This window comes from Moschus berezovskii, chromosome 8, assembly GCF_049115385.1.
Source record: "Moschus berezovskii isolate FMDL1 chromosome 8, NW_MosBer_1.0, whole genome shotgun sequence".
Classification (NCBI taxonomy): domain Eukaryota; kingdom Metazoa; phylum Chordata; class Mammalia; order Artiodactyla; family Moschidae; genus Moschus; species Moschus berezovskii.
Genome location: NC_142467.1, coordinates 41972967 through 42045055, shown reverse-complemented (window position 1 = coordinate 42045055; position 72089 = coordinate 41972967). Strand labels below are relative to the sequence as shown.

The following is a 72089-nucleotide window of genomic DNA, read 5'->3' as shown; positions in this document are numbered from 1 at the left end:
ACAGGGAGAGAGACTGTGCCATATGTATATGTATATGATTGTGTTGTTGATCTCTTAATTTCAAATGCATTTAAAAACCTTGCATTTGTACTCTCCTCCTTTCACATTTACATCTAATTGTTTTATGTATCCCTTAGCTCCTTATTGTGGATATAGATAATTTTACTACTTTTGTCTCATAACCTCCCGACTTAGCTTTGTGTATGGATGATTTCCTACCTTTACTGTATGTTCACCTGTACTGGTGAGCTTTTTCTCATTTTGTAATTTTCTTATTTCTAGTTGTGGCATTTTATTTTTTGCCTAGAGAAGTTTCTTTAACATTTTTTGTAAAGCTGGTTTGGTGGTGCTGAACTCTTTTAGCTTTTGCTTCTCTGTAAATCTTTTGATTTCTCCATCAATTCTGAAAGAGATCATTGCTGGGTAAAGTATTCTTGGTTCTCAGCTTTTCATCTTTCATCACTTTAAACATTGTACCACTCTGGCTGGACTACAGAATTTCTGTTGAAAAATCAGCCTGTGGGAGTTTCCTTGTGTGTCATTTGCTGCTTCTCCCTTGCTACTTTTAATATCTAATTTTTGTCATTTTGATTACAATGTGTCATGGTGTGTTCCATTTTGGGTTAATTCTATGTGGGACTCTTTGCTTCCTGGACTTGGGTGACTATTTCTTTTCCCAAGTTACGGATGTTTTTAGCTATTATGTCTTCAAATATCTTCTTAGACCCTTAATCTCCCTCTTCTCCCTTTGGGACCCCTATGATATGAATATTAGTGTACTTGGTGTTGTCCCAGAGGTTTCTTAAACTGTTCTCATTTCTTTTCAGTTTTACCTTTTTCTGATCAGCAGCAGTGATTTCCACTACTCTCTCTCCCAGCTTGTTGACTCATTTCTCTGTATCATCTGCTCTACTGTTAAATCTTTCTAGTGTATTTTTCCTTTCAGTTATTGTATTCTTCATCTCTGGAGCTTTAAAAAATATTGTCTAACTTTTTGTTAAAAACTTCTTTGTGCATTCATTCTTCTTCTGAATTCTTTGATCATCTTTAGATCATTACTCTGAACTCTTTCTCAGGTAAATTGCCTATCTCCACTTCACTTAGTTCTTCTGGGGTTTTTTCTTGTTCTTTCTCCTGGAACAAATTCCTCTGTCACCTCACTTTGTCTGGGCTGCTGTTTGTTTTATTTATGTCTGTGGTTAGTTATATTTCCTGACCTTGGAGAAGTGGTCCTCTGTAGGAAGTGTCTTATGCATCCCAGCAGTGCACTCCCTTCTGGTCACCCAAGCTTAATGCTCTAGGGGTTCTGCCTAAGAGGGATTGTGGGACCTTCTGATGTGGCAACTGACCATGTGGGTGGTCTGGTAGGCTTGGCTGGCCCCTCACTTGTTTGCTTGCCGGGCTCTGCTTTGTGTGGTTGCTGCTGGTAGAAGGGTCTGGTCATTAGGTGGCTGACTTTTAAACCCTAGAAGGCCCTGGGGCTAGTGCTCACTCAGTGGTGGGTGAAGAGAGGGTTCAGGAGAAGACTCTGGGGCTCTTGCTCACCCACAGGTGAGCTAGTGCCAGACTACTGTTGGCAGGCAGAGCTGGGTCCTTGAGTCTGGCTGCAGGTCTCAGGGATCCCAGAGCTAGTGTCAGATCACTGAGGGTGGGATAAAGAGGAGGGGCTGGTTCCTGGCACACACTTGGGTAAGGGGGCCTGGGGTGTCCTGAAGCTTTTTACTGGCCGGCTAGTGGGCAGGGCCAAGGCCCAGCTGGTCCCAGGGCAGGGTCTGGCCTGATCTGGGTTGACTGGGTCTGCAGGCTATGGGATTGTGGTTTTCTTGTGCCTGGTGTCTGCCCCCTGGTGAGTGAGGCTAATCCAGAGGCTAGTTCAGGCTTCCTGGAGGGCAGGGCTGGTGCCTGGCCACTGCTGGGTGGAACTGAGTCTCAGCCCTCTAGTGGGCAGCAGTGTGTCTAGGGGGCAGGTCCGGAGGTGGCTGTGAGCTTGAAAAGTCTTTAGACAGACTGTCTGCTGATGGGTGGAGCTGTGTCTGGTCTGGTCCTGCTCACTCTCTTCCTCTTTTCCCCTTCCTTCTTTCATCTTACTAAATTTTGCCTGGATCTATATATTCCTTTCTGGTGGTCAAGGACTCCTGCCAGTACTCAGCTGGTGCTTTGCAAGATCTTCTACATCTGAAGATATATTCCTGATGCATCCATGTAAAGAGATGTGCTCCACATCCACCTACTCCTTGGCCATCTTGTCGTCCCCCTCCGGGATCTTTCTACTCTGGCATCTTGGCCCCTGAATTTCTCCAAATGCCCTATGAAAATCCTGTTCTACACGTCAATTCAGATAGTCCCTAAGAGCACCTTAAATCTAGAAAATCCATTTCAACTTTTATTTGGTGACTGAGCATCTCAATTCTGTTTCTCAAATGTGAGGATCACAGGAGCTAATTAAAAATTGCCAAGAGCACATAATCTTTAGAAAACATTGCAGTGCTCTTTTTGGAAATGGATTCCCTAAACAAGTAATCCAAGGCCATCCAACTATACTGTGGCTTGTTCTTTATATGTCTTCCCATCCCTTGAGGAGCCTTTGTGTTATGCTACTCCAAATCTATTGGGATTTCCCGCCTTTGAGGTTTGGTTAATGTCCTGCACAAGTTATATCACTATTTCTACAAAAGAAGTAAAAGGTTTTACTCTTCAGAAGAGATTAGTTTTTATTTGCTTTGTGGCTCATATCCTGCTGGTAACCTTTAGAAAATGTAGATTTCAGTGCTTACTTAAAAAACATCTTAGTTAACAACCATTTACTAGCTGTTAATAACCATTTACTAGCTGTCTACTACGTATGGCAACTGGCCCAACGTGGTCAGAGATCAGGGATATGCAAGAAAAACCGACAGTATCTCTGTAGGACATGACAGTCTTCAGATTAAAATATCTGAAATATTAATAGAGGATTAATGTGGGATAGTGGAATAAAATTGGATTTGGATTCCAAAAACCTATCCTAGGAGATGTGGTTTCAGTCACAGCTTTGCTCTCTTGGAGCCTGTTTCCTCGTCTTTAACAAGGAGATAATAACTGTTTTACCTTCTTAGCTTAGGACTATTATGAGTATCAAGGAGTAAATGACTGTGAAGCCATTCTGTAAACTAATATGCAAATGCAAGTTATGACTATTTGAAATACTCTGCTGGTCTTTCTTTATAAATGCCCCTGAGATACCAAAATTCATATCTTTCACATATAAATTCACTATTAATATATTTCTGATTCAACAATAATTATCAAACTATTGCCATACAATTTGCCACTCAAGTTTTTAAAGTGAACCCTATGATACTCTGTAATGACTTATATGGGAAAAGATTCTAAAAAAGAATAGATATATGTGTATGTATAACTGATTGACTTTGCTGTACAGCAGAAGCTAACACAACATTGTAAAACAACTACACTACAGTGAAAAATTTAAAAATAAATAAAGTGAGCCCTGTGACAACCATGGCGATGAAAACAGGTTAGGGCTTCAGAATATACTATCTCTGGTGGTCAAAGTTCCCTCTGAGGAACTTTTGAGGAAAGTAAAGTAATTCCTTACTTCAGCCCTCAAAGCACCAATTATTTTTTAAAACTTTTAAATGCTTTAGCATAAATTATTAAAAGATTATAAAGTGTACATTTTTAAAGGGAGGGATTTGTGACTTTTAAAAATTGAGGTATAGTTGATTTACTGCTGTACAGCAAAGTGATTCAGTTATATGGATGGACATGACTGAGTGATTGAATTGAACTGAACATTTAAAATATATATATATATATTCTTTTCCTTTATGGTTTATGATAGAATAGCGGAAGACCAGGGATCTATCCCTGAGTCGGGAAGATCCTGTGGAGAAGGGAATGGCATTCCAGTTTTCCTGCCTGGAGAATTCCATGGACAGAGGAGCCTGGCAGGCTACAGTCCATGGGGTTGCAAAGAGTTGGACACGACTGAGCGACTAATACTAGACAAGACTATTGAATATAGTTCTCTGTGCTAGGACCTTGTTGTTTATCCATTCTACATATAAAAGTTTACATCTGATGACTCCAGCCTCCCACTCTACCCCACCCCCTCCCTCCTGGCAACCACCATTTTGTTCTCTATGTCTGTGATTCTGTTTCTGCTTCATAGAAAGGTTCATTTGTGTCATATTTTAGATTCCACATATCATATGGTATTTGTCTTTCTCTTTCTAACTTCACCTAGTATGATAATCTTCAGTTGCATCCATGTTGCTGCAAATTATTTCATTCTTTTTTATGGCTGAGTGGTATTGCATTATATATATGTGTGTGTATATATATATACACCACATCTTCTTTATCCATTCATCTGTTGATGGACATCATATCTTGGCTGTTGTGAATAGTGCTGTTATGAATGTAAGGGTGTGTATACCTTTTTGAATTATATATTTGGCCAGATATATGCCCAGGAGTGGGATTGCTGGATCATAGAGTAATTCTATTTTTAGTTTTCTGAGGAACCTCCATACTGTTTTTCACAGCAACTGCACTTGCCAGCATTTGTTATTTGTAGAGTTTTTAATGGCAGCCATTCTTATCAGTGTGAGATGGTACCTCATAGTTTTGGTTTGCATTTCTCTAATAATTAGCCATGTTGAGCATCTTCATGAGTCTCTTGGCCATCTGTATTTCTTCTTTGGAGAAATGTCTATTTAGGTCTTTTGCCCATTTTTATATTGGTTGTTTGTTGTTGAGTTGTATGAGCTGTTTGTATATTTTGAAAAGTAAGCCCTTATCTGTCATATCATTTGCAAATATTTTCTCCCATTCTGTAGGTTCTTTTTTCGCTTTATGGTTTTCTTTGCTGCTGAAAAGCTTGCAAGTGTGATTAGGTCCCATTTTTGTTTGTTTTTTTGTTGCCTTGCCTTGGGAGATTGACTGAAGAAAATATTGGTGCCATTAATGTCAGAGAATATTTTGCCTGTGTTCTCTTCTTATGTTTAAGTCTTTAAGCCATTTTGAGTTTGTTTTTGTGTGTGGTGAGAGGGTGTGCTCTAACTTCATTGATTTACACGTGGCTGTCCAGCTTTCCCAACACCACTTGCCAAAGAGACTTTTTCCTGTTGCCTCATTTGTTGAAGATTAATTCTATAAGTTTGTAGTTTTAATGGATTAAAGATCTAAATGTAAGACCAGAAACTATAAAACTCCTAGAGGAGAACGTAGGCAAAACACTCTCCGACATAAATCACAGCAAGATCCTCCAAGACCCACCTCCCAGAATATTGGAAATAAAAGCAAAAATAAACAAATGGGACCTAATTAAAATCAAAAGCTTCTGCACAGCAAAGGAAACTCTAAGCAAGGTGAGAAGACAACCTTCAGAATGGGAGACAATAATAGCAAATGAAGCAACTGATAAAGGATTAATCTCCAAATTATACAAGCAGCTCCTGCAGCTTAATTCCAGAAAACTAAGTGACCCAATCAAAAAATGGGCCAAAGAACTAAACAGACATTTCTCCAAAGAAGACATAAAGATGGCTAATAAACACATGAAAAAATGCTCAACATCCCTCATCATCAGAGAAATGCAAATCAAAACCACAATGAGATACCATTTCACACCAGTCAGAATGGCTGCTATCCAAAAGTCTACATGCAATAAGTGCTGGAGAGGGTGTGGAGAGAAGGGAACCCTCTTACACTGTTGGTGGGAATGCAAACTAGTACAGCCACTATGGAGAACAGTGTGGAGATTCCTCAGAAAACTGGAAATAGAACTGCCATATGATCCAGCGATCGCACTCCTGGGCATACACACCGAGGAAACCAGAATTGAAAGAGACACATGTACTCCAATGTTCATTGCAGCACTGTTTATAATAGCCAGGACATGGAAGCAACCTAGATGTCCATCTGCAGATGAATGGATAAGAAAGCTTTGCTACATATACACAATGGAGTATTTCTCAGCCATCAAAAAGAATGCATTTGAATCAGTTTTAATGAGGTGGATGAAATTGGAGCCAATTATACAGAGTGAAGTAAGCCAGAAAGAAGAACATCAATACCGTATATTAACGCATATATATGGAATTTAGAAAAATGGTAACCTGAACCCTGTATAAGAGACTGCAAAAGAGACATAGGCATTTAGAACAGTCTTTGGGACTCTGTGGGAGAGGGTGAAGGTGGAATGATTGGAGAGAATGGAAAAAAAAAAAAAGTTTGTAGTTTTATTTGTGGGCTCTCTATTCTGTTCCATTGATCCATATGTCTATTTTCCTGCCAACATCATGTTGCTTTGATTACTGTAGTTTTGAGTAGTCTAAAGTCTGAGATTATGCCTCCTGCTTTGCTCTTTTTCTTCAGAATTGCTTTGGCAATTCTGGGTCTTTTGTGGTTCCATACGAATTTTAGGATTATTTTTTCTAGTTCTGTGGAAAATATCATGGGTAACTTGATAGGCAGATTGCCCAAAGCACCTACTGTCACCATGTCCTTGCTTATCTCCCCAATCCCTTTCCTTTCATATGGATCTCTAGATACACCCTTCTAAACTTCTGATGTTACTTATCCACTTGGAATTTTCACATGTGTAGTCCATAGTGCTGGCTCCTTCTCATTATTCTTCAGATCTCTGCACGAATAAACACATGGAAGAAAGTGTGGGTAGTCGTTCTCTGGTTAAGTGGCTCATTACCATATTGCAGTCTTGTTTCAGAGCTGGGTGGGTTTGGGCTTTCTACAATTCTATCATGACTGTTTTGGGACTGTTTTCTTTAATTTTTAATGATTAAGTGAAATATCATGAAAAAAATATAGGAATACTTGAACAAAGTCTACTACCTAATACTTTAGCTACATTTTAGAAAATACAGTCCAATAAAACTGGTTTATAAATTACCAGACACAAAAGATCAACTCAGAGACCTTTAGCTTTGACCCATTTTACTCTTTCTTCTCAGAGGATGGTTGAACCTTGAAAGTAGGCTCAAAAGTTTCATAATTCACTAAGCACTCAACACCCAGTCTCTCATTCTAAGCTTTCCCAAAAAACATAGGGCGGGTGAGAAACTTACTTCTTCATAAGAAGCTAGTAAATATACACTATGTATCAGAAGAAATAATCTCAAAATCTGAGCAAAAACTCTGGTGTCATCAATTTTTAATATTCAGGGTCCAGAGAGCAATTTCATGACAGGCATTTTACTTGTGACTAAAGAGGTTTTTCCAGTGGTCATGTATGGATGTGAGAGTTGGACTGTGAAGAAAGCTGATTGCCAAAGAATTGATGCTTTTGAACTGTGGTGCTGGAGAAGACTCTTGAGAGTCCCTTGGACTGCAAGGAGATCCAACCAGTCCATTCTAAAGGAGATCAATCCTGGGTGTTCATTGGAAGGACTGATGCTAAAGCTGAAAACTCCAATACTTTGGCCACCTCATGCGACGAGTTGACTCACTGGAAAAGACTGATGCTGGGAAGGATTGGGGGCCAGAGGAGACGGGAACGACAGAGAATGAGATGGCTGGATGGCATCACCGACTCGATGGACATGAGTTTGAGTGAACTCCGGGAGTTGGTGATGGACAGGGAGGCCTGGCGTGCTGTGATTCATGGGGTCGCAAAGGGTTGGACACGACTGAGCAACTGAACTGAACTGAAAGGCAGAACTAAACTCTTTGTACCTCAAGCAGATCACCTTATACTCCAAATAAATCAAGTAAATGGATACTTAGTTACCAGGAAATACTTATGTATTAATTCTCAACAGATAACAGCAATTCCCCAGTGGCCAGAGGACCACTGGAAAGCCCTGAGCCCCATTCGGGGACCTATGAGGTTCCACCTTTTCCAACCGTTTATTCCCAAGGCTGGATTTTTTCATGTATTTCCACCAAGACAACATGGCGTTAACAGATTGAATGCAGAAACAGGTAAGAGAATCCAGCTGTGTTTCATTAAGCCAAGTAATAAAGAGAAACGTAAAACAATGCCACTCTTCCCACAAATTTATTTTGAAAAACATTTTTTAATAAGTGTAATTTGGCAGATAATGGGCTTGTTACTGTAAAACCAACTGATATTTTTAAAGGTTTCTCAGTTTTTAAAAATGTTTTTAATATTTTATTTGTATTTATTTTTGGCTCAGCTGGGTCTTTATGGCTGAGTGTGGGCTTTCTCTAGTTTTGGTGTCTGCGGGATACTCTTGGTTGAGGTGCGCAGACTTGTCATTGTTGGCTTCTCTTGTTGCAGAGCACGGCGCTCTAGGCACGTGGGCGCATAGCTGTGTCGCGTGGGCACAGTAGTTGCCGCGTGTGGGCGCAGTAGTTGCCGCGTGTGGGCGCAGTAGTTGCCGCGTGTGGGCGCAGTAGCTGCGTCGTGTAGGCGCAGTAGTTGCCGCGTGTGGGCACAGTAGCTGCGTCGTGTGGGCGCAGTAGCTGCATCGCGGGCGCAGTAGTTGCGTCACGTGGGCGCAGTAGTTGCCACGTGTGGGCGCAGTAGTTGCCGCGTGTGGGCATAGTAGTTGCCGTGTGTGGGCGCAGTAGCTGCGTCGCGTGGGCGCAGTAGTTGCCGCGTGTGGGTGCAGTAGCTGCATCGCGGGCGCAGTAGCTGCGGCGAGTGGGCGCAGTAGTTGCCGCGTGTGGGCGCAGTAGTTGCCGCGTGTGGGCGCAGTAGTTGCCGCGTGTGGGCACAGTAGCTGCGTCGTGTGGGCGCAGTAGTTGCCGCGTGTGGGCACAGTAGTTGCCGCGTGTGGGCACAGTAGCTGCGTCGTGTGGGCGCAGTAGCTGCATCGCGGGCGCAGTAGTTGCGTCGCGTGGGCGCAGTAGTTGCCACGTGTGGGCGCAGTAGTTGCCGCGTGTGGGCATAGTAGTTGCCGTGTGTGGGCGCAGTAGCTGCGTCGCGTGGGCGCAGTAGTTGCCGTGTGTGGGCGCAGTAGCTGCGGCGCGTGGGCGCAGTAGTTGCCGCGTGTGGGTGCAGTAGCTGCATCGCGGGCACAGTAGCTGCGGCGAGTGGGCGCAGTAGTTGCCGCGTGTGGGTGCAGTAGCTGCATCGCGGGCGCCGTAGCTGCGGCGCGTGGGCGCAGTAGTTGCCGCGTGTGGGCTCTAGGGCATACGGGCTTCCGTAGTTGTGGTTCATGGACTCTAGAGCGCAGTCTCAGTAGTTGTGACTCCGGGGCTTCGTTGCTCCACATCATGTGGGACCTTCCCAGACCAGGGATGGAGCACATGCCCCCTGCATTGGCAGGTGGATTCTGACTGTGCCACCAGCAAAGTCCCTAGTTTCTCAGTTTTATTTCAAATACAGTTAATATCATTAGATATGACCCACATAAACAAAAGCTCTTTGGGGTCCTCGTTAATTAATGGCATTAAAGGGGTCCTAAGGTCAAGCTACTCTATATACCAACTATAAGCACTTTTATCTCAAAAAGAATGTGCTTGAGGCATATAAAGAATGATGCAAGATGGACAGTTAAGAAAAATCAAATGGAAATGTAAGATTCCACAGACCAGGACTCCATTATTTAATGTAATGACACTTTGTTTTTATCTGTTTTTTTGGCTGAGCCGTATGGCTTGTAGGATTGTAGTTCCCTTACCAAGAATTGAACCCAGGCCACCACCACAGTGAAGTGCTGAGTCCTAACCACTGTACTGCCAGGAAATTCCTGACATTTAAAGAGTAGCAAATTATGTTTGCCCATCAGAACTTTCAAATCCATCCCAAATTCCTGGGAAGCTAAACACTGAACTGGCAGCACGCTGATTCCCCACCCACTGGGGTAAGCCAGGACAGTGTGACAGGGTGCCAGGAGTTACTTATGTCTGTGAAAACAGTGCATTAGCAAGGCTGCCACTATCATAGAAGGAAGACACTTAAGGTTATAATGAGATAAAAGGACACATAAAATTCTTTTATTTTTTTAGTCTATATATCAGATTGCTTCTCTGGATGTTAGAAGAACAGCAAGATCTTAGTCAACAAAACTGCAAGAAGTCAGTAGAAAAGTTGAGATCTCTACTGCTTCTAAAAGCTGCGAACATTCATGAGGGTTATTTGTGTGGCAAGTCAAGAGCTCACTTTCATAGTTCTCTCTCTCATATCTGCACTAATGCAATAAGTAGGAGTCAATACATTAACAAAACAGCTCATTTACAATTTTCTTGTTAAAAAGAGTTAAATTCAGGCAAATAGGAAAATCCTCAATTAGAAATCAACTTAGTCTCTCATGCTTTTTTATTTTTGGTTGTACTGGATCTTCGTTGTTCTATGTGGGCTTCTCCTCCAGCACAGGCTCGAGCGCGGGTTTCCGCAGCTGCAGCACACAGGCTCAGTAGCTCAAGCTTCCGTGCTCGAGTGCAGGCTCAGGAGCTGTGTGGTACCAATCTAGTCGTTCCCTGGCATGTGGAATCGTCGCAGGCCAGGGATTGAACTGTTGTCCCCTGCATTGGCAGGCAGATTCTCATCCATTGTGCCACCAGGGGAAAGTCTTCTCATGCTTTCTTGAAAAGTGAAAGTGTTAGTTAGTCGCTCAGTCGTGTCTGACTCTTTGCAACTCCATGGACTGTAGCCTGCCAGGCTCCTCTGTCCATGGCATTCTCCAGGTAAGAATATTGAGTGGGATGCCATTTCCTTTAACTACACTCATATTCTAGGAATATAAGATTTTGGGCTTTTACATATAGGTTAAAATGACATGTGGTGAAATGGTTGGCACAGTGACTGGCACATAGGAAGTTCCTGACATTTAAGCACATTTACATAAATACTAAAAACGAGATGCAGAGAACAAACATGTACAGCATATGTCAGTGCTGCTGATCTCATCACTTAATTACTCAACACTTTCAAATTTTAAGTTCATTTTAGAAAAAAATATGAGGGCTCAGAAAAGTCAGATAAATTGATCAAGGTGTCACACAGAAAGTGAGAGGTTGAAATAGGATTAGATCTGCTTCCAAGTCCATGCTCTTTCTACAATGCAATGCTGTCTCCTAGGACAGCACACAAAGCCAGTTTGTTTCAGAAATCTATTCACCATTAAGGTGTGTTCTGTGCTCAGGGCTGTTAGCTTTATTTCACTATTTCATAAATATATGAGAAAAAAAGTATTAACCCTTCCTTCCAAATATAAGTAACTATAGGCCTCAATTTATTAGTGACTAGCCCCTAACCCCTAACTAATAGCAGCAGCAGCAGCCCCTAACCCCTAACTAATAGCATTATGGATATCATTCAGGCAATTTATTAAAATTTTAAAAAAGTAAACATTCAAAGTACTGTACAAGAACACTGTATACATTTATGGTTCCTGAAGATCATAACAGAGAAGTAAAAAAACATCTGAAGAGGGAAAATAAGTGAATCTGGAATGGCAGTAGAGATTCACACAAGTGTATGTAAATTGCAAGAACAGTAACTAATTCTCCTTCACTCCCCCAAATAGTAAGCAAATATTCAGAGATAAATCATTAAACTGAATGGAACCCCAGTGAGGCAAGCTTTGTTTTCCTTTCATGGGCTCTGAAACAAAACTACTAGTAAAACAGCAAACTGTATGTTGAGACACAGTAACAACTGAGGAAGGGGCTCACTTCTGTCTTCAGAAATACAACACTGAAGAAGCCATAGTACAGAAAATGCTTGAGATAAATCTCAGTTTTATTTAAAAAAAATTTTTAAACACAAAAGTTTAGAAACTATTTCTTTTAAGGACCATATATATTTGAGAAGGTGATGCTAAACTTCTCAATTTAAAGAAAAAATTCAAGATTACAGATTTCACATATCAGTGAAGATACTCTCCATGCTGCTACCAGAGCCTGGTTTGATTGCTCTGAAGTAACAGCACTTGAAAGCTCCTATTCTTTGAAACTAATTTAAACACATTGAATTGTTGAAAGATTAAAAACCACAGTCAGCTAATTATACTCTCTCTCATCTCTTATTCAGCAAATGAATCACTTTTCATTACTGCTTAGCAGAAGTACATGAATTTCTGCCTAATTAGAAATGTTGTAGATGGAACATTAGCAAAAATGGAGCAGGTCAGGATATCTTTGCTGCTTCATTTTTAATTCCTAACAGTAGTCTGATAGGAAGGAATAGAGAAGTCATTAAATAATTTTAAATTATTTATAAAAATTACTTTACCCAAATTATAATTATTTTTTCCCCAAACGGTCTCAAATGTCTAACATAATGAAAGAAAAAGCAGTTCAACATTGATTTTAATGAACATTTTAATGTTATGTATAACAGAACTTTATGAATACAATGGAAACAAAGTTTCATCAATTTAATTTAAAAAATTTCAACACAAAGTGGGGAGGTAATAATTTGATACCTATATTATAGTATTCATTTTAAAAAATATTCCCAGCTTGAGGGTGAAACAATTTTGCATTCCAAACTCTAGAATCATGATTTTCATGTGAGCTTAATGCAGAATTACAGCAGGAAAACAAAAACATCTTAATTAATTTCCTTTATTTGCATTAAATCAATAAAATCTTTGACTGCTACAGGTCTCCTTTAATAATATAGATATTTAACTTGCCTCTATTGGAACCATATTGCTAATGCCATATTATATACACTCAAAACCAAAACAAAACAATACTGTATAAAATCTAAAAGCCAACATTGTTGAGTTCTTACATTTATATTTAAGGTCTTAATGAATTTTCACCTTCAATTTTTTTAAAAGACACCAAAAAAAAAAAATATTTTTCTCTTTTGACTGTTCCTGACTATTACACGGTGGCTACAGGGATAAACATGGAAGGGAAGTCTTGCCAAGTTAATCACTGCAAAGTGTAAATAATGACTGCTAAAAACAAAAATACTGGAGGTTATTTTTTTTTTCAAAGGAAACCATAGAGCAGTCCTGAAAAAAATATTTCTAGTTCTGCACAGGATAATTATAGCAGAAGAAATGGGAAAAGTCCCACAGCTGTCACCAATTGCTTAAAGAGGTTTTGTTACAATAAAAATTTGGATAGTATAATAGCAGTGTTGCTGGAACATTAGCAAAAGTATATACATTCCAGTTACCTTTGATTTAGCCATAATCACATATGTATGCCTTTTTTGGACAAAAATATATATTTTTATAAAAAACTGATCATCCAACTTTAATGATTTCATATATGGACTCAAGAGTGGTAGTAAAAGGAACAGACCCAATTGTGACAAGGTGATTCAGGGACAGAAAAATCAAGTTCTTCAGGAAAAGAAAAGTATAAAATTAGAGATTCAAACATGTTTATTCAGCCCTATTCTAGCCTTCCCACATATTATGATATTAAAATTGGCTCTTCAATTTATAAAGGCTTTCAACGATCTCACTATCCCATTTGTGGTCTCACTGGAAAAATGTTTCAAACTGCCTCATCTGAAGTGCCCTTGCCTGGCCATCTAAAATACATTTCACTTTTATAAAACAGCCTTTTTGGCTCTTAATGTAGGTTTATTTTAATTGATAAAAGAAAGGGGAGTTGATTAGCATTTTCCATCCCAACATCACCTATCTACACCACTAAAAATCCTTCACTCAATCTGTTCCTTTATATTTTCTTATTTGCTAAAGTTGGCGAAATTTGCAAAGGCATCTTGCTTGGGTTGCACAGTTCCAGAAGTCATGGCTAAGTTGGGCATGCCCATTCCCATTGTGCCTGTCAGGCCCATCCCTGTAGTTGACATCCCTATGTTCATATTCATGCCCATCATGCTCTGGTTCATCATTGGACTATTTCCAAGAGGGGCCATTCCCATGGTGCCAGTCATCACATTGGGCATGGTCATAGGCATGGGTCCCCCCATCAAAGGATTAGTTTGAGGCCGGACAGGAAGCATGTTAGATGGAGAACTGAGGTTTACAGCTCCGAAACTTTGGGTCATCATATTCACAGGCTGTTGCATATCTAACAGAAGAAGAGAGACAAAAGAACTTTACCATTCTGAATTCTTAGACTTATAGAGCAGAAAAATAATACAATCTTCCTGACCATCAACACTTGTAAGCCCCAATAAAATTACTTCATAGTGGTTTTATAAGAGAAGTCAATTGTCAATTAACTTGTATTGATTACTCTTGAGAAATATTCAGTGGCTGTCAGCTCTGGTTTCCCCAAGACGTAGAAACAGTAGAGTGGCCTGGGGGAAAACATCAGGCAATTTAAAATCAGTCCTATAAAATCTATTATTGAATCCAACCTAACAAGTTGTCAAGCGCTATTGTGTATCAAAACTTTTAAAAAAGTTTTATCCTTTGACTTGCTCTATTTTTAGAACATCATACTAAGGGGAAAAAAATCACAAGTACAAAGATTTACACAAAATCGTGGAGTTACAGCAAAAAGCTGGCAACAATGGAAATAGAGGAACTGCACAGTAATATGATGGATAACTATAAAGATTCAAAAATCATACTTTCTTAAGAATATTCAACATAGGAAAAACAACAATTTAATGTTGAATATGAACTCCAAGAAATAAAGTATAGACATAACGCTCTCAAGCATTAAAAATGCGGTTAGCAAAGATGGAATGTGAAGAAATATCAATTAATGGTGATTATCCCTGGATTATGGAGTTCTGATAAGTTTTGTTTCCTTGACGTATCTACCTATGTTAAAAACAGTATTTTTTATTTTAGTGATCAGGCTCCCAAAACTCACCATCATACAATAAATGTTATCATGCTAACACCAGAATACAAAGCAATTTAATGTGGCAGGAGGGATACCAAGTCTTATGTGAAAAAATCTTAATATGAACACAAAGCTGCCTTCAGTACATTTTAAAGTAGTCCTGGCATAAGGGCAAAGGATTACAAGTACACAAACAAATGGATGTCTTGCAGTAACTTACTCTGTTGTTGAATCATTGTATTGAGTGATGGCTGCTGGGGTTTGGAAGGCTGCATACCAGGTAGTAAGTTGTCTAGGCTGATGTTTACACTGGGGTCAGACCAAGTAGAGGGCAGGGTTTTGCTGACTGACTTCTGGACCATATCTGTATTCTGATTATAGAGAGGATTAGGCTTCTGCAGCACTGTGCTAACATTTTGCAAAGGCTGGAAAACAGAAAAATGTTCTAAAAATTAAGTATCTTATCTATAAAGATTATCAAATGGCAATTTAATTACAGTAACTCCAAATACTGATATATACTGGACCTGGTTATAAACTTCTGAAACTTTTAATGTTCTGTATTAAGGTCTTCAATACCCTTCCTGTACCACTACTCTCCCATATTCCTCCTGAAGTCCAAATCATATCTGGAGAAAAAACTAAGATATTTACATTAACAATTATCCTCCCATCACCCCAAGTCTAGAAGCCACCATTCCAAGGTAACTACTAACTTCAGGTTAGTACAACTTTAAGGAAATACACAAATGGAAATTTATTCTTACAAAATGGAATTCAGGGTATAAGTTCTTATGCTAAAAAAAAAAAAAAAAGCAAACCATCAAGACAGCAAATTATACTCCAGAAAACCCGACTGATATATCCTTGCTCCATGTACATTTCTATTGCCTCAAGTGAGCAACACTAGCAGAACTTGCTATAATATGGACCAATTCAGGAGGAGAAACTCAGGAAAAAGCAGCAGAGGTACCTGGTAATTACTACCAGAATAACTGCAACAAGGACAGAAAAAGGGAAAGAAATAGGAGTAGGAGGAATAATTAAAAATGGACCAATGCAAAGAATCACAACACAGATGCAATTAAAATTGGAAATAAGTAGACTGGCTTTATGATGAGACCATACGAAAGAAACGCTATAAAGAATAAACTAGCTTGGGCTTGTTCAGTTCAATTTAATGGCACTGGTATGGCTTTTATGTCCTTTGTTTTTAATGTTAGGTCTGTTATACAGATGAGTCACCTTTCTGTTTCTTCTGTCTCTTCCTTCATCCTAACAACCCAAAGAAGATAATCTATACATTAAAGTGAATAATTAGCATCATAAGCAAATATTCTGAATAGCCTGAGTCAAAAATAACAAGTTCCTGGTACAACTCAGACAAATATGCACTTGTTTTAATTCTAAGTGAGTATTAGGTGATTTAGATTTAATTTTTAAAAGTGAATTAAAAAGTTCCTATTCAGTTGTTTTTCTTTATGAAAGTGAGAGTTGAAAGCTTATATAAACATTATAAAATGTATAGGAGGCCCAGAATAGGGAAGAACATTATTTTAGAGAATAATCTTCTATATTAGCAATATATCTCTTATTTCTTCTTCTTAAAAACACTTTTTTAAACTATTAAATACCAATTATTTGTTCAATAAAATTTTCAGCAAATGCCTCCTCTGTGGAAGGCATCACACTTGGCTTTGCATGGACAGCCAGATGGGTGAGAAAGCCTTGCCCTGGAGAACCAAATGACTATTCCAGGGGAAAGGGCACAAGGTAAATGCAATGTACAAAAGTCATCTATGTATCACAAACTTATTTTTCTGTCTTATGCTAATCTTCCATTAGATTAGTCACAGCACCTCAAAAATTATGAATTACCATTTCCAAGGGAGGCAGGTAACTTACCTGTGATCTTGACATGGGCAAACCCAGCCCTACAGTATTAGCGCTCATCATAGAGAAATTCATACTCTGGGAAGATGTCATGGTTGCCTGTGATGAGCCCATAAGATCAAATAGGTCTGAAGAATTTGAGGCAGCTGGAGGTGGGCCTAAAGCTGGTTGTGAGCTACTGATAAGTTCTACGCCTGGCTGTGAGGCACTGCCGAAGAGCTCGCCACTGGCAGCAACAGGGACTGACGGGGCTTGGTTGAAGGCACTCCAGTCACCAAAGTCTCCATTCCCACTTGTTGCTGTTACTGAGAAAGAAAGAATGATAAGGGTAAGAAAGTTTCTGAAATGCCCAAAACAAATGTAACAATCTACCAACTTAAACAAATTAGAGCTGATCTGTGTCCATCCAAATTAGCATCTGTAGGTACCATCTCCATCTGGACGTTATTTTTTCTCATGAATATTCCATAAGTGTTATTTAACAAGGTGACAAAGAAAAAATAGAAACTTCCACATATACAGTAAAATCCATCTCTGGCCACTGGCAGGTCTAAGGTAACACCAAGAAATGACAGAAACCAAAACTTCCCTTCAACCTAAGCATGCATATCAACTATGTTTCTAGCTAAATTAATATGACAGCTGCTGCTGCCTGAGCTCTCCTCAAAACAAGAACAAAACTCTAAACTGGTTAAACCTTTTGCTGGGAGGGTTCATTCACTACTTGGAAAGGGTCAAAGCAAAAACAAGCTATGACTTACACCATCTCATGGAAATAAAACCCTACATTCATTAAAAAATGAAATAAAAACTCAATGAAATTAAAAGTAGGACTAGTAAATTTCTGTAAGAAGTTCTCAGAACACCCATTTGGCCATGCTTCCACTTACAATACAAAGGCTACAGAGAGCTATGATATTACAACCTTAGAAAACTGCACACTTCAAATGGAACTGTTCAATCTATTTACATTAAAAAGTGGGGAACTCATGCTAATATTTTTTAAAAAAGGAACAAAACTATCACTATGCTTCAAAGTATAATAAGTTTAAGAACTTAATGTATTTAATAATATAAAAATTAATAGATTAATTAATAGACTGAAATATTTAAGAGAATGGACTCTGTCCCTAACTGGCTATGTGGCCCTACTTAATCTTCTCTATGCTTTACCTTTGGATTGAACCTGTGCCCCCTGCAGTGGGAGCGCAGTCATAACCACTGGACAGCCAGGCAAGCTCCCTGTGCCTTACTTTTTAAAAAATCGAAGTTGAGAAGATTAAGTAACTTAATATATAGTAAATGCCATTTAAGGTTTGTTATTGTTACTTTGGATTAATTGTGAAGACAGAGGTGAGCTCAAGTGTCACTCTTTCCTTCAGGCATGCCATATAAAAGTGTTAAGTCAAACTTCTATAAATTCTGCATACAATATTAAGTATTTAGAATACAATAAAGTCAAGTTATACTTAAAAAAATTTTTTAATTAGTTTATACAAAATAAACATTACTTCAAGAAAGGAACAAATAGATACATATGAATTAATGGAAGTTGAAAAAAGCAAAGGTGAAGAAAGAGCTACATGTAAACTGTCATCTGAAAGTGTATAGTATGCAGTTCAGAGTTAACACCATTTCTTTGCTATCTTCACTTACAACTTGGAAATACATTTTGTCTAACCTAAAAGGTAAGCAACCACTACAATACTGTATCTCATTATGCTGAATATCAAAAGAGAACAATAACATTAAGTCTTTACAATTATATTCTTCTATTACCATATTATGTTATAAGCACCCTCAAAAGAGAAAATAATTCATTAGAAACCCCAAGCTCTACCAACAATTTAAAATAAGAACTGGGCTAATATTCATTACCTCAGGGTTTTGCTAAAACATGTCTTTGATCTTCTTTACAGAAATGACTGAATTAAAGAGTTTTACAATTAGTTCTATATATGAAACAATTTAAATTAATTTAAGGAAGACTGCTGGATAAAGATAAACTGTATGCTGATTTTCTATCTGCTTTTTTTAGAAAACAGAGTAAGAATGGAAACTGGGGCAAAATGTGTTGCCCCTTCTGAAAACTTTTATCTGAAATGATTAATCATGAGAGGAAGAGATTTCTAGTGAGGCATATATTGTTCAGAAATGATTAATCATTGTTGCAACAGTTTCAGCCCCTTGCGTAATGGTGATCAGGTTATATTAATCACATGCATACAGATGAAGAGATGCATCACTTACCAACATTAACATACTTGAATTATTTGCATAGTAGGCAACTTTATATACATAAAAACTTTTGAGAATTACACAAGCAGCCTGGAAAACTGGGGCAATGTCTATTTTCCACTTTGATTTGCCTAAAGTAAGGTATTAACATTTGGAAGTCACAGTCACACTTTTAAAATGAAGCACTTCATTACTCCACAATGCTAATTTCTGGGAAATACTTGGAATTTATACAAGTTGTCCAAATAACCCAACTCACACGAAAAACTACGCAATTTTCTTCCTAAATCCTCACAAACCTAAACTGCTGCTGCTGCTGCTAAGTCACTTCAGTCGTGTCTGACTCTGTGTGACCCCATAGACGGAAGCCCACCTAAACTAGCTGTTACTAAATATAAATTTTAATCTAATTAATAATGGGGACATACAACTCTACTTAAAATAAGATTGCTGCTGCTGCTGCTAAGTCACTTCAGTCGTGTCCGACTCTGTGCGACCCCATAGATGGTAGCCCACGAGGCTCCGCCGTCTCTGGGATTCTCCAGGCAAGAACACTGGAGTGGGTTGCCATTTCCTTCTCCAATGCATGAAAGTGAAAGTAAAGTCGCTCAGTCGTGTCCGACTCTTTGCGACCCCATGGACTGCAGCCTACCAGGCTCCTCCACCCATGGGATTTTCCAGGCAACAGTACTGGAGTTGGTTGCCATTGCCTTCTCCCTAAAATAATACTAATTAAGTTAAATATTTTCTCCTTGTCTCACCTCATGTTTATGATTTTTGTATGTAAGTTTTTTATATTATCTCTCAAATTTGAGACTGACCAGATTTTATAGAAAAAACAAATATTAGAACTAACACTTTACAACCTAAGAGACACTTAATAATGAACTTAAGACTCCATTCTACACATTTCTATAGACATTATAAAGAACCATGACAAGAAGCATTATTCCCAATCTCAGAAAGGTAGAGGCTCATATATTAAAGTATATGGCAGAGGCAGTAAGATAAAACATATTAATAAAAAAGGGGAAAAATACAAGCCCTTCACTCAATCCAGGATGTTTAAGTCTGTATTTTGTTTAGATGTTAGCACTTTTTTGCCATTAAAAAAAAAATTTGAGGGTCTAACTGATATGTAGCATTCTGTTAGTTTCAGGTAGACAACATAATGATTTGATCTTTACAAATACTGTGAATGGATCACAGCAAATCTAGGGTATTTTAAAATTTCTTATTTAACTAACATGGAATGAGGAAGTTTTATTTTCCTCACATTCAAGGATATGTCAAAATGAAGTTCAGTTATTTTTCATAAAAATTCTCTTAAGATACCTAAATTTCAAAGAAATGAATTTTGGCAAAATAGTCTGCCCAATTCCAATGTCCCTGAATTTCATTCAAGAAAATCATTAATATTTTCTTTTGCTAAGAAGAGATTTATACTTATTCATACTTCTACCTACCTACCCCCACCCAACTTCCTCCCTCCAAAGAAAACTAAACAAGAATCACTTATGAGTGAGGAGAATTTTATTTAGGTGTACGTGAGTAGTATGCAATGAAATTAATTCATTGGGCACACTTAGGATACTAGCCTAATAAAATACCTTTGTGAATAAATTCTTTGATAATTGGGAATTACAAATACTACAAGTAGAAAAATGGCCAAAAGAAGCAGATAGGGAACAGGGTGGGGAAGAGCTGTTTTGGTAACCTTTTCACTGCCTCTAGATTTCTGGTCAGTCAAATCATATCATACCTTGGGAAGGGAAGTTGCCTGATGCAGCAGCTGAGCCAAAGTCAGCAAATCCTCCAAATAAATCAGCTGAGCCTCCTAGAAATTAAATGTGAGGGAAAAATTGTTAGGACCACAGCACAATTGATAGCAGTTTTATTAGGAAGCTATTTTAGCACAGGACTCAAAAATTACTCAATATATTAGACCCCAAGACCTATCATAAAAGCTAGTTAGCTCATCTAGCTTTTTATGCCACCATGTTCCCTTTAAGCTATCATCAACTCTCTAACATCCTCAGTTCTATATCTACTGATTGATACAACTGTTATTAAAAGTTATCCCTTACTTACACTTCACAAACCTAATGTAGGTATACAGTTTATCTGGCCAATCATGCCCTTTGTAAGAATCTTCAATGGATGCTAAAACCTGGGAAACATGTTTCTGGGTAATAAGATAATCATATATTCTCAAATCATCACCCTACAGATTATTTACAAATAAAAAGGAATGAAGCTATTTTTACAGTGCAGAAATTAAAGGGATACCATCTTAAACAATGTCAGGTGCTCAAACTTAATGTCACTAATAACTGAAGAAAATAGTACTCATAGGCCTTCTAATGTAAGGGACTAAAAAAGAGATCATCACCCATGTAGAAATTCTTTCCCAAAATATTTAACCAGAATCCAATCATGAGGAATGAATCAGATAAATACAAACTGAGAGACATTCTGCAAAACAACTCTCCAGACTTTTCAGAACATGTCATCATACTCCAGATTAAAGAAGACTAACGGAACATGACAAGTAAATGAAATGCATGAAATGAGGTAATTGAGATACCAGGGAAATGTGAATATGGTCTATTATACAGTAATACTGTTTTTATGTTAAATTCCCAAAGTATGATCATTATGATTATGATGGAAAATATCCTTGTTGTAAGGAGACATATACTCAAGTATTTTAGGGTACAATGTCACAATGCTTGTAATTCTCTCTCAAACAGTCTGCAATAAGGAAAAAAAAAAAGAACTAGAAAGAGAAAGAAAATGTGACACATTTTCTGCAGCTTGATATTTAAAAAATAGAAACAGAAAAAAACAAACAAACCTTGAAGCTGATCTGCAAAGAAGTCAGTTTTAATAACTGCAGGAAAAAGAATGAATGCAATGATTTAGGTGGACTTTTTTTCTCCTACTATTTACTTGCAAATACTTGCATTTTTAGTATTTGAAAAAACGGTAGCTTTTTGATACTTCCAGACTGGAGTTTCTAAAGAGGTGAGATTCAAATCATAAGGCTGCAGGTCAATCTCTGCTTGCATAACATCACATTCTCATACAAATTTTCACCTGTAAGCACTACATAAGTAAGAATATTTCCTTTTATCTACAATTTGAACAGTCACATTGTTAAATTTTTTATCCCACTTCTCAATTCAGTTACCAAGGAAATAGCAATAGTCAACGGATCTAAAACCTTAAACCCCTGTCTTTGTTTTTTGTTTGTCCTTAAAGATTTCACCTCTTAAAAGAGTCACAACCTTAGAAATTTAGAGCGGCAGTTCAATTATAGTGCTTTTAGTGTTATGTGAACATTATATAGGTTACATCACAGCTGCTTAGCCTGCAGTGCTTAGAAACTAGCCAGGTGGGACTGGAACATCTGGGCTGCACTCAAACACCACCAGGGACAGCTTCCAACATCTGGTGCCATTTCTGAATTGTCTTATCGCTGCAAGACATTCTGCCCCATCTGCTACACTCAACTGGGTTAATTAAACTAGAACCATCTCCCCTTCTTAATAAATGGCCAGCAGTAATAAAAGGAACAAATCAGTTTCTGATACATGTATACTTGGTATTTCTTTTTAATACACATTTACTATCGTCAACTATCAGCAGGTCTAACGAATTCCTCATTTCTTCAACTCATAACAGATGCACAAATTCATACATATACCCATTCCCCATGAACTAACTTCCATGAAGGCCGAGGTTCTCTACTCCGAGCAACAATTACAGCTTACATGTCTACTTTTGCTTTATCTAAAGAAAAATATCACAATGACTTCTCTCTAAAGGTACATGTCATAATATATACAAAAGATGATGGGTACAAAAGATCAGTGAGCTATATTTTTAAACTATATAAACAAGCACATATGATCCAAGTATACAGTTAGGTAACAGAAAGAAAATCTTTTAATATAGCATTAAGGGATTATTAATAGAAGGAAAACTGGGGATTATTTTCATTTCTTCATCTAAGCAGTGAATAGATATCAACATGTAATTTATTATGCCAAATAAGTTAGGGATTTTCAAATCTTATCCAGTCTGGGATACAAAGAAAATTCATGCTGTGAAGAAAAGCACTGAACAACGTGAGACCGTAACTTCACACTGGTGACATATTTTATTTTTGTCCCATCCTGAATTTAATATTTCAAGTGAGAATCTATTTTAGTTATTCTACTGCTCTATCTTCTAACACGTAAACTAAAATTACACAATGTTCGTAATGTGTCTACAGCAAATATTATTATTTTCTCCAACCATACTATAGGGAATTTAATTTCAAATATGACTAATTTAACAACACTGGAGGGGAAAACGTAGAAACACACATATAAATATTTTACAAACAGAAGCCACCTTTCCTTGAAAGGGATTTAACTTTTCTCCACCTTTTGAAGTACTGCAGATTATGCTTCTACTTATGTTTTACACATAATGTGATCCTCAACTTTGGAAACTACCTCAGAAATTAAAAATCTCATTTCATTTAGAAAAGTTTCTCACTCTGAGAAGGGACTATCTATACCTATATGCAGGATGTTATGCATACCAATGCTTAAATTTAACAAAATTTCTATATTTAAGCATTTTTCTAGATAACATCTATCTAAGGGAATTTAAATAAGAATAATCTACCAAAAATTGCTGCATGGGGAAGACTGCTAAATTTCACAATAAGAGCTATCCTTCAAGATTCCCACATGAGAGGTGTCATTATAAATGAACCATTTCCATCTGCCTTTTCAAGGCAGCAAGGAGGTTATTTACAGTCACCAGCTGGGAACATGTATTTCCAAAGCAATACTGTGAACAGGAAAAACACAGCTGAACTAGACAGTGCTTTAACTACAAATGGACATTTTCTTTAACAAAGAATTTAATCTAGATTATATTATGAAAACTTTTGCAAGAGGAATCCAATATTAAATGAAAACGCAAAAAATTATAAATATATGCTGAATAACTAATATAAATAAGTATTTTTTACACATGCAAAATAAAATGAAATATTATTTTTCTCCTTACCAAAATGCAATATTTTCAAAGATACTATTTCACTAATTTTATAACAGAGAAAAGTTTGGAAACAAAACCTAATGTCCAAAAAATAAGACACTGACCAGTCAAACAGCATATTTAGATAATGTTAAGATTATAAAGCAATTAAAGGTCTGCAAATATGAACTATCGTTAAGGACTGGTCATGAGATTTTAAGTGAAAAAGAAATTACAAAAAATGTAATAAAAATCTTTATCTGAAGCCTGAAAAAGATTTGAAAGATAATGCTTAAATATACTGACTGATTATATAGAAAATATGAATATTTACCCCAATTATTAACAGTTAACTTTATCTCAGTTATAGTGAATCACTTTTTTCCATAAAATTTCTAAAATGCGCATACATTACTTTTAATTAGTGAAAATAGAATATGGTAAAACATTTTATTTTTAGTAAACTTGGTTTAAACTAGAGATGACTCCCATGAAAATTCTAATATATAAATTGGTTTGTAACAACCAGTAACTTGGCTATAACAAGGTAGTTCATATCCATGTGAATATCCTCAACTAACTAAGTGGATACAGGGCAAAAGGTTCAAATGTATATACAGTGAAGATTTTGGATTTGATGCATGTTAATCTTATATATTTTTTAACTTAAATTCAAAACATTGTAAAGTCTTTCTATTTTCTCTTCAACCTCATTAATTGTACTAGAAATAACTTACAGAGTAGTATGTTAATCAAGACCTAAATTCATTAATTACAAAAGGGACAAAGGAGACAATGTAAACTTTTAGGACAAGATATACTAAAAAATGAAACAGAATGATTCTTGGCATTATATTTGTAACTGGCTTATTTTCTAAATACAGTAAATATACTATACATCCGTCCGTCCGTCCGTTCCGTCGCTCAGTCGTGTCCGACTCTATGCAACCCCATGGACTGTAGCCTACCAGGCTTCTCCGTCCATGGGATTCTCCAGGCAAGAATACTGGAGTGGGTTACCGTTTCCTTCTCCAGGGGATCTTTCCGACCCAGGGATCGAACCCGGGTCTCCCGCATTGGAGGCAGACGCTTTAACCTCTGAGCCACAAGGGAAGCATAAAAGTCATCAAAATATTTGAGTACAGATCTTAAAAGAACATCACCAGAGTGGGATATTTATCAAGACAGTCTCAAATACATCTTGATAAATGGGTTTCATATGTGTACTTTTAAACTTGGTTGATATTCCACAATGATTTTACCACATATACTTCTAAAGATGCTAACAAGAAGGATGTAACAACATATAAAAAAAAGAAAATCCATTTTCTCCAAGGAGACATTTTTCTGGTGAGTGGTACAGAAGTCATATCTGCTTAGGTTTACAGTTAATGCCCACATTACTTGCATGATGGCACCATTATAAACACAGGCACATCTGGTAAATGACACCCAAATGGCATACCGAACAGCAATGCTAGTATGGTAGACTCTTTAAGACTTTCTCACATATAGGTGCTAGAGATTTAAAATACAATTTTTTTTTCCCACTGCTGAATTCAATTTAAAATATATTATTACTAAAAATATTTAAATAGAAATTCATGGTAGTGAAATTCATCTTACTGATTGGAGGGGGTTCTGCACAAACTGGTTAAACAAACTGTTTCAAATAGGAGAGAACTTTAAAAAATAATAATGTTTTCAACCCATTATGATATGGTTTTTAGAAAATATTAAAATAAAAAATTAAGACAAGAAACATTTTGGATTTCATTCAGACTTTGTCTCAATTACTGTATTAATATTAACTACTACTTCTATTTAATTAGTCAATCTACTGTTAACACTGGAAAAGAAAAATCAAAGGTTTCTTGCCAAGCAAAGGAAGCATGTTGGATTCAGTAATTCTCTCTGTTCAAAGCAATCCTGATAACACCAAGGAAAAGTTAGATTCACTCATCTGACCTTCCTAGTTAATTCTTTTCTGATTGCTCCATTAGAACTTTCCACAGATGCATGAAAGGGGCTCTTCAATATTTCATACCAGGAGGTCCAAAACAGTTGATATTCTGTGACACTAAGTCTCTATTATATGATTACATGCTAACTACCAGTTAATACTACAGTTAAAATCTTCAGCATACAAAAAGACAGCACATAAATTGTTAAACAACTAATGTGGTTGTTTGCAACTTCGGGCATGACAGTTCAATAGAGTTTAAAGAATAACTTTAGGAACAGTTATAATTATAGAAAAAGAGAGACTGGGAATTAAAGAATCTCAGACATTGGTTTGAACCAGACACCCTAGTAAGTTAACACCCAATCTAAGAATTAATTTTATGGTAGCAGGTAAGGAGTAGGAGAAAACAATCCCACTATAAATTATTAAAATAAATTAATCACATGTACTAAACTATCACTGAGAAGTAATTTCCATCATAAATGTCCACTTAAACTCTAATGTAAATTTTAAAATAATTAAGTTTTGAAAAATCATTACACACAACTAGAAACAATAGATTTACTTTGACATTATTTCTATGCCTATCTTGCCAGTTATATTTTAATGTGAAATGAACTTTAAACAAAGTTTTATTAATTAAGCTACTTTGACTTGTAGTAGTTTATTATGACTCCACAATCCTCAAATGCAACCCTAAAATACCAATTTTCTTGAAAACTTAATAGATTAGTTAAAAAAAAAAAAAACTACCACATATTAGAAATCAAATTGAAGAAATCACTGAACTTCTCTGTGAGAAGATCATGGTGAACGGACTATCATTCTTTTGATATAGCCCTCTTAAAATAAGTAAGGTAGTTAGTTACACACTTTCACAGAATGCCCCTTTCCTCTGTATGTCTGTAACTATTTATGACTCAAGCACCCAGGCCAGTGTCTGGTTCAGTAAATGTTTACTGAATAAATGAATGAAAAGTATAAATGAACTCTAGGCATGGCTAATTTGAGAATATGAAAAGACAGTGAAATGGGAAAAGCAGTATATTTCACTTATAGAGAAAGTAAAGGGACCCCAAATACTCAGTTCTGAGGAAATTGAGAGATTACTGAATTATCAAATACTTAAGTACTCGTTTTCCTTATTTTAGGCAATTAAATATTTCCTCCTAAATAATGTTTAAGGCTCATTAATTTCACTTTAAAAGTAAATCAACTGTAAGAAGAATTTTTTTAAAATTTTCATTCCATCTCTTATTTGCCATTAAAAACAATTACTCTGAAACCAAAAAAAAGCCAATGTCGAAGCTTACCTGTTGATTGGCCGGTGCCGTCAAACAGATCGACAAGGTCACCAGATGACTTGCTGCTAGGCACTGAAGTCTGGAAACACACACAGAACTAATAAGCTTAGGAAACAAATTTTTACTCTTTAAAAAAAAAATCTGCTCTACTCATCTCTAATTCTCAACTTAGACACAAAAACCTGTAATTATCTGAATAAAGGCAGATTTCCTTTTCTGAAAAAAGAAAAGTGAACTTGAATCCCTTTAAAGAGATATTTTTAAGTAATTCTATTCCTAACTTATCCACATTCCTCTTTCTCCTACTCCTTTCTTTTCGGAAATCAGATGAGTTTGGCATGTCTACGTTCCTGGGTTACTTTCTCAATTCTTTTCTTACTGTACTTCACTATGAAAAAACATACCTTCCAGATCCTAACGCAGAATCATTTGAGAAGCATACACACACATACATATATTTTATATATATATATATGCCCAGCTCCATCACAAGATGCTGAATCATAATTGCCCAGGGTGGGATCCTGGTTTGTAAAGTCTTACAAAGCTCCCTTGGTAATTTCAATGTGTACGAAGGTCTGAGAGCTACTGGATTGGAGGCCAAGATCCTATCCAGCTCTAAAATTGTATGATTCTGTGAAGTTTAGCAACAGTGTTTGTATATCATATTTATCAGTATAATTCTATACTGGTTTGCTATACCTTGACATATGTTTTATATTTAGTTTCCAAACTAAACTGTGGGGCTAGAGTTGTAATGTAATTTCTCTCTTCTCCATAGTCCTAAACACTCTAATACATAGGTCCAATATGTTTAATACAAACACACTAAATTAGAACAAAAGTGCCAGCAATAGGGAAACACTGTAAATAAGTACACATGTTAATTTGAGGTCTGAAGATTAAAACACTGTATACTGTGGTTCAAAAAGGCCTCGAGATAATTTGAGGTTTGAAGATTAAAACACTGTATACTGTGGTTCAAAAAGGCCTTGAGATTGAAAGATATCTGAAATGGCTGAGTAACTTTTCAAGAACTTCAGAGTTCAAGACATCTGTTCAGCAGTAAAAGAAAGTCAAAAAGCTTATACTACAAATATAAAATATTTTTGGTGTGACATTCATTCACGCTCTACTACAAATTGATATTTAAAATCCTTTAAGATGAAAAAAGTTTCAGTTTATTGTTTAAAAAATATATACAGGTTGAATGATTTTCTTCATGCAACCTTAAATGAATTCTCCATATGACAACCATGATGTACTTGGTTTTAATTATGACTACCAAATGTTAGAGAGTCATCAGTAAACTAACTGTATCCACAGCAGGGGAAAGCTAAGACCACAAAGAAATAACAGCGCCATTTCCCCCTGTTAACTGCAATGAAAGTTGAGTTATAATTTTGAATTTTGAGGTTTTCATCAAATCTATAAAGAGGACAATGAGTGAAACACCAGAAGATATCTGGGAAAAGTTGACACAGTTCCTGCCACTAAGTAGGACTAGCTTTATTTTTAAAGTCACCTGCAATTCACAGAGTACATTAGCAAAATATTTTCCAAAGGCTACATTTGATGAGTAGATACAAACTGTGAGAACACTACTAGGGATACAGTAACAAAACAACTATTTAGCCTTTTGGGGTAAACCTCTCTCTTTGGCAGATTTCTGCCCAAAAGACTAGCTTGCAGTCAGGTATCTGGCAAGTGGATTTCATTTCTTTGGTGGAAAAAAAAAAATGATGACGGTACATGAAGTAATGCTGCTACTGATCAATACTGACCACAAGGCAAATTAACCTCCCATCACAGGCACCATCCCTGTATTAAACAAGACCATTTCCCCTATATTTCAACTTGTCATAGATACACATTATAATATCTTACAACTTCCAAACATACCAAGTTTTCCTTAATGAATCTGGCACTTGGTACCAGTGGTAGTGTCTAGTAGGAAATAAAGGCACTACATTCTGATTCACAACTTTTCCCAAAAGAACCAAGAGTGTCATTACTATTTTCACAGAAAGTGCATAGATAATCATTCAGCAACTGGACAGGTTTCTTCCTCCAAAGAGATTTCTTATTATTAATGACTGAGTAATATATGCCAGATGATCTATAATTAATAAGATTACCTAGAAATGCCTGAGACTACTAATGCAATAAATCTAAAAGTAATTTTTTAAGAATAAAATTGTGTATAACGTGTAAATTTGTGCCATTCCCACCTTAAGTGAAGACTGAGGTGTATGAGTTGAAGCATTCTGATCTGGACTTGCTTTGTCCCCTGTGTAATGTGCTGCTGCGCCAAGATCAATGGTTTTGGAAGGATTTGCTGTGCGCTTGTGTCTTGTGGTGGTGGTCTCTGTGGCCTGTGTGATATGGATATGCTTTGTCGTCACAGTCTCCTCTTCATCTTTGAATTCACCTTTGGGAGATCTGCCTCTTCTTGCTTTCTTTTCCTCATCACTGTCACTAAAAGATATTAAAAATGAAGGAAAATAATAAGACAAGGGATTGTTTTAAAATGGAGCCTTCAGTGATTTGAGCTAAAGAATTTCAAATGCAGTCACTCCAAAATTCTGTACTTTGACTTATCTGACAATGATCAAGACAATGTTATCTAAGCTATCTGAATATGATGTGTGCACACTGGGGGGAAGTGCGAACCCATCAAATTCCCCAGGTAAGACTAAAACACTGCTACAAACAAGCATTTACATAAATGTGCACAAAAAAGCCTGAAATAATTCAGGTGTTTATTTATTATAGATTTAAAGTTTAATTAAAAAATAAAATAGCTCAATTACTATCATATCAGAATCAACTAATGAGACCTTGAGAGCTCAAACAACTGCAAGTTATATTTTCTTGAAATGGACTTTGTGCAACAACTACAGTTTCATTTATATAACATAATTCTGTCAGTGACTCCCATATACTAAGCAAATATAAAATACTATAATTTCAATGGATCTTTAAATATCATCCTATCTGAATTCAAATGATTAAACTCTCATCTGTAAATGCAGAAAAAGGAGATAATGCACTTTACAACAACTGTGCTCAACAACTGTGCTCTATTTTACTATATACAGAATCAGGAGATCAAACTTTTACAAAACTATGAAAACTGTTCCACAGAAAATTTAAATGTATTTAATGTTTTGAAATAACTGTTTTTCAGGCACATTAAGAATAAAAACTTCTTTTCCTTAACAGTGTGAAAGTAAAAAATTAAAATAAAAATACAGAATGAGTAAAAAATGCATATTTCATATGCCACGAATTAAAAATGTCAGCAATAATGTATTCTCCAGTAATGACGTATTAAGGGTTTTTTTTTCTGGTACAAGTAAGACAGAGAGAGAAATTACCTGAAATATGTTCCATTACCTTTATTTCTTAATTTTAGAGTAGGTGGTTTAAATTATAAATATTCTAAAATAAAATATTTAAAATTCTCCTTAAAACTATAAGTATTATTACTGATGCAAATTAACTAAGACTAAAGCAATTTCTACTTAAATATATCAATTTGGAGCCTGTATAAATCAAGAATCAAGAAGAATGACTTCCCACACTGAGTAAAGGGGTTAAATGTATTTTTATCTACAAGCATTTTAAGGAATCTACTAGTTCTGATTAAGTATTCAAAAGCCCTTGTCACTAACTTCTCAGCAACAAATGACCTGAAGATTCCCATCATCAGTCCTATATCTAAAACTGAAATGTCTTACCTTTCTCATGTTCAATGTGATTCCAGAGCAAGAAAACTTCTTTACAAGGTGAGAATAGAAACCTGACTAGCACACAATAAAATGGAAGCTTCATATATGATCAGTGTTCAAGAATTTCTTAATCTAATGATGAACGAAAAGTCTGAAATTCTGATAACATGCCAAAGAGGTTCCATGCAACTTTGTCTAAAAATCCATTCTTCTCTCACAAATACTCCAAGATAAAAAGTCTCTAGTGTGCTCTTTAGTTACTAAAACAAACAACACACACTGAATTTTCACTCTTTTAAACCTGAATACTCTATATAAAAGATTTAGGAACTCTAACAGATCCTGTCTTAGAGGCAAATGTAGAAAAAAAAAAAAATCAAGGGAGAAACAGAAAGAAAAAAAAAAGAATAGGAAGACAAAGCAAAACAAAGAAAAATTGAGTGTAAAGGAGGGCAAAGAGAAAGTAATAGAATGAGAATGTACATAGTTAGATCTCTAACCAGCCTACCTACCTGACTGCCATACTTCTTCAGGATATAGCAAAAGAATATGTGGCCATTATGTTTTCTAAATCAAACCAAAAATGTAAATGCTAAGGCCACAAGAACACTAATGAGGGAAAAATACCACAGAGTATTTGAAGTAGGCATCATTTTCCAAAGTTTAATTATTTATTATTACTATATGCATATACTTTCAATATAAAAGAGCTAGAAATCTAGTTGTAAAATATATTCAAACTATTAAAAGTAAATTCTGGTTCTTCAAAGACCATATTCCATAAGTAGACAGGAATTCCACAGGTGAACCTTAACAGTTTCAAAATTGTATTTTTATTTCTTTTTCGTGACCCCTAATCGGAACTGTCAAAGAGCTTTTTAATAGAGAAAAAGAGATGGTATTTAAATTAAATGAACTCACTTGAAGTTGTGGTTGCATCTCTGTGTAACTATAGGCAAGTTGCACACAAATGATTGGGCCTCAGGTTTTACTTCCAAAAAATAAGGGTAAAATCCTTGCTCTAGACTACCTACTAGCAATACGGTGAGACACAAATGACAAAGATCTTATAAAAACTTGCTTTGCAAATTAAATGCTATATATATTACCCTAACTGGTAGAAAGACTAATTAATAGCTATACTGATAGGTAAGAACAAAAAGTGAACGCTAGAATGCTAAAAAGTTCCAAGTACTATTCTATGTAGAATACAAATAAATACCCCACCATGAGAAAATAAAATCTATAAAAATACAGGTGACACGTGAAAATATTTTAGCTCAAAAATCAATCTGGATTTTTTTTTCTGGTAAACAGAGATGCAGGATCTAAATGAAATGTCGCAGAAAGAATTAAATTTCAACCCCGTTAACTTCTGTTTTAAACCTAATATACTAAACTTCATTATCCCTCATCAATACCTTAGGTCCCTGGATCATCAGATGCTCAAGAACAAAATAAACCATCAAAGTTCTTACTGGAAAAAAAAATCCAATTAAATAGCCTGAATAAAAGCATACAGGAAATGTGATCAAATTTAGAAATAAATGGACACAGACAAGAAAAAATGTGCCAAAACTAAGTGCAAACAATGTCTGATCTAGCATCTTGTAAACAGCTACACTGTATATATATATATGTATGTGTATATATATACACACACACACACAACACATACACACAATATATGCATAAATCAGCATATAATACGGAAACTGGAACAATACAGAGAAAATTTGCATGCGCTGGGAACTGCCTGGTCATCCAGTGGTTAGGACTCGGCACTTTCACTGCCATGGCCTGGGTTCAATCCTTGGTTGGGGAACTAAACTAGTCTGTCCCGGTGCAAGGACAACAGTTCACAAACTATTCCATATTTTCACACAAGGTACTTTTAGGAGAGTGAAAGTACTCTGTGTGGTTCTGTAACGGTGGGTACTATGCATCTGTCAACTGTACAATACAGTGAACCCTAACGCAAACTGAAGAGTTTAGTTAACAATACTGGTTACCAATTGTTAGTAAATGTACACATGAATGCAAGATGTCAGTAACAGGAGAAAGTGTGTATGTGAGCGCATGCTTGTACTTGGAGAGGTTGGGTTCTGTGGCAGCTTCCTGTACTTTAGGCACAATGTTTCTGTGAAACTAAAAATGCTCTAAAAAATAAAATCCATTAAATAAACAAACCAAAGCGGAAATTCAGATAATGCCAACACTCAAACAAAAAAATCAAAGACCCAACTGCATAAATTTAGTACCTTTTCCAAGAGACCCAGGAGACAAAGTGTTAATACCTGCATCTTTCTGGAGAGTCTTCTCTATCTTTCCTCCGGAACTTGCTGATGGTGTCATCAATTGTGCTTCCAATTTTATCACTCAGTTCACCTAATTTATCACTGAATGGAAAAGCACTCTTGTTTTTATCCCACTCCTCATCCCATTTTGATTTGGGCTCAGGATCATATCTTTCACCTATATAAAGCATTAAAAAGAGAAGCGATTCTAAGGACATTAAATTCAAAAGGGGTCTATAGCCCTTATTTCTGAAGCTTTTCCTCATAATAAAATAGTTTTCAAAGGAAAACAGAAAGCTCCCACAGTGCTGAATCAACACAATTACAGCAAGGCACAGCATGTAATGCCAGTCATTAAGTGGCAGGAATGCAGATTCAAAAGCTTTTGTTTATGAAAACTTACACAACCTTAATGCAAAGCACAGCATATCAGGAAGTTCTTAAGTTCTTTTGAAAGGAGTAGAAGAAAACACAAAAACCAACACAGGCCTTGTATAAGCAAAAGAGAAATGGAAATCTTTTTGTTTTTAATGTGGTTTTGTGGGGTGTTTGTTTGTTTGCTTTGGCCATGAGGCATGTGGGATCTTAGTTCCCTGAGCAGGGATGGAACCTGCACTCCTGCAATGGAAGTGCAGAGTCTTAACCACTGGACTGCCTGGGAAGTCCTGAAATCTTTTTATTTTTACAGAAGTCGCTTATTGCATTATATTTCATTCTCATCTCTTAATGGTTTTTCAATTATTAGAAAAGTATCTGGACAACAACAATCTCTTAAAAGACAAAACTATAGGAAATACTATTCTGAATGCTACGTATCTCAGTATAGTGTAAAGACTTATAACTCATTCTTCACTATCAAACTAGAAAAATAAATGTCTTTCATCGCCTGGGAAAGCACCTTTCAATTATTTTAAAAAGAAAAGAACATTCTAACTACCAAAAACTATACAGACTAGAATGATGAAATATGCTCAAGCGGTTCAGAATAGTGATGATCTATTAAAACACCAAGTCCAAACATATGCTGGGACTGGCAAAACCTAGGGAGCCTCTGTGTGAATTTGTGAATTGAGTCAGTAGATCATTGGCAGTGGAAAAAAAGCCCCCAAATCTGTTTTAGTCCTTGTCCTTCAGGGCCTAGAGGAGAGACAGGAATTGCAGGCACTAACTGGAACCTTTTCCATTTCCATGTCCAAACTTAAGAGCCAAGAGTAAAATGTTGGAGAAATCACGTGAGGTTAAAAAGAAGAAAAGACTGAAAACTAAGGCAGGGTGCAGAGAAAAAGGAAAGACCAATGAGAAACAGCAAAATAATCAAAAGGTGGATAATTGAACTTTTATTTTAAAAGTTGGTTAACAAGTTCAGATGGCATACATGCCCACTGGAGACTGAACAAAACTATTTTGTTGAATTACTAAGTAAAACTATAGAACAAAATTTTCTGTAGGAGTTTGAGGATTTAAAAATATGTCTACTAAACCTGAAAGTGATCACCAACTTAAAGAGAACATGACAAAATGTTTTCTAAACAACATTTTAGCCAGAATGGTATTATAAAAGTGAGTAGCTTTCCAACAATGTATATGTACACTTCAGTAACAATGTGATGAACTAGGCGTTGAAAATACAAGTTTATAGGAAAAAATGAAAAAAGCACATGAAGCATTTTTGCCAATTCAAGAACTGACTTGTATGTGATATGAGACATAAAAGGAATTTTTCTGCCATTAGAAACATTAGCCTAAAAAAAAAAAGAAAAAAGAAACAGCCTATTAAGTGCAGTACTTTTTCTTTAATGGCAAGAAAAGCAGAGGAACAAAAGAGTGAAGATATTTTATAGATACTCACAAAGTAAGAAATAGAAGATTTTTACATGTTTACAATGAAGAATCATGAGATCTCAGTGAAATTCAAATATAAAAAACAGCTATGGTTGTGGGTGGTTAGAGAGTTCCAATGTGCAGCTGCTAAGTATACAAAGCATTGGCCAGTCCCTTACACAAACTGGCAAGGGACTGTCAGCATTCACAGAAGACAGAATGAGTCCAAAGGAACATACTGTGAAACAGAGTTCTGTATCTGTTTCAAGCACCTACCTAGTGACCTATTTTAGGAAAACTATATTATACATTAAAAATAAACATGAGAAATCAATGTTCTAGCTGTCCTTAAATATATTAAGAACATATATATGACAGGCCTAGATGAAAAACTGATGGTATTGTTACCTTTTTCTACATCAAATTAACACAGTGCTTAATTAAGGGAGGGAATTAAGGATGGACTAACTTGCAGCTCTATTTTTAGCCAAAAATATAACTAAACTGGTTTTGAATTAGCAGGATGAATATCTTGATCAAACTTTTTTTTAATGCTCTAAATGGTTAAGTTAGAGGAATCCTTTTCTTCTTAGAATGGGAACTCCAAGAGGAAAGGACATATATCTATTTTATTCTTTGTATGTCAACTCAAAGTTTGGTCATTCAATAATACTTAATGATTAAAATCATATTCTTGAACCACAAAAGTAAAAAAAATAGATTCACAGGAACCAAAGGAAACAAAATGAGTATTACATATGTTTTAGTATCATATATATTCAAAATAGCATTTTTGTCTTCTGTGATTCTTAAAATATACCCAAGAAGCTAAACTGATGTTCAGGTGCTAATCTGTCCTTGATACTCACTGTATCTGAATCCTCCAACACTGTCTGAGGAAACCCCAACATATTTGTCTTTGTTCTTCTTGGCTTTCTTTCGCTCTTCACGAAGCCTGTCATCATCCTGGGCAAATTCAACCAATTCTTTCACCTTCTGGCGAATATTTATACCTTGATCCTTGCCATGCTCATCTGTGGGGATGGTAAGGGAGAAACAAAACCTTAAGAATTCAGTTAATATGTATTAAACCTTTTAACACACACACAAAGACATGAAAATTTCAGTGTAAGAAACCACCTTCAATATTTTTAAATTAATAAAAAGAGGCAAACTGTGTTACTGAATTTTGTCATTTCCTCATCAAATCCTAAGTCTTGAGATGCAATTCTGGCTTATAAGAGCTTGCAGAAATGAACTAAAAAGGACCACAGATAATGGTGCTATGCAAAATCAATTAAAGATCCATTAAAAAGGATTACTAACAATAACCATACAAAAATGGACTAATATCTAAAAATTTTCTCTTTATATAGTATTTTAACAAAACAAAATCTACATTTTAATGACTAAAAAGCACCTAAATGCCTTCCTCTCCCCAATATAAGTTTGGAAACACTAATTACCAGGATTTAGTATAGCTGAAAAACTGAAATTTTAAAGTGCTTTCAACTGGGATACACTACAAAATGAAATGTGGTTCATTCTGTATCCTCTTTCACATTCAAAACACACTCTGGCCTTGCTGCCTTTGCACAGTAAATATTATTTGGTGGGAGGAAAAAAAACCCAGCTTCAAACAGATGTGTGTGTTTTGGAGCTCTAACCTTTTCTTCCCATATGATTAAAGCTATTCCTTTATGGACACCACAGGGGACCAGTCTCCAGTGCATATTTTAATATAAACCCGAACACTCATGTTGTGTTGGTTCTGTTGTTATTAGCCAGTCTTTTCTGCAAGTTCTTGTCTTCACTAATTAATACTCTAGGGCCCCACGTCTTGGATTCTGCACTCGTCACACAACCAGCAACAGTCACATTCTAATTAGAGCAGAGAAGCTTCTAAGCTGGTTCAGGTGACTGACAACTCCAACTACTGTTTTAATTTGCTTATAAGGTTTTTCTATTGCTCACCTACAAAGTGGTAATTTTCCAGGGATCGCAAATCATAAATGTGTTCTCTGGCACTTGTAACAACACGCTCTGATCCATTCCTTATGAGGTAAGCTAGGAGCAGCAATGACTATAAAAATACAAAGCACCAAATGATTTAACAAAATAAATTCTGGTAGAGCTCTGGTAAATAGCTTAAAAAAAATAAAATTTAACAGCAAATAAATAATCTGTATGTGTTTGTGTGTGTATGTGTGTGTGGCGGAGCGGGGGAGAGCGTTCTTTACCATACATTAGACTTTAAGTACATTTAAAACTTCGTATTTTCAAGTTAGAGTTCCTCTTACACCAAGCATAATAAATAATTATAAACTGTCCACTGGATACATGTTTCAAAAGATTTAAAAAAATCAGATGTTAGGAAAAATCTTAATGTATGATATAAATGAACACTAAGCTTTTAGAAAGCTGATTCAGTTTTACTGTAAGAAACATCAGTTTAAAGAAAATAATTATTTGGTAATTATATGATCTCACAGCACTTTTCCCAGATAAAATTTAACTTGGCAGGTTTGTGATGTGGCTTTTGTTTAAAAAACTTGCTGCCAACAAACATGAGAAAAAAACATTAAGAATTTCTTTTTGAGGTGATGAAAAATGTTTTGATTTAGACAGTAATAACAATGCACAACTTTGTGAATGCACTGAAAATCACTGAATTATGAATTCTGAACTTTGTTGGGAACAAACTTCACATAAAGATGATTAGACCTATGAAAATCTAGTTAGGCTGGAGAATTAAGGGACAAAAAACCCTCATCTGACCAGGACTTTATTCTTTAAAAAAGTAGTTTACTCTAGAATTATTAAAACAAAACCCTCTGATTATAAAAAATTAATTTATAGGAATTTAAACTATTTCATCACTACTACTGTACAAGCTAAAGAAATGACAGTAAATGTTTTCAAAAACAACATCAAAAACATGGAACTAAATAAAGCCACTAATTTTTAACGCTGAAAGCCAGAAATGTTACTTTTAAAGTTTCATATATGAATATTATAATGACATTTTGGAAAGCATAAAAAAACTTCCCAAGCAGCAAGAAAATATAGTAGAGGTGGAAGAACTGATTACTATCTTGTTTAGAATTCTACACTATATGATAAGATCAGAATTAAATGAAAGGAATCTAACAGAAGAGTATGTATCTGCAAGTTTTAAAATGTTAGAATTTTAATGATTTAGAATTTATTATATTTAAAAATAACACATTTCTGGTGCACAACACTAATACTACTGGCAAATTTTTATGTAGAGATGACAAATGTTATTAGAGGGTGGTTTTTACCTTAAGTGCTCAAACACTAAACATAGATACAACTATAGATTCATTACTTTCGATATGCACAAATATGTTTTAGAATATTCTATTCTAGGATTCAATGTCCATCATAATCACTTATGTATGTACACTTTAAAATTTCATGTCTTCTACATGTCAAGTAATAAATACAGACTAATACCCATACCTTATAAACTCTTCTCCAATTTTTTTTGTTGTCTTTTAACATTCGTGACCAAAGCATGTTCATAAGTTCTGGAAATTGTTCATACATAAAGGTAGCCCTGAAAAAAGAATAGTTTTCCTCAAGAGTTTGTAGTATGTTGATTTTGACAGTAGATGGCAGGCTTGTTCTAAGTTACTGTATTTTCCTAAAGAGCTTTAAAAAATAAGCTTAATTCAAAAAAAATTTAGATATGGTACCTGAAAAATGTCTATTTTATATAGTATCTAGCACGTAAATCCCACGAATTAATATCATATTCCATAAGCCCTTCATTCAGTGGCACAGTCAGCCAGATGTTTGTCAGGAAAAAATTTTCCTAAAGTCATTTTATATGCATTTGTCAAAATTTTACATAGTTAAGTTACAGAAAGTCTCTAAACTTCACTGAAAATGAAAAATTCTGTTTTACTTTATTGAGCTAATATTTAGGAGGAATGGATCCTCATAAAATTTCCTGCACTGATATCTGAACGATTATATGCAAAATTTATTATATCTGGCATTTGAACAGTTTAAAACTGAAAGCAAATTTCACATTTCTGGGTAAAGATAGTTGCATTCTTTCTGCACTGCTGAGTCAAATTATCACTTACTTGGCAATCTCTCCCATGAGTTGCCCAGAAGGTCCCCAAGGATCGTCATTCGTTGCTTCTCGAACCTTAGACTCGATCTCTGAATAATTCATAACCACATTGGTGCTGAAGACAAAAAAAATGCACGCACATACACACAAAGATTAGCATCAAAACTGAGAAACACATGAAAACTTAATAATGACACTACTGGGTGTCCTAATGAGATACCTCTACAGGGTGGGAAAGAAAACATCTTTTGTGCACAAGCTACCCTTAGGACACTATGTAACACATTTAAGTTATCTTTCAGGAAGATTTTACTATTCCATCAGCCTTCAAGAATATAAATGAGAGATTACATTAGAGCTGGCATAAGTCCAGTAAAAAATGGCTTTAGGTCAAATTAAAAAGGAAATTGAACATGCGAAAGTCTATTATAAAACTAACTTGTCAGTTTGCTGACCAGACCTGGTTTACATTCAGTCTTAGGTTCCCTGTTTACAGAAATTATACTGTATTTAAATTAAAACAATAAAAAATCAAACATAACACTAAAGATGTCTAGAATCACTATGAATTTTAACTGTAATCCTTGCCTTTTTTCATTTACTGTACCACATACATTTTCTATGTCACTATAACCCTTACTTTTAATGGCTACATAATATTCCATCAGAAGATTGTATGACAATGTATTTAACTTTCACTTAAGACCATCAGTGGTCCAAAACGTGGGTCTAGGAGTCATAGAGATCTGACTACAATTACTTTGTGATCTTTAGCAAAATTATTTTACTTCTGTTTCCTTAAACATAAAAATGGGAATAAGGAGGAATACTATTTACTACCTCCCAGAGTAACATATCAAATAGTATACCACGGTACAGTGTCTAGCTAATATCCCCTATTAGAATTTTAAAATATTAAGTAATATTTTTATAAGAAAGAACATTGAAAAAAGCACCTTACAATTAAGATATGAGATGGCTAAACATCTGGTTGTTAAAAAAGAATTTCTCATGCTTATATGGATTTAAGAATTCATAGACATTCTGAGGAATAAATACTTTGAGAATGTGACATACTGTAGTAGTGCTCATTTGACATAGAGAGCTCCAATTATTACAGAAAAAATTATTGTAACAGATGCCTGTGAATTTGGTAATTCAAATCGTCCACTTAAAACTGAGTTTTAGCAATAGTCAAAAAGTGAGAATTTGCTAACTGTTATGGGCTTCCCTCGGAGAAGGCAATGGCACCCCACTCCCGTACTCTTGCCTGGAAAATCCCATGGACAGAGGAGCCTGGCAGGCTGCAGTCCATGGGGTCATGAAGAGTCGGACACGACTGAGCGACTTCATTTTCACTTTTCACTTTCATGCATTGGAGAAGGAAATGGCAACCCACTCCAGTGTTCTTGCCTGGAGAATCCCAGGGACGGGGGAGCCTGGTGGGCTGCCGTCTATGGGGTCGCACAGAGTCTGACACGAATGAAGCGACTTAGCAGCAGCAGCAGCATGGGCTTCCCTGATGGCTCAGATGGTAAAGAAGCTGCCTGTGATGTAGGAGACCCCAGTTCAATTCCTGGGTTGGGAAGATTCCCTGGAGAAGGGAATGGCTACCAACTCTAGTATTCCTGCCTTGGAGAAACGATTCCCATGACAGAGGGGCCTGGTGGGCTATATAGTCCATGGGGTCACAAAGAGTCAGACATGACTGAACAACTAAACATGATGTGACAATGACATTAGTTATCTACCCCACTTTTGTTATATGGTTTTTCAGTTATCAAAAAAGTTCTATGTTTTAAGTAAGGAAGGTTAATAACTGGCACTCAAATCTCTCACATATAAACTACAAATATATTACAAATACTTCAATTAATAAACAGTATTAGTTTAAATCTTAAAGGAACCATTATGTATAAATGACTTGCCAAATCACAAAACTAATCTGGCTTCTAGGTTTACATTCAGAATTCAGTTCTATTAAGGTAGAAAAGTGAAATTCTATTACTTTCCTTCAAATCTTAGAGAAAGCTACACTGGTTTGATAACATAAATACAAATTATTTCCCTAGCACTAAAATAAATCCATGGTCTCTATTGCCTCTTTAAAATTTAAGACTATTAATGAATGGACTTTTATAAAAACCCAGTAATCATTCTATTGGCAATTTTATGTATAAATATAAAGAGAGAACTTTCCCCTAATTTTTGCTAACAGTGGAACCAAAATAAAAATCAAGGCAGCCAATGGCATATCTGCAATTTAAGATGCCACAAAATAACAGATTTCAAAATGCTTCTGTTTATCTTACTGGTTGAAGAATGCATGGGTTTGGCAGTTAATAGTGTCAAAATGCAGTGTGGGAATGAACAATAGCAATTAGGATTATAATTCATCCAAGCATTTCATGACCAAGAAAGCACCTGAAATTGTTTGCACTATTTAATTTGTTGAAGAACGAGATGAAAAGAGTTAATCTCTAGTCCATGTACATGAAATATTTTTACAAGAGCCTTCATAAATGCTGCAGCTTTCAGAACACTACTTTCCTTGTTCAAGTTACAAAAGCCCATGGGTCAAATGAGAAAGGTCCTGTTTCCCTAACCCTTCACAAGATCCTTAACTGAAGGCTGTGTGTTTGAGCGCTGTGTGCTTAAGAGGAAGAGGTGGCAGAGAGCCAATAGCTTAAGAATCTATTTCCTTGGTTGAAAAACAATGGGAACTATGTAAAAGGACAACTTGCCATTAGAATACACTCACAATATAAAATGGCAACAATATGGAAAAAATATGGCAACAATAGTAACAAAAAGTAACAAAGTTAGAAAACTCCATGAAAAGTATCAGGATCTGTTTTGAAACCATTTTCCGATGAAATCATTGCTTTCCAGAAACTGACACCACTCAGGATGAGATCTAATGGCATCAAGAATTCCAAAATGAAGTATTTTAAAGCTACACTTAATTCAGGAACTAATGTAAACTAAAACAAAACAACATTGTATAGTTTGGCCTTATTCCATGTTATTTAAAAATAATTATTTCTAAAAAGGTAAAAATAGCATTTTGATCCTTCCCGGCCCATGTTTTCTACTGCCAATCCACACCCTGCCTGTAATTCTACCGACCTTAAGAAAGGAAAATAACTCCCCGCTTTCTCCCATAAATAAAAAGTTTAAAAAAAAAATCATGTCCAGATGTGAAAGGAAAACACAGCTAGCTTAATTCCTAAAACTTCTTATGACTGACACAAATGTTTTAAGAATGGATAATTCAGACACTAGAGGGGGATCTCTCATCAGTTTTTTAAAACACACAGAAAATTCAGACAAAGGTTGAGGATCTACTCTGCAAACAAAATTACAGGAAATTACCAGGGAATGACCAGAGTGAAGAACATTCTAAGAGGCTGCTCATGTGCTGAAGATTTTTACCTTAAAGCAATAAAGAACTACTGCTTTGTATAAGGATAAAACCCACAACTGAAATCAAACCACTTACACACTTCCACATTTACTCCTTGCAACATCCCAGCAATAGGATACAAGACTGACTACCAGTCCCCAAGAGGAGTACTTAACTCTGAACAACCCAGCACTACACTCAATCACTGGATTTTCAATGCCATCTATTAAAAGTTACACCCTCAAGTCCTCTACATACGCTTCTATGGCTGTATGAACAGTCAATATTCAATTAAGGTCTGATTATTCAATTTGTAAATAATTAGTGTTCATTTTGGCACTCCTCTTTATTTGCCACTTTCCGCTTATTTCACTGGTCACTACTGATAAAATACCATGTTATTTTACTTGGTAATAGTTTTGGTCCAGGTTTTAGAAGCAAAATTGGTTCAAAGTAAAAGCTAACATGGAGTTTTGACCTACAGATGGTCAATGATTCTTCTAATGTCCTTAAAGAATAATCAGTAAAATAACAGACAAGAAAAATTTAATCTTATGGTATTTTTTTTCCTGCCAAAAATTCAAGAATCTTCTTTACTAAAACAAAACTACAAACCAAGAGAAAAGGTAAAGTATAGGTATAATCCAGTCCTAACTGCTAACAAAGGATAATGAAAATTGAAACCGATTTAGTAAAGTCTATTTCCTAGCCTGCTTTTTAATTTTACATTAAAAAAAATGAAATCAAATGAGTCCATATTTTTAATAGTTTCTACTTTTTGTTTCAAAGTTATTATAAAGACTATTCATTCTGAGTTCAGGAGAAAATATTTAGCAGTATTTTCTATTAGACGGTTTTCAATTTGTGTTTTTTCATACGAACATCCACACTTACATACACAAGACAGAAAAACAGAGGCAGAGAAGAGACAAACATGGCATTCAAAGTAATGGTTTTAAATAATGCTTTTTTTTTCCTTCAAATTATTTTCTTTTTCCTGTCTTTTCCAAAATTTCCCCCATGGATATTATATTGTAACAAAGGGCAAAGTATTAAAATGCCATTAGGAATACAAATGAGTACTATATCATCATTAGCAACATTTTAACTATTAACAGGCAAATAAGCATCATGGTAGATTAAATGAGTATTATTTGTACTTCCAATGTCCAACTGAGCGACTGAACTGAACTCAACTGAATGTCTTATTATTATCAGTCGAATAATTGCAGCAAACTAGTAACTACACATATGTATGTATACGTACTAAAATATGTATACCAAATGCTACCTGTGTAAAACCAAAGGGATCAAGTTAGATACCAAATATTGAAATTAACTTGCTTAAAAAAACACTGTATTAGGGAAGAATGGTTCTAGACATTAAAATCTATATTTAAAAGTGACCTCTCAATCTCAATGCCACAGATTTCAGAATATACTTTTATGATATAGGTAAAATTATCATGCTCCCTCTAAAATATTAATCTTTTAAAAATTTATTAGAAACAATAACATACTCTTAAACACTGAAAAAAGACAGTTTTCTCAGGTAACAAGTTAATTAATAGGAAAATCTGTTCCTTTTTAAAAATGTTTCTAACCAAAATAGCAGGGAAATAATTTTAAGAATACTTGCTCTAAAAGCTAGATAATGGACCATGTGACACTCATTTTTCGTCGGGATGATGGTCTTCACCACATTACCCTTATTTGCAAACTGAACAATTATAGGTTCAATACTCATATTTTAAAACCAAGTTAGATGCTACTACAGTCCTGTGAATGGTATCAAATTTATGGTCAGTAACCAAGAAGTCTAGTATTCCTAAATTCAACAAATACATAACTTTTATTTTTATAAAAAAAATCTTAATGTAGAGAAATGGGGAGGGGAGGTGGGAAAATTGGTTCATCTACTTGGATGGGTATTTGCCACCCATTTAAAAAAAAAAAGCCCTTTCTGGATCTGAAAATGAAACACAAAGCAATGAATAATGTCCTAACACAAGTAATGGTTCAGTACAGGACTTAATGCTGCTAAAGCCGATATTATCACGTTTGATTACATAGCATCTTAGTTATAAAATAGCTACAATGCTAAAACAAAGAAAAAAACTACAGTACTCCCTCCATAAGAAAACTAGTAAGTTAACTATTGAAAACTATGGAAGAAACAAAATAACAAACCCAATGCTTGCCACTTTCTCTTCAGCACTGTCATTACTAGCAAAAGTATCTCTACCAAAAAATAATTTAAAAATTTGAGAGAGGAGGAAGGGGAAAATATTTAATAGCATCTCCTTAGTAAGGAAGTATAAATAAACTTACACTCAGGATGAAATGACTAGTAAATAGCAATAGATGTTTATATGTAAGATGACGTCACAAGTTATGCTACAAAAATAACAAAATGCTGAATTAATATTTTTAAAAATATATTCTTGGTCATGGAAATTATATTTCCTTTGGTTTTACTAATATTAAATACAAACTAACCAGTTGAAAAGGAGGAAACCAATGTGCCCCTCTCTTAAACATACACATTCTTAAAAGCAATGTAAAGAAAACATCAGTTTAAATAGGAAATAACTGAGACTGAAGATATCTAAAATCTGAGGCTCTCCTAACCATGCTTCTGCAGTAACAAGATTTCGGAAAAGAATAACCAAGCTACTTAAAAAAAAATTACCTTGTATCAATCCACTTTCACTTATAAGTATGTACTGACAGTATGCTCATGTGCATATTATTTATGACCACTTATTTACACAGAGGACTATGCTGATTATGTATCTTCTGTTTTCCTTTTCACTTTTCAAGAGAAGAACATTAAAATGCTAAAATATTTAACCTGCTACTTTAAAAAATAACAATAATAGGCACTGAAATATTATAGCTCATTCTTTAGCTCTCACAGTCAAGAAACATTAAAACCAAATAAATATTAAATAGCAATTTACCAGGTTTTATTGAGGAAGGAAGGGAGTCCATAATCATTTTTAAAGCTTCTAACTTTCAAAATAATTCTGGATACTTAAAGATCAAGTTATGAAGATCATACTATAGCCAGATACTGAATACATTTTAAAAATATGGCACAGGCAGACAAACTAAGTCCAAAATTCAAGCAGCCTGCCTATATGACATTAAAGCCACAGAAAATATGTTAATGTTCAAAAACACTTATTATTCTCTCTCCACATATTACTAGGTATTAGAAAAGTTGTTGTTCAGCTGCTCAGTCATGTTGCGAGCCCATGGACTGCAGCATGCCAGGCTTCCTTGTCCTTCACTATCTTCCAGAGCTTGCTCAAACTCATGTCCATCAAGTCGGTGATGCCATCCAACCATCTCATCCTCTGTCTTCCCCTTCTCCTCACACCTTCATTCTTTCTCACCATCAGGGTCTTTTCCAATGAGTCAGTTCTTCAGCCAAAGTATTGGAGTTTCAGCTTCAGATCAGTCCCTCCAATGAACATTCAGGATTGATTTCCTGTAGGACTTACTGGTTTGATCTCCTTGCAGTCCAAGGGACTCTCAAGAGTCTTTTCAACGCCACAGTTCAAAAGCATCAATTCTTTGGTGCTCAGCCTTCTTTATGGCCCAACTCTCACATCCATACATGACCACTGGAAAAACCATAGCTTTGACTAGACGGACCTTCGTTGGCAAAGTAGTATCTCTGGCTTTTTAAAATGCTGTCTAGGTTTGTCACAGTTGTTTTTCCAAGGAGCAAGCATCTTTTAATTTCATGGCTGCAGTCACCATCTGCAGTGATTTTGGAGCCCGAGAAAATAAAGTCTCCATCATTTCCCCATTTAATTGCCATGAAGTGATGGGGCCAGATGCCATCATCTTCTTTTTTTGAATACTGAATTTTAATAGAAAACTACCCCTTTTATATACTTTTAAAAATTCTAATTGTTTTAAGCTGTAAGAAAATTACGGACTATATACTTTTTTAATCAAAAGCTATTATCACATCAATCCTACTACCAAATTCTTTGATGCATTCTGAGTGATGCTGGCCTTCAATTTCAATAACAGTTCAGACCAGTACTATTATGGGGTTGGAAAACTGAACTACAGAATTTTAATCACCGCACAGAGTCGGACACGACTGAAGTGACTTAGCAGCAGCAGCAGTGGTGTTTTCCTATTACTGAATACTGTTGATAGATACAGCTCAATATTCTTGTAATCTTAACTCAAAATTTTACACAGCATTTGTACTACATACAGATAAAGTGGAAGGATAAATTCTACAAAACTATTTTTTATAGAAGTAGTTTTCATTGCAGTGGTGTGGCTGGGGCGGGGCGGGGAGAGTGGGGAGTAGAATGAACAGAGAACAAATGAAGCATTACTTTGAACGTAGAAGAAGCTATAGGAATAAACCCCTAACATTGTTGAAAGATAAACTGAAGACCTTTGTGTATAAAAATGCAGACTCTTGACAATCTCCCAAATTCAATGAAGAATTAAACTATCCTCTGCATATTATACTTCCTCAATACAAGATAACGAATATTTAAATTAACCAAATTATATTTCTTAGGTAAGCAACTTTTGCATGGCAGAACATGTTCCATAAATTTCTTCTACTGATTCTGTATAGATTTGATTGTGTCATCAATCCAAGGTACCACCAAACCCAATGCGTTCCTCTTTAAATATGTATAAAACTTCTATTTTCTGTCTGTGAATTTTATAAGGCTCTGTCACATTCAATACCAATACTAAACACAGGCTTTCTGTGAGTCGTTTTTCACAAAAAAGCTAAGGTGTCAGCACAGCCCAAGAGTTGGAACACAACAAAACTGAGCTCCAAGATGGATACCTGTGACTGACTTAGCTAAGTGACTAGTTTCCACACATGCAAGTCAGATTTGGATCATAACAAAATTAAACATTATTTCCTGTTAACAAATCCTCTTTAAGAAGATTTTAAAAACTCAAAACTCTGAACAGAAAAATCTATCAAGACTCTACTGTACTTTAGAAAGAACAGTTACAACAGGAGGAAATGTAATGCAAAAAAAATTAATCTAAGAACTTTTATCAGTAACTGACACTAACCAATTTATAACGTACTTTCTTTTTTAATCTCTAAAAACACCCATTACAGACTTTCAGTATTCCAAATGATATCTTTATCTAAAGATTACAAGCTCAAAACCAGCACTCCAAAGCCACACAATTTCACAATGTGCTTAAAAAATAACTTGGTTCCTTGTTTTGGTAAATTTACCAAACATTCCATGAAAATTTCCAGTATTGATTCAGTATCAGTTTGCATAAGCCAAAATGAACCAGACCCACATCTACTTTCTGAGATTTCTGATTTTTTCATCATTTAAGTGTAAAGTGGTCCTAACATGTAACTAGCAGAAATAATAAATCTTACGAATTTCCTCCCCCCGCAAAAGAAAAACACAGAAAAATCATTATTCTATGGTTTATGCAGAATTCAAGGTCAGGAAAGGGCAAAGTCGTTAAAGAAGCCAACATTCCAAATTTAGTTTCAAATAGCAAACTTTGTACCAGACTAGAATTTATAAATAAACTGATCACTGGAAAGATAAAAACTTAACAGAAGCAGTAACTAAAATACCTCATTTTATACGAAAGATCATTAAATATTTATAGTCCAACATAAAGTCTTTTGGGAAACACATTAGAAACCACATATAATTTTATATCAATGCCTCAAAAAAATAGGAATTGACCAAAAAAAAAAAAAAAACCCAAAACCTTAAATTGGGATGGTAGTTGGATTTCTGCCCCTCAGAGTCTGTCATTTAATTCTTTTTTCCAAAATGTACCACCTCTTGATCACTAATAGTGTGACAAACTGGCAACTTTTCAAGGAAGTAGTTTCATAATTTATATAACAGATGTGCAAAGGAAAACTATATGGATCAGATAAGAAAAACATCCTGATGTCCACAACTAAATTATGACCTGTAGGAGGAAGAAACTATAAAACTATTTCCCTTCCCATACAACTTCAGAGGTTAGCAATACCAAATTAAATAATCCATTTTATGGCAGCCCACATTCAGACATTAAAACAGGCTTGGGCTTTGACTCTGACTCTAGGAACTGGTCCAAAACACAAGGCCACACTAGAGGAAAACAGTGTACAACCACTAATTTTCACAACCTGCTTCATCTCTTATGGCTGTTTTGTAGAAAATATGTGTAGTAATTGATCAATAATTTATTAGAAATGAATAGGGCCCATATCTTCTCTCTGATCCCTGAACAAATCAATCACTTATGTGTCTCAGCTACCTAATCTGAAAGGTAGTTCCTATGTATTACTGAGATTAAATTGAATGACATGTAAAGCATTTAGCACACATGGTTATTTTTCTGTCAGTATTTATCATTTTTAGTTTGAAGATACTCTTTATATGGCCCCTTAGAATATACTGGCATTAATATTTATTACTTACCTATGACTGGCAGCCTATCTGATCCACAGTATGCATGTTGAAATGAAGAGTTCAAAGATATAACTACACTTCAAGGCAGGATGACTATTATTTAAAAATGGCCAAAGATCTGGAAATGAGTTTCTCTAAGGGACAGGACAAGTATCAATACAAACCATTTTACAAATAGAGTTTGTATTTTGAAGTTCACTCTCTTTAATTTCAGTACCACCAACCATGTGCTAGGGTTTTATTTTACATTAAGCAGCAATTTTTCCTGTAGTGGTAATCTGATATCATCTGATAATGTCTTTAACATTTTTTTTGGATTTACTAAACTAACTCATCTGTATCAGTTACTAGAGTCAGACATTCCAAAAGCAAATTATGTGAAAAACAAAACATGTTTAGGCTATTATGAAAAGAAACTTTCTCAGCATGAAGTTTATATCTACAATTTAGATATTGGAAGTTGTAGAATTTTAAGCTTTCAAAATGCCAAAAACAAGGTCCATGTAACTGATTCCATGAAGTGTCTACCTGAAGAAAGCTTGTTAGAAAAGCCACGACAACCAGTTTTCCATACGGTTTCCTGTGTAACAGCACAAATTATCCTAGGAAGTGTCTGGATATTCACAGGACTTATATGGAAGCCCTTCTCTCTAGCACAAGTGCTGCTAACATGAACTGGACAGCAGATGATAGGATTAGAGAAAAGCTTTCCCAAAACATAGGCTAGTCCCATGATGCTACAAGTTATTATTTCCAGAGAGGCACTCTGGCAGCAATAAGATTTGAGGAGGGTGGCAAAATGGAAGACTTTTATTGTGTGTGGTTCAGGAAAGCAGAATGAGAAGTTGCTCCCAAAATGTTGCAGCAGTGTGCCCGGAACAACATAGCAACAGAACAGGCACAGCCAGCCACCACTAGGAAATTCTTCCCTTCAGAGCCGTAAGAAAGCAGCTCTCACAATACAAAATTGTATGAACACTAACTACTACCAACTATATAAAGACACATGTGCATATGGACAAAGTCTAAAGTAAAAAAGCCCATAAAAATTGTTGGGGTGGAGGCACACATTTAAAATTTCATTTATACAATGAAAAAAGACTAATTTTGGGGAAGAAAAACAGTACTTGTATATACAACTTCTTTACACTTGCTAGGGAAGTGCCTGCTGGCTGGGCTGATTTAATTCTGCCGAGGATTGGCTTCCACTCCCTTGGCTCAGCAGCCTGTGTGCTGTATCAATGCCCGGTGTGCACAGATAAAAGCATTCTGAAAAGACAGCTATGGATAGAAGGCCAGAAGATAGAAGTATCAAGTTACTCTTGGTCCTTTGGCTCCTGAAGGATACTGCTGCCTCGAAAGGAGCCTATTCCCAAGGAATGAATGCAAGCCCCAACCCAAAACCATTTTCTATTTCCAGCTTTTTTTTTTTTTTCCTTTAACACATATATCTCTGTAACTGTTAAGATTTTCAGTTTTTATTTTCTTCTGAAACAGTACTCTAGTGTTTTGCGAAAAATACTCTGGGAGACATTAATGGGTGTTATGTGAGAAATGTGTTCCATGGTGAGGTTTAGGAAATGTTACATAAAACAAAGGCAACTTTATTACTGCAACACTTCTTGGAGACTTTACTATTCTCATGTGCATTGTGAGTCTCCAAGAAGGGACTATATTAAATATTTCTAAAACTTTGGGGACAACATACCTTTTCCCTGGAGCATTTTGTAAGTGTCCCAAGAAACCCATTTCAATGTATTTTTAAAAAATGGCCCTTTTCCCCCAAACTTCTAAAAATATTGTCAGCTAATACCTTTTATCTTATCATTGTTTTTATACTTTCTATTATTTCTTATCTTTAACCTAAGGAATAGCTTTTCCTTTAACCTTTTATGTTTTTAAACTGTTGGTTGGCTTTCAGCCTTTTACCTTGCTTTACTTCTTACCTAGTTTTACCATACTTAAAAAATAAACAAAAAACCTTGATTGATCTTTATTGTTAATGTTAGTTTTTTCTTTTTTTTAATACGTCCACTTCACGCAGCTTGAGGGATCTTAGTTCTCTGACCAGGGATGAAACCATGGCCCCGGCAGTGAAAACACCAAGTGCTAACCACTAGACCGCCAGGGAATTCCCTCAATATTATTTTAAGTCTCATCTGTTTTACTCTTTTTGAACCCTTTCTGCACTGGGTTTTTAAAGTGTTCAAAACTTTATTCCAGCCTCTCCAAAGTTTTCACTTTACTTTAGCTTCAATTTTTAATTTCTTAATCTTCACTTAATAACCATATGTTAAATATCTTATTTAAATATCTTTATTAGTTAAAGTTAAATATCTTTATTTCCTGCATATTTTACTGATTTTATGATATTTTATAACGCACAGCTAAACAAAAAAAAACACAGAGCTGCTTTTAACAAGAAAATGTCACTATGTATTTTAAGAGGTAGCAACATGGAGGCAGCTTCACCATTTATGATAAAAGCTGGGCAGGCGGGGTGCAGTTACTGGGATGTTTGGAGTTATCTTTGGGAATCTATTCCCACAGTGCCTACTTCCTATTAATTTCCAAAACCTGTTCATTCTGCATTAAAAATATAGGTACTCACCTCCAGCCTGCTGCTGCTGCTGCTAAGTCGCTTCAGTCGTGTCCGTCTCTCTGCGACCCCATAGACAGCAGCCTACCAGGCTCCCCCATCCCTGGGATTCTCCAGGCAAGAACACTGGAGTGGGCTGCCATTGCCTTCTCCAATGCATGAAAGTGAAAAGTGAAAGTGAAGTTGCTCAGTCACGTCCCACTTTTAGCGACCCCATGGACTGCAGCCTACCAGGCTCCTCCATCCATGGGATTTTCCAGGCAAGAGGACTGGAGTGGGCTGTCACTGCCTTTTCCACACCTCCAGCCTAGACTCCTACAAAAGCATTTAACAATCTCTCCAGTTCAGGTGTATTATCCTTTCATTCATCCTCTAAAGCAAAACAGATTCATCTTCCTAGTGTTTGTCATGTTAGCTTACCACAAACTCATTAAATCCATCTTCCCCTGAAACATCTTCCTCCTTAGTACCATCCAGGGTTACAGTTTGAACATCACTATTGATTACTTCTCTACCCTTTTCTAGCCAGCATCCAATCCATTCCCAGGCTTTTTCAACTCCATTTTCTAAGTATCTCTCATATAGATCCATCTAATTCTCCCATATGCACCTCCACTACCTTAGTCCAGGGTGACCACCATTTCTCACAGGGATTATTTCCAACAACCATGGAACTAGTCTGCTTCCCATCTATCTCCCAACAGGATAGAGCCAAAGTGAACTCCTGCCGAAATAAAAATCCTATCTATTTGACCTCCCATTTTAAATCCAGCAAAGATTTCCTTATTACCTTCAAGATGAAGTCCACAATCCTTCATATGAGATACCAATTTATTTTTTCAGTCCCACCACTGCCATTCTCTCCAGGTCTTTACACATCCTTTCTTTCGGCTTTTAAATCCTCTGCCCATCCATCCCACACCCCCACCTAACTTCCCACCTTATCAGATTTTAGCTTAAATGTTACTTCTTCCAAGAAATCTTCTTTCAACTTTGGGGAACTGCCTATATGCTCTTCATAGCAAAGAACAGTATATGCTTTCTATTACCTTGAACTAAAACTAAAACTGGGGCACTATATAATGGGCATGTTTGTTTCCTTGCTTGTCTCACCTTCTAGACTGAAACATCCAGAGGACACAAATTTGTCTTTCTCACTTAAGAACCTCAGTACCTGGAACAGGTTTAGTGACAGCAGATGTTTAGTAAATATTTATTGAGTAACTGAACAAAAGGATTATAATTCTTAAATATTTTCTTTCCTGACTAAAAAAGTCCTAATTGACTTTTGATAGTAGTCCTCAAAAATCTCTCCAGCCTTTTTTCCCACTACTTCTGTTTCATTTACTTTATGAGATAATCATATTGTATTACTAGTTGAAATTTCAGCATGCTTCCCTGGAGGCTCAAGAAGAAGCCACCTGCAATGCAGGAGACGCGGGTTCAATCCCTGGGTCAGGCAGATCCCCTGGAGAAGGGAATGGTAACTCACTCCAGCATTCTTGCCTAGATAATTCCAAGGACAAGATGAGCCTGTGTGCTACAGTCCATGGGGTTGCAAAGAGACAGACACAACTAAGCAACTAACACTTTACTTTCTTACCTGACTAACTGTTCACTCCTGGAATCCCCACCTCTTCTTTCAGTTAAAATCAACCCTAGTTTTAAACAAAGATGCAAAAATGAAGTTTTCCTGACTCCAACCCATAATGTTCCTTTCCTATGAAAAAATAAACATTACATTTATAACTCTTATGAATTATATTCTGCCTTGTACAATGGCTATAACTGAGTTTAATTTCCTTAATATGTTTAAAAAGCAAGTAGAGTTGACTATTTGAGGACTCTGTTAGTTTATAGTCTCACCGAAATATATTTTTAACACCAAAATCAATATTCATAGCACGTTCATGGTCATTTGTGAACAGTGTGCAGCAAAACTCTGAGTTATCTGTCTTATAGTCCCAGATGAGTTCAAAAAGGTGATGCTCTTGTTTCAGTTCTCATACTGTAAACAAATATCCTTTCTCTGGTTTACTCAGTGCCATATTTTTTCACGTCTTTATGGTTTCTCTTGATTTTGTTGTTAAACATGGCCCCCAAGCTGAGTGCTGGCTATCTAGTGTTTCCAAGAGGTTATGATGTGCCTTATAGAAAAAATATCTTCATATAAGACATGTAATGTAGTTGGCCCTGGGTTCAATGTTAATGAATCAACAATAGATGTTTTAATAAAGAAGGCATCTTTAAACAGAAATACACATAAAACATGGTTACATACTAATTGGTTGATGAAAATGTTGTGATCAGAGGCCCACAGGAACCTAATCCTGTATTTCCTCTAAGAACAAAGATTCAGTGTTTGAAGTAACTTTTAAAATCATAACTACCTCAATTAATCAGTACTGACTGCACTATATACTATGCATTTTTGTTTCCCTCTCAGTATCTAACAATGGACGCCTCATGTAAGATGGGATATTTAATAACTGACCAGTGAATGCATAAATGAAATCTGTGATCTCCTGGTAAGAAGAGAGTAACAGAGAAGGGGGATGGAAGGTAAGGACATTGAGATTAACATATGAACAGAGAGGACTAAAATAAACACCCGCTGACCAACATATACACAAACAGAATGACATGAGAAGTAACACCCTCACAAAATTTATTTTTAAAGAGCTGTCACAGATGTTTCAATCCCAGGATTTTTGGAGTCACAGAAAGTTTTGTTAATTTATTATAAGCCCTAAATTTAGCTTACTGACCCCCCAACAAAGACTTTAGAAGGTAAGATACCTTAGCCTAAGACTTCTGTGTCCCATATAAATATATGAAAAGCTAAATATGAAATTTAAGGCTAAAATTTTTTTGTTAAATCTCTTACTCATGCTCAGTATCAACTATGAATTTGAAAGCATTATGGATTTCACTTCTCCAGATCCTGGAATTCTAATATACAAGCCTCCCTTTGCATGGCATCTTGTTAACTGAAACTCCTACATATTGGACAAGGCTCTCACTTTGCACAATCTATTACCACGGAAGAACAAAGCAAAGCAAAGAGTGTATAAGAATAATTCTCATGTATTCCTTTCAAAGTAACACAAATAAGAGGCAAACAAACACATTTTATTGCCCACTTTACATTCTATTCCATAACTGTTATGCTATCATCATGATTTTAACCAGTGCCCCTTTCTACTCGTGTCCCCACCTCAACCTCCAATCCATTATTCAACTCAGCACCAAGAGTAAGGTACATAGATGGGATCACTTCACTCCTTCTCTTATCAAAATTCCACTGCTTAATATACTTAAAATAAATCCAAACTCCATGCAATGACCTACAAATCCCTGAGCCTACCACTCTTCTTCCACATGCTCCTGCCATACTGCTAATATTCTCACCAGTTTCTTCCTTATTTGCTCACTCCATGAGTAAAACACTCCAAGAATAAAACACTCTTCCTTTACTCTGTGTGCTCTAAATTCTTTACAGATACCGTATCCTCAAAAAGGCCTACTGCTGCTGCTGCTAAGTCGATTCAGTCGTGTCCGACTCTGTGTGACCCCCATAGACGGCAGCCCACCAGGCTCCTCTGTCCCTGGGATTCTCCAGGCAAGAATACTGCAGTGGGTTGCCACTTCCTTCTCCAACACATGCATGCCTGCTAAGTCGCTTCAGTCATGTCCAACTCTATGTGACCCTATGGACAGCAGCCCACCAGGCTCCTCTGTCCACAGGATTCTGTAGGCAAGAATACTGGAGTGGGTTGCCATGTCCTTCTCCAAAAAGGCCTATTATCGCCACCCTAAATGAAATAGCCCCATTCACCACTCTCTACTTCAGTCCCTTTTCTTCATAACACTAAAAAAATGTAATTATTTTGCTTACTTTTTCTTTTTAGTTATCTCTCCTCACCAAAACTTGCTTACAACTGTACTTTAAGTATCTGAAAGAGTTCCAAATGCTCAGTGAACAGTCATTATAAGTGAATGCATGCATGCACACATGCTAAGTTGCTTCAGTCGTGTCTGACTCTGTGCGACCCTACTGACTGTAGCCCGCCAGGCTCCTCTGTCCATGGGATTCTCCAGGCAAGAATACTGGAGTGGGTTGCCATGCCCTCCTCCTAGGGACCTTCCCCTTAGGGACTGAACTTGCATCTCTTAAGTCTCCTGCATTGCAGGTGGGTTCTACACCACTAGTGCCACCTGGGAAGCCCTTGTAAGTGAATAAGCCAGGTTATCCTGTGGCTTCCCTGCAACCTTTAGTGTACTTCATTCTCCTTGTCATATGGGTAATCTGACATGAGAAGCAGACCTATAATTTGAGTTTTCTTTATTAGGAGATTATCTAAGTATTAAGAATATATAATTCATTCATGAAAACATTATCACTATTTATTCTAAAAAACTCATATCTTAAAAACGTTATCATTCTAGGACTGTTTCTCCTGTGTTGCCAGAATGCCTCTGTATCTCTGCCCCCTCGTCCTCTCTGGCCATTTCTTTCTGAAAATAAAGTGACAGATCTTCAGCAAAAAAAAAAAAAAAACTTTATCAGTCTAAAAGGAATGTTAATTATATATTGTTATTGTTTTCAGCTTATTCCTTATATATCTCAACGTAGCCAAAGGGAGATAACCTATGCTAAATTCCAACACCAGGGCTATATCTCCAGCAAATTTCTCAAGGTCTTTTAACTCTTAATGTTCATATTACTTGTATTTAATTATTTAATATGTAATCTTGCTGCTTTTTACATTTATACATACATAGTTAACTTGTCAATTGTTCAAAAAATGAGATTCTCAATATATGACCAGTTCTTTCCAATTCAGGTCAAAAGGATTTCACATTCCAAATGAGTTATCTATTTGGTTTGGGGTAAAGTAGGCATTAAGTCTACACTTAAGATAGAAATCCTAAGATTATCCACAGAAAATTATTCTTCAATACTTATTTCCACAAATGTCACAAACAGGTATTTTATATTTGCTTGCTAAATAAAGTGCCAACATTCAGCACTCTAATTAGAATAGTACTGCCATAATTAATTGAGACTTAAATTACTCAGTAATCAGCTGCTAGTATAAACAATTCAAAAGCCAAACAGGAATTTAGTATGTGAATTACAGGTTGTAACATGAAATACCATTAGGAAAAGTACATTCTAGAGGGCATTTTATTGACATAATCACATTATCTACAATACATATACTTGTACAGAAAATGCTTTTCTATTTGTCTTTTTATACTTAAGTGATTTACAGAAAGCAAATTACATTGTTGGGGAGAGAATGGCAATGTAGCACCCTTCACAAATCTTAATTATCTTAAGGTTTAAAAATATGAAACAAAAATGTAAAACCTTAATTATTCAAAAGAAAAATACTACCACCACACTTCCAAAGAGGTCTTTATCCCACGTGCCAACTCTTTTACTGTAGGTGCTCCAACATATAGGAAATTATATCAAAATCTTAACTGTGACAGAAAAATCTCTCTAGTCCACCACACATTTCTTTTAAAAATGTGTCCCACTGCGAAAAACAACCAAAACCAGGGATTCTTGCAGAAATCGCCAACTCCAGGGCTGAAGTAGTGAAAATACAGGATAAGCCTGAAACAGCTTGTGCCAGAATTTAAGAAAGTGCTCAGAAAAATAAAAGAACATGACAAATATAATCATTCCTCCAGTAATGCATTAAAGAGTTTTAATAGAGTGAACATTGTATGTTATGCTTTTAGATACAGAATGCATCAATTTTAATGTAAAGGAAGTTTACAGTTAAAACATGATATTTAGGCTCACCTGATTTTTTATAATTAACATCATTTTATTTTATAATTAAGTTACTGTAAAAAGGAACAATTAGTAATATAATGTATGCAAATCTTATTCTTTTGGTACATCAACCATCACACCCCTTGCCTCAAACCATGTTAGCATGTCAAGCAATCCTAAAGGTTAAACATTTCAAGCAACTAATAGGCCAATCACAACCTCAATGACTCTATAGGATTATTCTAGTTACAAAGTGTTCATGAAAAATAGTAATCTATTATTATTTTTAATGACAAAAGTTAATAAAAGCTAGTGAAATGTTGTACTATTAGATACAACAGTAATATTCTATTTATGACTCTGAATAACTACAGCACAGATTCCCATTTGCCAGAATAACTTTTAGTGAAATATTCAGCATAAAACATTTATTTGAAAATTGTTCTGGAAATACCAGTCATTACAAACTCAACTATATATGTTATGACACACATTATCAATGCAAGCACAAGTGTCTCAAATGCCATTTCTAATAAATTTTGAAAGCACATGCTCCTGAGGTCCATATTTTTTTAAGTACAAGAATATTATTCCTATTCAAAAACCAGAAACAGTCCTACTCTGTACTTAAAGAAGCTTCAGACTGGCATTGTTTTGTCTATAAGTTTACTTGTGAAACTATCTTTCCTATTGCTGACAGCTGCTTAAGGTCACTTAAAATAGGTTATTTAGTAAATCAATTTCTTCTCAAAAAAGAAAGGACAGTGCGATGTTTATCTTTATCAAGAGATGTGTATGTTAAACTAGTTTCAGAAGCAAATCAAACATCCCAGGGTATTAAAAATGGATACAGTGTAAGAATTATTAGCATTATACATCCCAATTCTAGTTTTTACAGGTACAATAAAATAGTAGCTACTAAAATAACTTTAATAGTAAAGATTTTGTTAAAGGGGTTTAAAGTTTATTAAAAAGTTTTGCCAACTTTTAAATTCCTACTCTTTGGAACTAATCTAAGGAGTGAGTTTTTGTTCACCTTTATCTTTTAATTTTAGGTTACACTTTTTAAGGTTACCTCATGACTAAACCGGAGAAGGCAATGGCAAGCCACTCCAGTACTCTTGCCTAGAAAATCGCATGGACAGAGGAGCCTGGTGGGCTGCAGTCCACGGGGTTGCTACTAGTCGGACACGACTGAGCGAATTCACTTTCACACATTGGAGAAGGAAATGGCAACCCACTCCAGTGTTCTTGCCTGGAGAATCCCAGGTACAGCTGGTCAGCTGCCGTCTATGGGGTCGCAGAGTTGGACACGACTGAAGCAACTTAGCAGCAGCAGCAGCATGACTAAACAAGACCAAAGAACCAGAATTTATTGATAACACAATGGTAAACCTTTTTATAATATATTATCTCATTTAATTCTAACAGTCCTAGAAGGTAGTAGATCTTATCCCCATTCTATACAGAAATGTACAAAGTCTCTTGATATATGTCTTCCCTCAAATTACTCCTTTCACCCCTCATTTAAAAACAAAATTGAAACTTAAAGAAGTTAGCTCAGCTTGGGCATACTCATAACAAATTATCTTTTAAAATATGTGGCAACCTATTTAAAATATTCTATTACTAAGTCACTTCAGTCATGTCCGACTCTGTGTGACCCCACAGACGGCAGCCCACCAGGCTTCCCCATCCCTGGGATCCTCCAGGCAAGAACACTGGAGTGGGTTGCCATTTCCTTCTCCAATGCATGAAAGCAAAAAGTTAAAGTGAAGTTGCTCAGTTGTGTCCGACTGACTGAGCAACCCCATGGACTGCAGCCTACCAGGCTCCTCCATCCATGGGATTTTCCAGGCAAGAGTACTGGAGTGGGGTGCCATTGCCTTCTCTGAAAATATCCTATTAAGATAATTTTATTAACTGTATTGGGCTTCCCTGGTGATTCAGTGGTAAAGAATCCACCTGCCAGTGCAGAGGATGCAGTTTCAATCGCTGGTTGGGAAGATGCCCTGGAGAAGAAAATGGCAACCCATTCCAGTCTTCTTGCCTGGGAAATCCCATGGACAAAGGAGCCTGGTGGGTTGCATAGTCCATGGGGTCGCAAAAGAGTCAGACACGACTTAGTGACTAAGCAACAACAATTATTAACTGTATTATAAGACTCCTTCAGGAAAATAATGTAAAAGAAAGCACCAAAATTAGTTAAGCTTAAAGAAAAGCATAAAACCCTTCTAAAAGGAGAAAATGATGAAACAGCCTACACTGGGACAATATGTGAAAATTACACCTTTGTAGACACAAATGCTAGACATTGTACAGTTTGACCACATCACTTATAGGTATTTCCACTTCTTTGTGATTAAGTTCAGATGTACTGCCAAATATCAAACACTAACTGAAAGAATATAAGAAATCCTATCAATAGGAGAAATCCTGCACATCAGCAGTGATAGTTTGAGTTTCTAGAACTACCTGTGTCAGAGAAGGCAATGGCAAGCCACTCCAGTACTCTTGCCTAGAACATCCCATGGATGGAGGATCCTGGTAGGCTGCAGTCCGTGGGGTCACTAAGGGTCGGACACAACTGAGCGACTTCACTTTCACTTTTCACTTTCACACATTGGAGAAGGAAATGGCAACCCACTCCAGTGTTCTTGCCTGGAGAATCCCAGGGATGGGGGAGCCTGGTGGGCTTCCGTCTATGGGGTCACACAGAGTCGGACACGACTGAAGTGACTTAGCAGCAGCAGAACTACCTGTAAGTGAACTCTAATACTTGATATTTAAAAATTTTAAGTGTTATTTAAAATTTTTAAATTAAGACAGCAATATTTTCTCCCACTTTAATCCATGATTAAACTTAGATTTACCTAAGAGCAATTAAACTTAGATTTACTCAAATGACTTTCAAATCCCAAAAACTAGACTCAACTTTTCTGACATTAAAGAAATTGTTCCCAGACCCTTACTACTAAAATTTTGAAACCTATATAATTTATTTCCCCTCAAACTCTCAAACAAACACACACCATCAAACACCTGTACTTTATTTAATCTGGACTATCTGGGGATAGAAGGGGAACTTCTTTTGAAACAGAACAGCTTCTGAGACAGTATCACTGATGTCATCCTCTGCTTGGAACCATTCAGCAGTAGGTTCTTATTAGTGACCACATCATTTGACCTGTGTTTCAGATGTTTCATTCTATGTTTAACACCTTTTTTGGCCTTATTGTCCTTTCAGCAGATACACATTTTTTAAATACCAGGATTTATCTATTTCATTAAGCTTTTGCTCAGTCTTAATTGTTCTTTCCATTCCCTGAATTTCTACAGTATTCATACCTATACCACAAATTTGGTTATCATACCATCTTATATTATTCTGTCTTTTGCATGTGCTTGTCATGTGCATCCACTTAACAGAACCATAAGCTGCACTGGAACCATAAGGTCTGTCACTCAGTTTACAGTGCTGTACAGTGCTCACGGTAGATATTTAATAAGCACTCACTGAAGGATCCCTGTAAGATTAGTAAGAATATCAGTAATGTATTTTCAGTTATTGTATACCATTTAGATATTACAACCTATGCCATCCTCCTTGGATAAGCACATACTGAACTAAGGAAAATTATTTTCAAATTACCCAATTTAAGCTGAGTGTAAGAAAAGTTGGGAAACTTTGTACATAAATCAGGGATTAATACAACACAGCACTACAGGCACAGCTAACTGACATAAAGATCAAAGACTTGGTAGCTCAGACGGTAAAGCATCTGCCTGAAATGCGGGAGACCCGGGTTCGGTTGGGAAGATCCCCTGGAGAAGGAAATGGCAACCCACTCCAGTACTCTTGCCTGGAAAATCCCATGGACTGAGGAGCCTGGTGGACTACAGTCCACGGGGTCGCAAAGAGTCAGACACGACTGAGTGACTTCACTTTATTAAAGCTGTGGAAGCTGATTACAGGGTAAATTTTGAACCTATGATACAGCTTATGACTGTCATGAACTTTTTTTTAGGATTAATTACAATGAGTAAGTTCATTATAATAGCTAAGATTTCCTTTTCCACTGACAAAACAACTGTTTGGTTCTCAATCATTGAAGGGCATCCTATTTATAGACAATATTCAGAGGCTAGAAAAATTTTCTTTTATGACCAGTATATATAGGGAAAAAGAATAAATGCTTATTGGATTTGATTCAGAAGCTTATAAACTTCTCCGAAGTGATTTTTAACTGGTTTAAGGCATTCACCAGTAATTCACCTTCATTACAGTAATGTCTTGTACAAGTTAGCAAAAACTGTGAAATATATGTTCTAAAAGCAGACACTAGATTTAAATCTAGATTCTATTTTCTAGATGTGTTATTTCAGGCAAGTTTCTGGACTTCTCTGTGGCCAGTTTTCTCAACCACAAATTAATATTAATAATAATGCTGTCACTATTGTTACTGGCACATGGCAAATACTCAATAATGATTTATTAGAAGTATCTGGACTTGCCCTCAAGAGGTTTACATCCCAGAGGCAGCAGATGGACAGATGTAAATAAAAGTAGCAGAAGTGGCTTGTGCTAAAATAATAGCAGAGCAGCTTGTGTGAATGCAGGCATTTTATTAGACTGACACAGAACAGTGAATGAGGGAGCACGGTGGTACATGAGGTCAGAGGAAGCAGCAGAGCTAGACCAAGTAGAGGCTGGTAAGCAGCAAAATAAAAAGTGGCTGCAGAGTTCTGAACCGATGTGACTTACAACAGTTTTAAAGAATCACCCTTGTTGCTGTGTGCAGATTACAGGATTAAAATTTTTATTTGGCTTCATGAGAAATGAGCCACACTTCAGATACCCAGTCAGTACCAAACTTAAAACTATAAACCAAACATATCATACCATTATGGCTTAACTGTTAATAAAAAGTTTTAATCATACAATCTTAAGTCACTTTTAAAAATTACAAGTGATGAATGTTCTTTAATGATTTGCTAATACTGCATGAAAATTGCAAGAAAAACAAACTGAATTTTCAATGTATATCTTCTATTACAAAAATAAAGGCTATCTAGGGGAATTCCCCGGAGAAGGCAATGGCACCCCACTCCAGTACTCTTGCCTAGAAAATCCCATGGGCGGAGGAGCCTGGTAGGCTGCAGTCCATGGGGTCGCACAGAGCTGGACACGACTGAAGCGACTTAGCAGCAGCAGCAGCAGGGGAATTCCCTGGTGGGCTACTGGTTAGGACTCCACGCTTTCACTGAGAGGGTCTGATTCAAGGACTGGTGGGAAAACTAAGATCCCACAAGCCACGATGGTACAGCCAAAGAGAACAACAAAAGCGGGGCCAGGGTGGGGTGGGTCGCTGGTATCGAGAATTTTTTTTTGAGTGAAATTTTACCTGATGAGTTTGTGTGGAAGTTATAAAAATTTGGGCCTCCCTTGTGGCTCAGCCGGTAAGGAATCTGCCTGCAATGCAGGAGACCTGGGTTCAATCCCTGGGTTGGGAAGATCCCCTGTAGAAGGGAAAAGCTACCCACTCCAGTATTCTGGCTTGGAAAGAGTTGGACATGACTGAGTGACTTTCACTATAAAAAATTATTCATAATTAGAATTATGTATAACTTAACTCTACAGGTGTGTACATGTGTAATCAGTTGTATCTAACTCTTTGAGACTCCATGGACTATAGCCAGCCAGGCTCCTCTATCCATGGAATTTTCCAGGCAAAGAATACTGGAGTGGGTTGCCATTTCCTTCTCCAGGGGATCTTCCCAACCCAGGGATTGAAACTTACTCTCCTGAGAATTTATAAACTAAGCAAAATTCCTACGTCAAAAGAAGACACTCCAAAACAGGGCTAACTGGACTTAAATACAAAACACGCCTGTTAATCTGCTATTGTTGCACATTAACAAAATTATTCATATTTAATAATTCATTAGCTAGATCTATCCAGTCATGAAGAGCTATCAACTGGTTCCAATGTGGGAATGCATTATGTTACTCTACCTATATTTAATTTTCTGGCTAATGGACTCTGGTAAGCCAAAATGATTTCTTACCAACTTGGGACAGTGTATCAAAAAACTGGAAAGCACACTGTAACGTGCTTTCCTTCTAAATGTGTGCTCACTCAGTTGTGTCTGACTCTTCACAACCCCATGGGGACTGCAGCCCACCAGGCTCCTCTGTCCATGGGATTTCCCAGGAAAGAATACTGGAGTGGGTTGCCATTTCCTTCTCCAGGGGATCTTCCTGACTCAGGGATTGATCCCATGCTTTCTGCATCTCCTGCATTGGCAGGCAGGTTCCTTATCCACTGAGCCACCTGGGAAGCCCCCTTTCTTGTATATACTGCTCCTTTACTATCAGAGTTTATGAACTGGCAATCACATTTTAGCATTACTTTTCTTGATTCTGTTCAGTTTCTTTAAGGATAGATTGTCCACTTCAATTTGCCTTCATAAATCTTTATATATTTTAGAAGAAATACTTTATATTAGCAGCATCTTTAAAACCTTGAGAAATACAAAACAAGCTGAAAAAAAAATGAGCAGATGGAAATTGCAATATGTCTTTCCAAAGACTTTATTCCTCAACGTGTCTTTCAAAAGAGTTTCTGTAATATGCTTTACAATATTAAAGGCATTTGTGATTTGCTAAACACAACACAAGGCACACATAACAGATATTTTTATGAGTTCTATGGGTTGCTTAATGTGTCTATTTAGCTGAATACACATTGAAAATAATGATTTATGGATTAAGACACAGTTCTTACACACTTGTAAATAATTGAGCTTGAAATTTTCTTTATTCCTTCAAACACTATATTCTTTTGATTTTTTTCTACATGTTATAAATTGTTATAAATTATTTTGTGCTTTGCACAATAATAGTAGCATTTCAAGAGTTTATTTTATGTCAAGCACTATGCTAAGTGTTTCAAATAAATTTAATCCTCACAAGAACTCTGTAAAACAAAATAACCATCCTATTTTATAGATGGGAAAGTTTGGAGATATTGTCCCAATCCCCAGGATCACTATTTCTTAGTGATGGACCTAGGATTTCAATCCATTTCTGATCTCTGAACCACAAACTTCTTCCCAGATTCACTCAACACCAGATGGAAGTGCCTAAGTATAAGACAGTGCATATAGCTAGCAAAGTAATATAAAAATATATGCAGGGACTAGCATACATAATTAGACTTAACAATGAAAATCATAAGAAGTGGCACCTTAAAAAAAAAAGGATAAACAGTTAAGTATACTGCTCCAGAATGTTAGGTAATGTCAGCTAAGACTAAAAAGAGCTAATCTTTATACATAAGACTCCTGCTGCTGCTGTTGCTAAGTCACTTCAGTCGTGTCCGACTCTGTGTGACCCCATAGACAGAAGCCCACCAGGCTCCCCCGTCCCTGGGATTCTCCAGGCAAGAACACTGGAGTGGATTGCCATTTCCTTCTCCAATGTGTGAAAGTGAAGTCGCTCAGTCGTGTCCGACCCTTAGTGACCCCACGGACTGCAGCCTACCAGGTTCCTCCATCCATGGGATTTTCCAGGCAAGAGTATTGGAGTGGCTTGCCATTGCCTTCTCCAAACATAAGACTCCTAAGACTCATTAAAAGTACTACAAGTGTACTTTGACTCTATGAAGTAGGCCTGTTGTCCCCAGAATTGGAATTTGAATTTATCAAGTGAGTAGATACAATTACCAAATTGCAGGGCATACAGATGTAAGAGAAACAAACCACCTTATGGGAACCAATTAACAAAATCCAAACTGAAGAAAGTACAAAAAACTTAATTTCTTCAACAAATAAACAGTATGAGTGAAAAAAAAGACCAGGATTGAACCTAGACAAAAAGAGAATCAAGAGATATACCCACCAACTCAGAAACATCAAAGAGGAATCATGAGGTAAATGAGAAAGGAATGATGACTGGACATTCGATATGAAGAAATCATCTTTCTTAAAAGATATGATAATGATATTATGATAAAAAAAATATGACTCTTTACCTTTTGGAGATTGATACAAATGAAATGATACATTGTCTTTTAGTGGATGTTATCAGTGAACAGACGAAAAACTACTTGAAAACACTAGGGCACAGGAAAACGTAAGAGGCAGCTAAGAGTTTTAAAAAGCATCTTGGCACTTGTACTAACTAGACTAATTTAAACTACAGAAAAATCACTCTTAAGATACGATAGCAAAAGATAAAACTCATCTTTCTTTGCCAACTATTCTTAAGTAATCTTTTAAAACTTTGAACAGAGTTACAGATTTTACCGTTTGTTATAAACTGGTATACATAATTTAACCAGAACCATAAGAAAATTAGTATTGTGTGAATTCTGAAGCACTTTCAATATGTTGTAGGAATAATGTGGACTTTCTTGAGTTTTACACATTCATAAGTGAATGGTCTGTATCTCGTGCCTTTGTTGGTTTTCTGTGAGCTGTAGTTTCTGGGAAGTGAGCAGCTCTCATTCCTGCAACTCTTGTAATCCAGTCATTCGTGTGCCTCCTTCATGAGGATTCAGTGCGGCTGTGATGCTGTTATCCCTCTGATAGTAACTCTAACTCGGTGTAAAGCCCCAAAGGTCTGTTACTTATTTTTATTTTATATTGTACTATATTTTATTTACAGTATTGTGTTTGTTTCAGGTGTATAGCAAAGTGATACAGTCATATATATATATATGAATTAACAAAAGCAGTTCCTGTCTTTTGATGGGGTGCTCATGGTTTATAATGTAAATGGCATTATTTTGAGAGAGGGATAAGGTAGGTATGGCATTGGGTTTTTTCTTTTTGTAGCTTGAGGCAGTTGTAAAATAACTTAATGTCGCTTTTTACAACTGTGTATTCTATAGTATTTTTTCATTTGGTGAAATTTTAACTGTTAATGTTTTTGGCATTGTGCTTTATACCATTTATTAAAAATTAAAAGTTTAAAAATTAAAAAAGAAAACCTACAACTCATCTTTCTTTGGAGTTAAATTCTTAGTATCTACTTGTGTCCAGTTACTAGAAGAGAGGAAGAAAGGATAATGAATTTACTGTTTCAGCAATAACAATTGGTTTAAAGAAAAGTTGATATGGTGAGACTATAAAGCTGAAAATCAACTTTATTTTCAAGTTCTAAGAAGCAAACTGAACAGAGATTTACTGGTAAGATAGGGAAATTAGGGGGAACACATCTGAGGACTGAAAGGGAAAACCAACGATAAGTTCAAGTTGTAGCATATCTGTAGTGGCAAATTTTTTTAGACAGGTATTGTATTTCTCAAGTCCAGAAAATACAGTACTATTCCAATAAAAAAATAAATGTATTATCTGTTGAAATAACTGAATGAAATATTTTCTATTAAAAGCAAAGGGTTCTCCTTCTGGGGTCAGCTAGACTAGAACAGAAATTTACACAATTGTATCATGTTATGCAAACATTTAGAAACTAAAAACATGCAAATACATCAACAAAAATCATCTTAAAGGGAAAAAAATGCAAGCTATGCTTAAGAGATTAACTTAAAATGGACAATCTATAGCAATTGCTAGCGCTGTTTGAATCACTATCTTAAAAAGAATAAGGGCCACTGATTAAATAGATTTACCATTAATATTACTCCCTGCATGAAAGAGAAGGATTGGCTGGCCTTGAACAGTAAGTAGTAGTAAGTGGTTTGATTCACCACTACCAGGTTACCGTCACTGCATTTCCAAAATTTGAAGAAGGCAACAGAACTGCAGCAACTTTCAGTTTATAACAAAAATGGGATAAAATATAAAAATGCTCAATTTTATTTCAGCATCACATGAAGGGAGGCAGGTCAAAGGATGACAATGGTCAAGCTAGTCCCAGTTGATGGGAGTGGTGCCACTTATCCTTTCCTGCCACAGCTCCCTTTAATAAAACCTGAGTACATGTGGGAGGAAACTGGCACTCAAAGCTCTGGTGAGCTTTTGGTTTTATCTGCTTTTCCTCAGTTCCACAATGTCCTGCAAAACAGAGGCATTTAATACCACGAGCAGGTTCAAAACTTGTACAAAGTATCTCCCTAACGTACATGAAGGTATTCAAAATCTCAAGAGTCAATATTTAAAATATATCATTATACTTAAGAACTGCCATCATACTGGATCTAACAGTAGCTTCAGAGGACACTAGAGTACATTTTCCTTCTGAAGTAAACCTCATTGGGCAGGGATATATACTAAATAAAAGTGCTAATTTTCCAGAGTCATGGATCGCACTTATTTACTGCATAAAGCAATTAAATATAACACTTATTGATTGTCACATAAAAAAATTGTCTTTTCAGCTGAAACTGTCTCTGGTGGATAATGACTTTCTAAAATTTATCTGCTGTTATGAAATACTTGCTCCATTTTTCCGACAGAAATTCATCTCTCCAAAATGCCAACGAAGTTGGAAAAAGTCATTCTAGTACAATCCCATCATTTTAAAGATAAGGAATCCAAGCTCTGGAGAGTCATATGATTCTGCCTCAAATTATACATATGGCTAATTTAAAAAGCAGTATCAGAATGTGAACCCAGGTATTCCCAAGCCTCTGTTGCTGCTGCTGCTACTGCTAAGTCGCTTCAGTCATGTCTGACTCTGTGCGACCCCATAGATGGCAGCCCACTAGGCTCACCCATCCATGGGATTCTCCAGGCAAGAACACTGGAGTGGGTTGCCATTTCCTTCTCCAATGTGTGAAAGTGAAAAGTGAAGTCACTCAGTCGTGCCTGACTCTTAGTGACCACATGGACTGCAGTGCTATATCATATAAAGCCTCATTTCTATTCAACACAGCCCTCAGAGCAGTCCTTAATCACTTTACTGTTTCCTCTTTTGCAAGTTTCCTCATCACCTTATCCCCTTGATAATCTGAATAGCTGTTCTATGGATGTTTCACTTCCATTATGGCAATTTAAGATGAACAGTCTAAATGGGCATAATGCCACAGGGACTGGTTTTGTAAAATGTTTGTATTTGGGGCGGAAGAACGATTTCTTTTCTGCCAGTGAAAGATGAAAATTAAGTACTCATCAGTAAAATAACCTCATGTTCTAATCCTAATATGTGTCAGACACCACTGAAAGTTTTTTAAAACGTCCTTGGTGTCAACATTCTTACATGTCCTTGAGTAACCTGGTTTAAGTTTCCATTCTTTTTTAAATTTTTTAAGATATTTATTTGGCTGCACCTAGTCTCAGATGCTGCATGTGAGACCTAGTTCTCTGACCAGGGATGGAACCCGGCCGGGGCCCCCTGCACTGAAGCCCCAAGTCTTTGTCACTGGACCACCAGGGAAATCCCCAGGTTTCCATTTTCATTTGGGGAATAAAAAGGAGGACTGAAGTTATTTTTCAACAGGAGCTCTTCCATTAGATTGACTTTATAGCTATTTACGTGACAAATTTAATCTGAGGTACTTGAAACTTAGTAACAAAGGTGAGAAAAACAACATGAAAAGAGCAAGAATATTGCCTTGATTTGTCTCCTGAAAAAGTGTACCTTGTCTTCAAATTTTTGAGTATCACAAATTTAGTCCCCTAAGGTAAGGTGCTTTTTTAGTGATTTTTTTTCCACCGACCTCTGGTTAAGAAATAGTTTTGTAGAGATTTTTGGATCTTCAAAGACTGTTTAAACTGGTATCCTTTACACCACGTATTAAAGAACAACCAATAAACTTGGATTAAAAAAAAACCCAAAAAACAAAAACATGATTTTATTTTTACCTTTGGAAAGCAAAGGATATATAAATAGCAAAACAAAACCAAAATAAAGGACTGAGGACTTAATGGTCAAATAAATGGTTGACAAAGCAAAACCACCAAATCACTTTTCAAACATGGAACTTTTCTCTTAATGAATTTTAATATTACTCTTGATGTAGAACATGTGCTATAACTACCAAAAGCATACTGATCTAAACTTACTGCATTATGGCCTTTATATGTTATTTAAGTCCTTCGCCCTTAATTCTCACAACATTCTAAGGTAAATATCCATCACTATTTTCATATTTCATCTAAGAAAACTGGGACACTTCAAGGTTAAGTAATTTGCCAAGGTGACAGAGCTTGAATCCAGCTCTGCAGGTTCAGAAATCTGTACTCCTTAGGCACTCTACTGCATTCTCGGTAGCACAGAAAACTTGAAAATACAGTCAAACTCTAAATTCTGTCTGATGTATTATCCAAGCCACTGAATTTTTTCTTACTGAAGTATAGTTGATTTATTAGTTTCAGGTGTACAAACAGTAATTCGATAATTTAACAGATTATACTGTATAAAGTTATGATAAAATGGTGGCTGTATTTCCTGTGCTGTACATTATATGCTTGGATCTAATTTATTTTATACATAGCAGTTTACAATAAGTTATTTTTTGGGGGGTCAAGAAAGCCAAGAATTTGCCATCCTCACTTCCTGATTTTAGACTGGATGAGTGGCACAAATGAACTGTTTTTGCCATTACACTTATTACATCATCACTAAAACCTGAAAAGAAGGGGACTAGTTAAATTCTTAAACTTTACTTCCTGCTGTTCTAGAAGACCTTACTTAACTATTGTTATAATCTATATGATACACTCAATGTAAGTGTTAAGGTTTCCCTAGGGTAGTAAGATACTAAAGTGATCACTTAAATCTTAAAATAGTGTCAGCTATGCATTAGTCATTTTACCTGCCTGTACTTACAAGTAGATCAACAGGATATAAACCTTGGTGGTTTCCTTCTTTAGGAGATATTTCTTGTTAATTCAATGATTAGTTAATTAAACCAAATGGAACAAATGGCCCTCCAAAAATGAAATGTAGTGGAAAAGGAAACAGAGGAAAGGAATCACAGTAAGTTACATGGTGATCTACTCTCACTACTGTAAGAAAAGCAAAGGAGAGAGTCTGAGTAACTTCAGTCTGACCACAATGGCCACTTGTTACACCTACCACCCACTACAATACCTCAGGCTCATTAGAAATTAAAAGCAGCTCAGCAAGGTAAAGGGTACATCCCAACCAGGCCTAAGGTCTCTACAACCGCTGAGGAGCACAGGGAGCCACTGAAATAAGTTTCCCCACCCTCAAGCTTTCACTGCTGCCCAGGAGGCAAAGACTTTAAAAGCCAGGGGCCAAGACAGTTCTCCGGCCAGGGCAGTGACCCAGCTAGAGACAACCCTGCCCCCGCCCCTGATCAACGTGTCCGCGCCTAGAGGGGTGGGGTAGCTGCAGGGTGAGGAAGGCCTGGATAGGAGATAAGGGGACTAAGATGTTTCCACAGAGAAAAGGTCCCTTCGACTGGCGGATCGGGACGCGGCCCCGGGGAGAGTCGCCCGCCGCCATGACAGGGCCGGCCCATCTGGGGGGCGTGACGCGGGGGGCCCGCAGCGCAGAACCGGCTCCCCTTTCCCCCCGCCCCTCCCCCGCGTGGGCCTCGGCCACAACTGCCCCCCGATACTCACGCTTTGTCCACCAGCTCCCGCACCTTCCACATGTTCAACATCTTGCCCGAGCGGGCCGGGCCTCCACCTCCCTCTCCTGTACCCCACGGGCCCCGGAACACTTCCGCGCCGGGGCAGATCCAGGCCGGGGACTCTGCCGCCGCCGCCGCCCGCCGCCTCAAACTCCCCCAGTCAGCTCCTTCTCTTTCCACAGCCGCGGCGCCGCCAGTGACACGTCGAGACGCGGGGGCAGAGGCGCTGCGTGGAGCGGAAGTGCCTGACCTTCCGCCCGCTGCGCGCGGGGCACGCTGGGACTTGTAGTTCTCTGTGCGCCAAATTAGGCTGAAAGAGTTTCAGAGGAAAGGTAAAGTTAGGATTCTTCGGTAAAAGAGCTCTCCGGATTCTCCGCACCCCTACGCAGTAGTCATGTATGGATGTGAAAGTTGGGCCGTAAAGAAAGCTGAGAGCCGAAGAATTGATCCTTTTGAACTGTGGTGTTGGAGAAGACTTTTGAGAGCTCCTTGGACTGCAAGGAGATCAAACCAATAAGTCCTAAAAGAAATCAGTCCTGAATGTTCATTGGAAGTCCTGAATGTTCACTGATGCTGAAGCTGAAACTCCAATACTTCGGCCACCTGATGCGAAGAACTGACTCATTAGAAAAGACCCTGATGCTGGGAAAGATTGAAGGCGGGAGGAGAAGGGGAGGACAGAGGATGAGACGGTTGGGTGGCGTCACCAACTCGATAGCCATGAGTTTGAGCGAGCTCCAGGAGATGGTGAAGGACAGGGAAGCCTGGTGTGCTGTGGTCGATGGGGTCTCAAAGAGTCGGACACGACTGAGTGGCTGAGCAGCAGCAACAACAACGACGGACAGAGGATCCTGCCAGGCTGCAGTCCGTAGGATCTCAGAGTCGGAAACGGCTAAAGTGACAGCACGCACGCGATGACTATAAGAAGTATAAATGGCATATGTACTCCTCATTGACAGAAGTAATTCTGTATTTGGTTCCAAATGCCCAAATATACTTCCTTCCCTGGGCTTTAGTTTCCATCCTTGTACATTGGAAAGATTGTATCTTAAAACCTATTCCATTCTAATTCTACCATACAGTGCTCTTATATTTAGACAGATACTTGATATCCTTGTTAGATACTTACTATAAAGTTCAGAACCTCAGTGCGCACTCCATGGGAAATTGTAGAAAAACAACACTACGACATTATGACAGGCCCAAACACCTGATAGGTGTATATTCTCAAAGTGTAGATATACACC

General features: G+C 36.5%; 1 protein-coding gene across 4 annotated transcripts; it reads right to left on the bottom strand.

Moving 5' to 3' along the window:
- Positions 1-12243: 12243 nt before the first annotated feature.
- Positions 12244-71066, bottom strand: CLINT1 (clathrin interactor 1). Of its 4 annotated transcripts, none has more exons than XM_088838536.1 (13): positions 70832-71066; positions 39088-39192; positions 38456-38552; positions 36944-37052; positions 35839-36003; positions 33149-33326; positions 29349-29595; positions 27127-27196; positions 21662-21697; positions 20567-20641; positions 16579-16871; positions 14894-15098; positions 12244-13944 (listed from the first exon to the last, which is right to left on the bottom strand). In XM_088838536.1, the coding sequence occupies exons 1-13, from the start codon at positions 70870-70872 to the stop codon at positions 13598-13600; spliced, it is 1968 nt and encodes a 655-aa protein (XP_088694662.1). In that variant the 5' UTR covers positions 70873-71066; the 3' UTR covers positions 12244-13597. The 4 variants fall into 4 exon arrangements, with proteins under 4 accessions (XP_088694662.1, XP_088694663.1, XP_055284752.1 ...); XM_088838537.1 differs by having other exon boundaries at positions 14894-15044; XM_055428777.2 differs by lacking the exon at positions 21662-21697 and having other exon boundaries at positions 70832-71064.
- Between the last annotated feature and the right edge of the window lie 1023 nt (positions 71067-72089).

Coding starts and splice junctions, on each gene's coding strand:
- CLINT1 (XM_088838536.1), bottom strand. CDS start 70,872: ATGTTGAACATGTGGAAGGTGCGGGAGCTGGTGGACAAAGC. Junction 36,004..36,943: donor GGAAAATTACCACTTTGTAG/GTGAGCAATAGA, acceptor CCATCCCCACAG/ATGAGCATGGCAAGGATCAA. Junction 27,197..29,348: donor CACCTCAGTCTTCACTTAAG/GTGGGAATGGCA, acceptor GTGTGTTTCCAG/ACTTCAGTGCCTAGCAGCAA.